At 40.9% G+C, this 72,089-nt stretch overlaps 1 protein-coding gene across 1 annotated transcript; it reads right to left on the reverse strand.

Moving 5' to 3' along the window:
* Window positions 1-26,512: 26,512 nt before the first annotated feature.
* Window positions 26,513-30,171, reverse strand: LOC122033734 (ankyrin repeat-containing protein At5g02620-like). Its single transcript, XM_042592898.1, has 4 exons — window positions 29,717-30,171; window positions 29,072-29,576; window positions 28,044-28,453; window positions 26,513-27,794 (listed from the first exon to the last, which is right to left on the reverse strand). The coding sequence occupies exons 2-4, from the start codon at window positions 29,478-29,480 to the stop codon at window positions 26,931-26,933; spliced, it is 1,683 nt and encodes a 560-aa protein (XP_042448832.1). The 5' UTR covers window positions 29,481-29,576; window positions 29,717-30,171; the 3' UTR covers window positions 26,513-26,930.
* Window positions 30,172-72,089: the final 41,918 nt, after the last annotated feature.

Genomic DNA, 72,089 nt, shown 5'->3' on the forward strand with positions numbered 1-72,089 from the left:
TCTAAATACATAGTTCATACATCCACAACACATCATAACTACTTCCTACATCCTAGATACAAAGATCTACTCCATTGAGAAGGATTTATAAACAAGGGATAAGAAATTAAGCATTCCACAATCCAAAACAAGAGATAGAGGATAAAGGAATGCTTATCTATGTACTGCCAGTCTTCTTGCTTGCAATCCTTGCTCCGGAGGTGGATGGATTAGCAAAGATGAAGCTTTTAGGGTTCTCTCAAGGGGGAGAACCTTTCCCCAAGGAATGGGAGAGAGCCCCCAAGCCAAAGATGAGTCAAGGAATAGGGTTCTTGACCCTTTTGTACCTCCTCTAAACTGCCCAAGAAAATCAGGATTATAGGGATCCGGTAAACTAAGTTTTTCATTCCTTAAATCTAGTTTTCTTATAATTCACCCTGAACCAAAGTTATATCTCTTGAAATTATATATAATCCGATATTTGGATCAAGTCCTAACTCTAATTGAGCTGAAAGTTATGGTGGTTCAAATTTTAGTCTGTAGTTTTGACAGAGGTTCCAATGAAGTCACAGTTGGGAGGCACGTTCATGACTTTTAGCATAGTCAGACTCTACTTTCTCTCTGTTGAACCTCAAGTAAAGTTGCAGATCTTAAAGTTAACTATATTTTGGTATAAAGAATAGCCCGTAACTCCAACTGAGCATAAAGTTATAGTCATTTTATGATTGGTCTGCAATTTGTCCATAATTTAGCATGACTCTATTTTTGCGTGACACGACCTCAGCTTCTCCGCCACACGACCATGGCATGCATGGCTCAGCCTAAGAGGCACGGTTGAATGAAACCACATGATCGTGACATGCATGGCCTTTGGAAAAATGGCACGGCCATGCCTTACTTTGCCTCTGGAAATTTGGCATGGTCGTGTCACGACCACGCCTTGCTTCACCTCTTGAAATTTTGCATGGTCGTGCCATTTGGCACGATCAGAGCCTTCTTTACTTCAGAATGACCATACGATCCTATGCTTTCACACGACCTGAGCTTAATTTTTTTCAGAGTTGCTCTCGTGTGCGTTTTTACTTTATTTTCGCTCCAAATAGCATCTTGTCAATCAAAATATGTAAAGAGCATATCTCCAAATAAATAAATAGAAATATAACATTATAAGGAAATACAGTGAAATAAACATAGATTATATACATGAAATACAAGTAGATGTGCATTAAAGAATGCATAAAAGTGTATATAATCTATGCACATCAGTAGCTAGGAGATCGGTTATGGTCGGAGATGCCCTGAGGATAGAAGGGAAGGGCAGAGACACGTGCTCAAGTCATGCAGTTTCCATCGAGGTTTTCCCTGAGCAGAAAGAGAAGGCATAAGTGCCTGCTCAACTCTAGTTTGTTCAACAGTAGCCGAGCGATCAGTTTAGCCAAAGTTGTTCTGAGACTTAAGGTATGGGAGGGGGCACCTGCTCAGTCAGCATCGGATAGGGGCGGCTACACTGGGCAATCGACACCTTTTGTTGTGAAAAATTAAGGGTTTAATGCAAATGAAGGCCTCAGAAGTTTCTGTAAGATCTGGAACTGCAGGAGTAGGAGGATGGAGGGCGGCAGGCCCTGTTGCTTAACCAATATGGCCTGCCTTCTTTGATTTATTTCAAAATTACTCATTCAAATGTTCTTGGCCACGAAAGTCGTAGATAGAGCATCCACTACAAAGAGAAGACGTCAGTAGGTAGAAAAAGGAAAAGCATATTAAGATTTCTTACCCAGAGAAAGTGGCATACTCATTGGGAGGAAACTCAGACCAAACATATATAGGAATCCCTCCTGAAGTAGCTCAGAAATATCAAACTTCAGACTCGCTAGTCGCTCCGAGGCTTCAGTGAAAGTTACCTCCATGCGAAAGTCACCTAGTTTAGGCACCGATGGGAGAATTGATTATCTCCTCGTCGACTAAAATATGGGAGTAGAAAAGCGAAGGAAAAAATACTTAGCTTTCCAATCCCTATCCTGAAGAGTCATTTTGTCGAAATCTCCTGGTCGGCTAAACTATGGGAGTAGAAAAGCAAAGGAAAAAATACTTAACTTTCTCGTCCCTACCCTAAAGAGTCATTTTGTCGAAATAGGCGCTCCTAGGGTGAGGTTGAAAATGAAAAATATCGTCGGTTTGGCGTTGGGGAACAAAGAAGTAGTGGAACACGCGAGGGGTCAGGGAAATTTCATACAAGCGGAATAGAATGGTGTTCCCACATAGAATGCAAATGGAGTTGGGGACGAACTAGCAGAGGGGAATGCAAAAATATCAACTTATATCAGAGAAAAAAATTAGGGATAAGGAAATGAATACCCGCTAGAATTTGATCGTTGAAAAAAGTCACATAGCCAACAGTGGCCTGTGAGAGCAGTCATTTTCGGTTGGTATGATTACATGGAGGGAATGGTGAACCTCATAAGTGAAGCAAAGGTCATTTAAGTCTACCCCAGTGAAGTCTGAGATTAGTTAGGTATACCACAAAATGGAAGTATCCATAGCGGATTGGAGAAAGAAGTTGATTCAAGAAGAAGGATCTCAGTAAGAGAGGAACAATAAGGGAAAAGCTAGGGATAGATGAGAAGGAAGAAGTTGTTAAGGTCGTCGAAGGAAGGAAACTAAGAAGCACAATGATGATGAAGTGCAGGGGTCTGCGAGAAGCCGTTAGGTCATTTTCAAAAAGGGATCTTGTGAAATGAACCATACGATCGTATCAAAATATGAACCACTCACCAGGACCGTCGGATTAGAGGGTAGGTAGATCATTGTCCATATAGAATGTCGTAAGTCAAATATCTTGTCATGGAAGAGTAAGTTTGATAGACACGTGGTAGTATTAGAAAGGGAAATTTTATGACATCAGGAAAAGATAAAATAATAGCAAGGCATGCCATCCTGGGGTATTTTCTGCCATCTATAACATCTGCAGTACATCTGATCTAGCTAACTTCAGTCTATCAACATCCTGGGCGTCTTCCCCTATCTAAGTCCACTCGACTATAGCCGAGTGGACCTTCATAAGAGCGGAATGCCTTATCCTAGCTGCCTAAGGAAGACCACTCAGTAATAAGACTAGCGAGTAATCATTAACTAACCGGCTCTAAGATGGTTGGTTGATGCCTAGCTCTTAGTGTAATCTGATTAGCATGTTGGGATTCCATGCGACTTACTTCCTGATCAGTAGCAATAGCTCAAGTTACGCTCGAGCTATCAATCACCGATCCCTTAGAGAAGATAGCTACCTTAACGACGCCTAACGTCACTCACGAAGATAAGCCAAGTCTCACTACCTGACCAGCATCCAGAAAGACGAGGCATTAGCCCTACCCCCGCGGGCATGCCAATGTTTGCAAACACGTGAGAATAAGTAGCACAAACATAGGTATCAAGGACAAGCCAATAGTGTTGATGTAATATTCCCTAGGTCAAGGTTGACCTGGTTGACTGAGCTTGAATTGGCTCAAGCTCGAGTCTTGATGTTTGGGTTTTGATGTTTGACAATACATGGAGACAAAACATGGAGATTGCAGGTGCAATTGTTCATGTGGAGATTGTGAAGAGGAGTCAAGTAGGTCAAGGGTGACTGGATACTTGACTGGAAAATCCTGGTGAGTGAAACCATGTGAAAGTCTAATTAGGGAAGTTAGGCAGCTGGAAAGTCCTAGTGAGTGAAGCTAGGCAGTTGGGAAGTCCCGGTGAGTGAAGCCGGGCAGCTGAAAAGACCTAGTGAGTGAAGTTAGGCAGTATGGAAAGTCCTGGTGAGTGAATCCAGGCAAATGAGAAAGACCTAGTGAGTGAATCTAGGCAGAAGGAAAGTCCTGGTGAGTGAAGCCAGGCACAGGAAATCTAGATGGATCAAGTTTGATCAGGCATATGGTGTTGGGAAGCCCAAGTAGGTCAAAGGGATTGACCGGAAACTTGGCACGGGAAATCCATGTGGATCAAGGTTGATCGAACACCTGGTGGAGATAAGTCCAAGTGGGTCAAGGATGACCGGACACTTGGCACGAGGAGAAAAGTCCAAGTGGGTCAAAGGGATTGACCGGACACTTGGTGAGGGAGTCCTAGCAGGTCAAGGGTGACCGGATGCTAGGCATGATGTACCAACAGGTCATGGTTGACTGGATGTTGGTTTAGGGGACTTTGGACTTGTTTTTGGGCAAAAACAAGAGCTGCATCGATCAACCGATCGATTGGCTCATGCCTAATCGATCGGCCGATCGATTGGGAGAGTTCCCACGACAAGCCTTCTCCCAATCGATCGGTGGAACGATTGGGGAGAAGTGTCGCGCGAACAAAAAGCCTCCCAATCGATCAGCCGATCGATTGGGAGCCTCCGATCGATCGGGCGATCGATTGGGAGGTGAGACTTCGCACGATAAGCCCTGGATCGATCAGCCGATCGATCTAGGCAATTCCCGAGAGCGCAGAGGTACTCTGGATCGATCGATCGATCGATCCAAATCCTCCCCGATCGATTGGGAGCAATCCAATCGATCGGGATTTGACCGTTGGCGTAGGATATAGCTGTTGGCGAGCGTTTCTCTCGGTAGAACTCACGGCTTCCATTTCTAATCTTCACCGCATCTCCACAGCATCTCTCTTAGGTTTAGATCGCCAGTTCTTGAAGGTTCTTGGAGACTTGTGCTGGTGCACATCCAAGTCAAGAGGCGAGGAAGAAGTTAGGGTTAGGGTTTCGTGTGCAAACTTGTAAGCTTTTGCTTGTATTTTGTTTACCCTTTCCTTCTTCTTGTACTGAGAGCTTGTAAGGCTTCTTCGCCTTCGGTAGTTATCGTAAAGGAGAGTTTTCATAGTGGAGGGTGTGTGAGTGTGTGGATCCTTGGATTAGTCACCTCTTCTTGAGGTGGATACCAAGTAAATCCTTTGTGTTAGCGTTGTATGTGTTGTTTCTTGTATTCCGCTGCACATCTTTGAAGAAACAAGCAACGATGAGCACGAGATTGCACCGAGCTATTCACCCCCCTCTAGCTACATATTTGGTCCCAACAAATAGAAGCAACAATTAAATACAAGCCATGAAAATTTTTATGCCCTATCAGGGCCTAGAATGTTGGACAGTAGAAAAACTACTTAAATGTCAAGAATATTTCATCAGAAAGCTCGCCCAGCAGCCTTTCGTGATCTAGAAAGTTCACGGGAGGTCCAGATGCCAGCAGACCATCCTCTTGTAGTTGTGCAATGACCCCTTCAATGGCATGAATGATCATCTGGTTAATATTGGTGATGACTTGCAAGACAAAGTCACGAGAAAAAAGGTAGGCGGTCTTCTTGGTCTCAAGCGGTTATCCTCCCCCGCCTGATAATTTACAAACTCGCTCTGGGACATGGCTAACTCAGATTTTGCCCCAGCCAGCTCCAACTTAGAGGTTTCCACTCCAGACTTTGCAGCCTCCAACTCGGAACGTAGGGTCTCCAGGGTGATCCTCTGAGCATCCATTTGCTATTGCTGGTCGGATACCAGTAGGGTGCTGATAGCCAACTCAACATCCTTCACCGATAGTGTTGCTGGGGTAGAAGCATGGGACGTTTCTAGCTCATTTAATTTATCAAAAAGGTCCTAGGCTTCTAGGGTTTTTGGGTCAAGATCGACCACAGCCTGAACCCTCCTTGTGATTTCTGATCGAAGCCTGTTATTGCTGGTCTTTAGGGCGACCTCTAGTTGCCCTGATTTTTCTGCCTCAATACCAGCCAACTCCCGAGCTTCTTGGGCTTTCATCTTCACTACTCGTAGCAGGTCAGCCTGTGCCCAAGTCTCCTGTGGCACGACCAGATCAAAAATCTAGTCTGTAGATGTGGAAGGCTCCTGCTCTATTGTTTGCCCTAACAGGTTTTCATTCTCCCAGTGCAGCCCTACAATAATTTGGGACACGTTCATCCCAATCACCCAGAGCTGTGGAGGAACAGGATTAGCAGCATTCTATATATAGGGGTAGAAAAACTAAAACTTATCATGGTCAGCTCTCGGAAGAATTGGTCCGCCAACTCCAATAGCGAGCCATCCGCCACTTTATTTTCCACGTCTTTCCAGGCCTCGCTAGCAAGCCCTTTAGTCACACCTATCCACAAGCAGGCAAGGGATCTGAAGATGAAGCTAGGGCCAATACCTGGAGGGATGGCACACTGAAAGCAAACATGAACTGGAAGCGGCCTTTGGGTGGGCATGATGACTAGGAGAGAGCCTCTAAAGGTTGGACGGTCTGTGGAGGAGGCACCTGAGGAATGGAGTGAATGGGAGGCCCGCTCGCCATAGAGGCCACTTCCATTTGTACTAGGCTGGAGGGATACGAGAGTGAAGCAACCTACCTGCGAGAAGTGTTAGTATTAGCCCTAGTATCAATTATGAGATGATTGTAAAGAGCTCATTTTGTATCATATATCATTATTAATAAAAGACAAAGTTGGTTATTATATTTATTTCAGTTCAATGTCAATTGAATAAGTATAATAATGTCCTTGGGTAGTAGGTTCTTATCTACAGTATATCAATTGGTTGAATTGATAGTAAGATATTGTAGAGAACACTACTCTTAACTATTCCTAGTCGATCATTAATATACAAGGACAATATTAATACGTTGAGACTAGCATGTAGGTCAACGGATGACTTGATCTCACAAGTCATGGATATGAGATATCAGGTTGACACATATGTATATATTAGAGAATATATACTAAATGACCCGCCATGAGAATGTTTATGAGTGTCATAAACATTCTCATATGACTATTGGTATGAATAGTCCTTAGACCTGAAGTCACTACGGTTCCCTACATAAGAAGTTGTGTACTTTGGTATCGGCAAACGTCACCTGTAACAAGGTGGATAATAAAGTCGATCACTGGGTATGCAATGAATTATGCGGAGGGATGTGAGTGATGTATATGGGATTTATCCCTTCCATATGACGGAAGTGATATTTGTGGGCCCCTTGATTAGGACACAAAGAAAGCATGGTCATGCTCAAATGAGTCAATATAAGATATTGAGCTTATTTGATTGAGTGTGTCTACTTAGAGATCAAAAAACACAAAGGTTGATAAGAGGATGACACAGTCTATGCCTCATTGATCAATTTAGATATTAAGGATAGAGGGACCAAATCATATAAGATAATAGCCACGGACATGTTAGGTCGGATCTTGACCATCTCGTCACTTGGGTAGTAATGATGCCTTACTAGATGTCACTCATTGCTTATGTATCTAAATGTTGATTTGGGTACATTGTCAACGTTACGAGAACCTATTGGGTCACACACAAAGAACAAGCAGATTTAGAGATGGATTCATATGATGAATCATTGGATTAAGTCTTATCCGAATTGGACTTATTGAGTTAGACTCAATTGGATCTAATTGTTGGATTAAGTCCAATTCAAACTAGACTCAAGGAGTCAATTCAAATTACTGAAATGTGATTCATTGAATTTGAATTGTATGAGATTAATTGAGTAAGACTCGATTGAATTAGACTTGAGTTAGACTCAAGTGAATTAGACTTGAGTAAGACTCAAGTGAGGAGACTTGAGTTAGACTCAAGTGAGGATTAATGAGATATTCATTGAATTTCGAAATTCAATGATACATTTGATTCAATTTTCAAAATTGAAATGAGGAGTTATTTAAAATGAGGAGTTACAAGTGTGCGGTCCTTAATGGAGTGTAAATGCTCATTAAGGCTATTAATGCTAATTAAGTGTTTTCATTGGATGAAAATACTTAAATGTTTCTCTCTTCATTTTGGCTTAATTTTCTTCATTCTCATTGCTCCTCTCCTCTTGGCCGAAATCCACTCTATAGGTTGCTAGCACAACCTTTCTCCATCTTGTGAGTTTGTGAGACAAACGAACGCTTGTTCGTGTGGATACCGTAGAGGCGCGAACACGAGATCGTGTTGTGATCCTAGCTGTCGGGAGTCTGTGAGCACGCTACAAAGGTATAATCTCTCATGTTATCCTATGTAAACTTAGTATATTTTTCTTCTCCCTTCGCATGGATCTTCTGGAGGAAATAGGTTTTTTCGCTGCGCGTTTGCGTGTTTAGCAACCTATTTCTTTACAAGAAGATGGAGTGCTTTCCTAGGCTGGAGTAGAGCCCCAAGCGAGTGGATAGACCAAAGTCAACCGCTCGGGGGATGATTGCACTGATGGAGTAACTCGGCGCCTCTTGCGTTGGAGTCGTAAGGGCGGCTCCAAGTCCACGATGGGAGTTTCCTCAGGGAGGGTGAGGGGGCTCTGCGACTATCACCTCCTCATTGGCGACTACAATGCTCTCACCTGCTTGGTCACAGGAGGCCTCTCCGGAGGAACCGGCTTGCTGAGTCTCTCGGTCAGCCAATATGTCCTGCCCTCTCTGTTTTATTGCATCTTTCTTTAGCCATGTGAACTCGAGGGCATAGTCCTTAAACATGATGTCCTCTACACAAAAAAGAAAACAAGGGGCTCAGGTAGTGAGAATGCAAGAGCTAAGTTACCTATTCTTACTAAAATGGGAGGGAAGCGTTGTTCGGATGGGACTCAGTCCAAACACGTAGAGAAGACTTCTCGCAATAGGGAAGGGATGTGGAACTACATGCCCGCCAATTTCTCTGAGGCAGCAATGCATGTAGGCACATGGTGAAAGTCTCCCAACTCAGAGATATAAGGGAAATCTGCTCACCATTTAGTCAGCCAAAGTATGGGCTCAGACGCTTGGATGAAAAAGAAGTGGGATTTCTATCCCTTATTTGAGGAGGGCATTTTTTGAAAGAAGACGACCTTAGATTGAGATTGAACCATAAAGACCCCAGGGTCTGACTTCTTAAGGTAATAAAAGTGATGAAACATACGGGTGATAAGGAGATATCATATAGACGAAATATGATCGTTATTCCACACATTACGTGGAAGGCATTGGGGGCAAATTGCAAAAGCAGAATGTGAAGATACTGGCTTATCTCCGGAAAGAACTGAGGGATAGGAAAGATTAGACCAACATGAAGTTAATCTTTGAAGAAAGTAACGAAGCAGGAGGAGGGTGATGAGAATGGTCTTGAGAACCAGGAATGCAGATGCATAAGGTTGTGGGAATCTCTAAGTTTAGCCTAGCCAACTCGAGGTCACAATTATCAAAATCAGAGTGGAAGATGGCATATCAGGAGGCGAAGGTTTCTTGTGCCATCGAAGAGGGGAAAAGGAAGAGAAGGATCAAGAAAAAACATTTACTCAAAGGGTTACAAAGAAAATTGCAAGTAGTAGAGATCGTCGCGCGGAGCCGAAAGTTGAAGAAGACAAAGCATGAATGAATCATTTCCTGTAGCACTTAGGGTTTTTAACGAGAGTCCTGAGGGTGCTTTGAAGTTTAAACCATCCGATCGAAACGACCCTACTAAGGGCAACTGTCGGATCAGAGAAGGCGAATTGTTATTAAAATTTATACAAAAAGGTATGCGTAAACCATCACATCAGAGTGAAGTTGGTAGGACATGTGGCAATCATCCATAGAATGATATTTATGATGGATGGGATAATCAAATCATTACACTGATACGCTATTACCAAAACCCTACCTCAAATTTAAAATAATAGACAGACGATGGGCAAGTGTTTTCTCTAAAAAGACAGTGTTACAAGTGGCCTTGAGAGGCCATCGAGGATGATGTCCGGTCAAACGGTGGGACGTCCTGAGGACTTGAGTCTAGTCAGTCAGACATGAATATTCTTTACTAGACTTGGAGGGGAAGCTTGTGATATGTCATATAATGGATGCCCCCAAGAATAGTGCAAGGCCAATAGTCAAGGTGACGTGGCAATCAAAAGTCAAGAGAAAATGACAGTCAAGGTCAGGGAGTATGTGTCCAAACTGACCATTTCCTCTAAGACTTAGCTTTAGGGGCACTGCCCCGGCCTACTCTTGGCTTACCCAAGTGTCGAACTCCACTCATTACGTTTCCTAGGCACTGCCCTTACTCCCAAGCAGCCCAAGTGTCAGTCAACCCCCAGGGCTCTGTCCATCATTTTTCTTGGGCACTGCCTCAATCTACACCATGTCGTCCCAAGTCTCGGTCGACCCCAAGGTTCTGCCCATCGCTTTTCCTAAGCACTACTCCCAGTCTACTCCCGGTCAGTCCCAGGGCCAGTCGATCCCCTAGGGCTCAGTCCCTCACTTTTCATGGGCACAGTTCCTAGTCTACTCCCGGTCAGCCCTATCATTGGTCGATCCTCCAAGTCTCAATCCCTCACTTATCATAGGCATAGCTCCCAGTCTACTCCCAGTCAGCCCTAGCGTTGGTCGGTCCCCTAGGGCTCAATCCCTCACTTTTCATGAGCATGGCTCCCCGACTTTTCCCAGTCTACCCAAGTGTCGGTCAGACTATCATGAGGGAACAACATTGTCAAGGAATCACTATCACCTATCAGAGAATAATGATCATTTTTCAAAGAATATTCTGATACTCTGCAACATGCATATTACAGAACTTTCCTTCATCCAATGGAAGTCAATCGTACATCTTCCATCATCCAAAATACTCTCACACTTGACATTCTCTGATGTCTCATTATTACGAAGGTTATGAGAGATAGTTTAAAAGAGAGACTCCCTTCGTTGGCTAGATACGCGCGCATACATGCATCTACTACAGCTCTACTTTTCCTTACACTGTTCGCTAAGCCTCTTTTTCTGACTCGAGTATCGGAAGACCTACACCTAAGACTTCTTCCCTAGTTCTCGCTCTAACGTCCCAGTGTGAGCTCTCTGTGGTGTGTGCAGACTCGTGGGTATCATTTTCAACGTCTTCTCCTTGCTCCCCTCAAAGATCGAAAAGCCTAGCACGTATCTTCAGGTCTAGAAGTCCAGTCCTCTCTTTGCCAACGTTTTCATCCTCGTCGTCCGCTCCTCGTCTGATTTAGCTTCTGGACAGGATCATATATAGATCATGCTGGTTAGTTTAAGTTGATATTTCTAAAAAAGCTAGTTTTTGCAAGCTATTTAGTTCGTATAAATCTTGAACAGTGCCTTGTCTTTATCATCCTTAATTTGCAAAGTCTATGGCTGTTTTAAAATACGTCTGAGTAATCCAAGATATAATTTTTAATAGGTGCATAACTGCAAGCTGAACAATAAGTTGAGTTCGTGGTTGATCTTAATACCGGGTCGTATTGAACAGAATATTTCAATAGAAGAGGTGAGTGCCCGAGTCAAGTGGATTTATTTATCTTTTTTTTTTTTGTAAAGTATACTTTGAGTTGCATTAAATATTGTCAATGTCGATGAGAACTTAGTGTTCCATAAGCATCAGTCCAAATTCTTTAGTCTTCCATGAGATCATCAGCGATAGTTCTAGTTAAGAACTCATATATATCTTCATACTTGCATTCTAAATAGTGTAGGTTCATTTAGGCCAAAAATTCATTTTAGTCTAATAGACAACTACAAGTCCAATGACAGGAGAGGGGTATTTTAAAATGCTCTTTAATCTAATCTTGTCCTATAATTATTATCTAGTTTTAACCTATCCAAATGTGTACTATCATTGAATAAGAATCATTGATCTTTACCACGTCTGATACTCTGTATTTAAAGAGATCAATTCACTTTGTTAGATACAAATTTGTTTTCTTTTCTTCTTCTTCTTCTTTACCTTCTGCGATATTATATATTACACTTTCTGAGCTAAGATTACAATATTGAAATACTGTCTGTACACTAAAAACTGGTGAAGGTTGAGTTAGTTTTGTGGCCAAAGGGCATGCTCCATCCATCTGTAGGTACTGGCCACAGAGACGGTCACATGCACATCTTGGGCTAAGGAAAAGGAACCCCTTCTCTCTCTCCTCTTGCTAAAAGAAACTTTCGGCCAGAAACCGTTAATATTTTACCTGTGATGTTATTGTAAGTGATCATGGGATCCACGAAATACATCACGGTCACCTAATCTCAAGCAAAGGATCATTGTGCTGAATAAAATCCTCCATTTATTTCCCTTCCAAATCATATAAAACAATCCTGAAAAGATCTCTAGGATGAGAATTATCATCTTTTGTGGCAATCGGAGAACCAGATCTTCCCTGTGGTAAAGTTGTCAATATGTCCCCAGACCTCTCTGCTAACGGCACAATGCCAGTCCATTTCAAAAGCCAGAGCTTGGGATTGCATTGCTTTGCAGTAAATTGGCAGTGAAGAAGGGACACATTTAGCTCTGCTATGATAAACACTGCTCAAAGATGCAGTACTATGCCAGCTTCACCGTCCGTTTCGAAACGTGTCGACCGTCCAGTGCGTCTTCCCCAACCCAGTACTGGAGCAAGCCCGAGGCCCTCTCCTCCTTCCTGAGACAAATTTGCAGAAGCCACGAACTCCCCTTTACCTCTCGTTGGCCTCTTGGAGACGCTGGGAGGTCCATGGGAAGGATCTGATGAAGCTCGGTGGAGAAAATGGAGGGATTCGCGTCTCTTGCCGACGAGTGCCTTTGAAGGTGAATTAATTTCGCTTGTAGCTGGATACGTTTACGCCATGTCGTGCCTTTGTTTTTGCCGGTAGTCTGTTCAAAATACAATCTTTTCAGCCTTTTTGCTCCCAAGATCCAACCTTTGTGGGGTTTCTCGCCTTCGGATGTCGCTCCCATTCCCGCAGCAGCAGCAGCAGCTGCAGTTCCCGCCTCCGCCGCCGCCGCTGTACTCGATTCCGTACGGATCCCATGGTGGCGGTTCTGTCGGGCCGGTGATCGCCGTCCTGGCAGTAATCGCCGTGCTAGGGGCGATCGCTGGAATCCTCGGCTGGCTCTGCTCCGGCAGGACCGTGATGGGCTACGGACACTACGACCCCGAGGGGTGGTTCGAGCGGAAGTGCGCCTCCTGCATTGACGGGAGGCTGGAGGCGCCTTCCTCCAGACCGAGCGCTAATGGAACCTAGGCAGCGCCTCCGCCACCGCCCGATGCACCCTAGCAACCGAAACAGCCCGAGCAGCGGCCGGATGATCCGATGGAGGCGGTGGAGTTGTGATCTGTGTGACATCTTAGTGCAGCTCTCCAAAAAGCACCAACCTTTTTTCTAATTTTTATTTGTTCACTTGTTGGCTTCTTTTCTGTACTACATGGTGGAATATGCAAATTGGAAAAGATTTGAGGCTGATATTTATTTCGAAAATAGATTTTGACAATATAAACCTCAAAATTCTCTAAATAAAATATTAATATTTTATTAGTCTAAAAGAGTTTATTTCCATAAGAAAATCACTCTTAAACTATTTTAAAAATCATATTTCACCCGTTCTGTCTCAACTTTTAAAGCAAATTGATTTACAAATCACAATTCAAAATCATTAACTTCTAACTACCATAACCAGAAAATGATATTTTTGTGTTTCAAAAAATAATTTTGATACAAAATATTATTATGTTTTATTTTTTTAGTTGGCACCGTGTATTCATCTACCTTAAGCTGACTAATTCTGTAATGACCGATCTAATCTTACGAAAGTTTTTACTTGGTTACTGGGATAAATTGGAAAGTGCTCGTAACGGGTGATCCTTTAGTCTAGCATTCTTAAGTCAACCGTCTATTAAGAAAAATGTATCCGTTAATTCGTCAAACCTGAGACTTATGTTTGAGAAATTGAGAAAGAATTTTGTCGCTACACCATTATATGGGGGCTAAATTTATTACATTAAAAAATTACAACCCTTGGGGGTCTTCCAGAACTATCTCATGCGATCTTAAAGGGATGTAAATTACTTAGCACAATTGTTAGGGTCGTTTTGGTGCTAGAGGGGGGATGAATAGTTCGTCACGCGTCTCGTTGCTTGCTTCTTGGTGATGATGTGCAGCGGAATGAACAAGAAACAAACTTACAATGCTAATACAAGGGATTTACTTGGTATCTACCTCAAGAAGAGGTGATTAATCTAAAGATCCACACGCAACACACACTCTACTAATCAAAACACTCCTTTTCGATCGCAGCCAGAGGCGGAGAAGTCTCGTACAAACTCACAGAACAATATACAACACCCACAAGAAGAAAGTACAAAAGATACAAATGAAAACTCTTTCTTCTTGCTTACTTGTTGCTTGTTGTTACCTCTTGAACCTTAGAAGTGTAACTACACTTGTTTTCAAGAGCCTTCAAGAACTAGTTATGAAAGTGTGGAGAAACTCGTTAAGATCGCCGTTGAGGTAGCACTGTAGTTGCTGGAGAGGAATGCCAAAGAAGATGCTCGCCAACGGCTATAATCTGCGCAATGGTCGGATCTCAATCGATTGAATGACTCTCAATCGATTAGAGTGTCTTTGAATTGATCGGTAAATCAATTCAGAGTGCCTCTGTGCTCTCTGGAAAATGCCTGAATCGATTGTCTGATCAATTCAGCCTCTATCACGCGATTTCCAACTTCCCAATCGATCGATTGATCGATTGGAGGTTTCAATCGATCAACTGATCAATTCAGAAGCTCACTGTTCGTTCAGAAACTCTCTTAATCGATTGACCAATCGATTGGAGAAGTTTTGATCATTACCCAATTAATCAAGACAGTTTCTGCACAAAATCACTTCAACCAATCGATTGGCTGATCGATTGAACCCCCCAATCGATTGGTCAATCGATTGGCAAGCAAAAAAATGTGTAGACCTTGAAATGAGCTTCGTTTCGCATCTGAGATCACCTCATTCCGTTATCCGAGTCAAAAGTTAAGACCTTCGGAAGTTTACTACGTCCGAACTTCCTAGTTCCATGCCAACTCCCTATTGGACTTACGATCGCTAAGTATTCGGTCAACTTTTGACCGATTTGGACTTTCTCTTTGCAAACTTCTTGTTGGACTTCTGATCACCAAGTGTGGTCGTCCTTAACCCACTTAGATTTACCATCTCGTGCCAAGTGTCCGGTCCTCCATGACCCACTTGGACTTCCTTCCACCAAATGTCCGGTCACCCTTGACCCATCTGGATTTCCCTGTGTCAAGTATCCGGTCAATTCGTTGACTTACTTGGACTTCTCAATACCAGGTGTCCGGTCAACCTTGACCCACCAAGATTTCCACGTGTTTGGATTCACTCACCAGGTCTTTCCATCTGCCTAGCTTCACTCACAAGGACTTCTCATCTGCCTAGCTTCACTCACCAGGACTTTCACCTAGCTTCACTCACTAGGGTTTTCACCTGGCTTCACTCACCAGGATTTTTCCACTATCCGACTTCATTCACCAAGACTTTCACCTGCTTGGTTTCACTCACCAAGACTTTCACCTAGCTTCACCCACTAGGATTTTCTAACTACCTAGCTTCACTTACTAGGTCTTTCACCTGCCTTCACTCACCATGATTTCCCGACTATCTGGCTTTACTCACCAGGATTTTCCAACTGTCTAACCTCCAGTTAGGACTTTCCTAGTCAAGTATGCAGTCAACCCTTTAACCTACTTAACTCTTCTTCACATCTAACTGGTCAACCTTGATCGGAGGGGAATTATATCAACAATCTTCCCAAACGGACGATTGCATCTGCAATCTCCATATATTGTCAAACATCGAAACTCAAACATCAAGACTCAAGTCTAGGGATATTGCACCAACAATCTTTCCCTTTTTAATGTTTGACAATACCTTTAAGTTAGGATAATCTCATAGCCTCAACTTCCTTTCATGCCAAGGCATGAAAGAGGGTTTCCTTCATTCTCCCCATTTCCTAGAGGGCAAACTCCCTCTTTAGGTAATGAAGGTCTAACTTAAACCTTACATTCTCCCCCTATTGGCATACATCAAAAACTCTCCCCCTGAAGAGTTACTCATCGTTGTTCGCAACTGCACTTGTTATGTTCAACACAATAATGAAGGTTTCATACCCTTCATTATATCTAATGCTCATCCTTGAGCATACGCAACTAAAAAATGAAGGTCTCATACCCTTCATTATCTTCAATGCCCACCCTTGAGCATTAAATCTCTTCACAAATACAATGAAGGTCTTATACCCTTCATTGTATCCAATGCTTATCCTTAAGCATTTTTCAAGCGAAGGATATACCACCTTCCATGGTTTTGGAAAATAATTTTCATGTCCTTAGCGAGTGACTCCCCCCTAAAGGCATGCTCCAAACTTCTATCATTGCACCAACATTGACTTGAGATCCCTAAACCTTTAGGAAATCACAAAATTAGAAGTTTTGAGGTTTAAGTATCAATATTTGAATGCAAACCTCAACCTAAACTTTAACTTAGTCTTCTCTAACTAATTCATTCTTGCTTTCAGCATGAAAACTCCCCCTAAATGTGTACAAAAGTGTGTCAAGGGGTTTGGAATGGTTACCTAGACTAAAAATGGTTTAAAATGCTAAAATCAGACATTTACAATCGAAATCAGCCTTCTCAATCGATTAGGATTGAGTCTCAATCGATTGACACCATTTCAATCGATCCACTGATCGATTCTGCAAGCTTTTGTTCACAGAATTTTACCTTGAATCGATCGACTGATCGATCTAGCCAAGGTCAATCGATCGGTTGATCGATTCAGCAAACTTCTGCTTGCGACAAATGCATTCTCAATCGATCGGCTGATCGATTGAGACCCTCCAATCGATCGGATGATCAATTGGATTTCTAATTTCCTGAAATCCAATTTCAGCGAAATTCAAAAATGCCCTAAAAATTCTGTAAAATTCTAAAAATTATAAAAATTCATGTAGACATTACTTAGGGGTATATACTATCATGGAAAAATAGTTTTCTATGAAAATATTTTCAATTTTTAAAAATTTACACAAACTTGAAAACTTATAAAAACTTCAATGTTTTCTTCTAGTTTATGTCTAACTTTTCAATGATGATTACTATCAAAAAAATAGTATTCACCAAGGTTTTTCAAAGTATATTTAAAATCATTTCTAAAACCAATATCCAACCATGTTCTTTGGGCTCAATGCACATGACTTGTACATTAGCTTTCCCAATGATTGGAAAACACATAACTATGTGTTTTGATGAACCTAAAACTCAAAAAGAATGCACTAAATCAATATCTTAAGTTTTGTTCATCATCCTAACATCTCACTTGTATCTAACGTGTACTAAAACACATACAAGTCACCTTATAGTTCTTTGTGAGATGTAAAGTTTGGTTTTGCCCTAAACTAAGAATCATGCATATCCACCTAGGCATTTTAGATTATGATCCACCTAGGATGTTACTCGTTAGTACATTTCATTATCCTTAATTGCAAGGAATTAAAAATAATGCATGATGAGTTATGGCATACACCAAAATGAATAATTTTCAAAAGAAAATTTGCTATAACTACATGATGTATGTATGACATGACATGATATTTTTGTGTTTTTCATAATAAAGCATGAATGTAAAATATGATGTCATGGCATATGATGAGCAAACAAAGCATGGTAATTTATCTTAAATAAAATACCTAGATTATCTATCTAAGTATCCTTAATCCTTAGTTAACTTAAAATTAAATCCTAGATTGCTCACCTTTTTCTTCAAGAAAATGTCAACCCCCAACTTGGCATTTCTTTATCTCTTGATTAATTATGCCAATTTAAAATTAAGCATATTTCTCAAATTTTTGGTATATTTTACTCTTCCAAAGAGTACTCATTTTAAATTAAGGCCTACATTGGCCCTTAACTTCCTAAGAAAATACTCAAGTCCCAACTTGGTATTTCTTATACTTTTCCCAATTGTGCTAATTTAAATTGAATTCCAATTACTCAAGTTTTGGCACATTTTACTCTTCCAAAAAGTAAATGATAATCCACTTCATTTTCAAAGGTTAACAATAACCTTGAAAATGCTCTCCGAGTGTCAATTTCATCAAGGTTGGGTTAACTACTCTTCCAATTAGAGTTGACACTCTCTAGCCCATCTAAGGGGTAGAGAGAATGCTCCTAGGAACCCAACACCTATTGGTGCTCCTTGGATGCTCTAGGTACTAACTAGGGATAACTTCCCTAGATACCTTCCTAACGACCTTTTTAGGCTTCTTAAAAGCCTTGGTCACTTTCACTAGGTCAACTTTAGGGATTGTCTCCCTTGCGACCTTCTTAGTGACTTTCTTAAACTTTTTAGAGGTCTTAGTCACATTTGTTGTTGCAAAGATACTCCTAGGGATAACTTCCCTTGTATCCTTGACTTAACTCCTAGACCTAGGGTTGATCTCATAACTATATGGAACCCTATGATAAAAAAGGGGCATCCTTCTTGTCTTTGGGTTTGTATCCCAAACCTCTATGGCCATAGGATGACTTTTGTATTCCTATCCCTAGGTTATGCTCATTTTGCCCCTTAAGAGTATTTTCCATTCTTTTTAGGGTCTTTTCAATGTTATCAAGCCTTGACCTCAATGCTTGATTTTCCAACTTTAAGTCCTTATATTTGGATTTTTCTTTAAATCCTTGAGCATTTCTATTCTTAGGCTTGTATCTACTATCCTTAGTGTTCTTGCCCAAGTAGTTATCTACCTTCCTAACCTTAAGTGAGGTAGTTTTAGCATGATAGGCAACATAATTTTCCTTAATTCTATCATGCCTCCTATTTTCATGATAAATAGTATTGAAATGATATAAATTTGAACTATCATATTTTTTTACCATGATTTAAAGGGATAGACTCAATAAATGATACCTTGGGTTTTACCTTGGAAGCTCCCCATTTACTTGTGCTTCCTCCTTTGACTTTGACCGACTTCTTCCCCTTTGAACATTGGCTTCGATAATGTCCTTTTTGATGACACAAGAAACACACAATGTGTTCCTTGCTCTTCTTTGTTGTGGAGGCGGTCTCCTTGGGCATCTCCTTGCCCTTTAGTGCCAGTTGACTCTTTTTCTTGATCAACTTAGAGCATTTGCTCTTGTAATGCCCATGTTCCCTACACTCAAAGCATATAATATGATTTTTATTATTAACAATTGAAATTGTTATACCTTTACTTGTAGGGGTGATATCTTCTCCTTTTGATCCGGATGTAGAGGCTTCCTCTTGATCCGACAATGATGATCCATGCTCCCCCTCAATCCTAGAGGTGGAAACTTTTTCCTCTTCATCCTCGGATGTTGAGAATCTCTCAACTTCCGAATCCTCATGCACATGAAATAAGGAGTACACTCCTTTGCCTTTATCTTCGTGCCCTCTTGAGGATGGACTTTCCTCTCCTTCTTTCGATGTTGAGCACCTCTCAACCTCGGAGACCTCTTTCTCTTGGGCTTGCTCCAATGAGTTGCCCTCTTTGGATTTGTCTTGATTTGGTACAGTGGAGGGTTCTTCATGAAGCTTGGCCAGTTTACTCCATAGCTCTTTGACATCTTTAAATTCTCCAATTTGAGCCAAAATATTGCTTGGCAAGAAATTGACCAATTGCTTGGTCACTTTGTCATTTGCCTCGCTCCTTTGAATTTGCTCTTGGCTCCATTTGCTCTTCTTGAAAATTTTGCCTTTTGAATTTGTTGGAGCTTCAAAGCCTTCCATTAGAGCAAACCATTGCTCTATCTCCATCATAAAGAAATTTTCGATTCTTAATTTCCAAGAATCGAAGCTCGTCATTGTAAATGGTGGAACCATCCTTGTGTAAAATCCGAGTCCATCTCGAAATTTCATCTTAAAGTTAAGCTCTTGATGAATTATTTAACTTGATGAATTTTACTCCAACTTCTTCACCCTCTAGCTTTTTTGCCCCTTCCGGCGATGATTTCGGTAAAGAGCGACCTCACTCTGATACAACTTGTTAGGGTCGTTTTGGTGCTAGAGGGGGGTGAATAGCTCGTCGCGCATCTCGTTGCTTGCTTCTTAGTGATGATGTTCAGCGGAACAAACAAGAAACAAACTTACAATGCTAACACAAGAGATTTACTTGATATCCACCTCAAGAAGAGGTGACTAATCCAAGGATCCACATACGACACACACTCCACTAATTAAAACACTCCTTCTCGATCTCAGCAGGAGGTGGAGAAGCCTCGTACAAACTCATAGAACAATATACAACACCCACAAGAAGAAAATACAAAAGATAAAATGAAAACTCTTTCTTCTTGCTTACTTGTTTCTTGTTATTGCCTCTTGAACCTTGGAAGTGTAATTACACTTGTTTCCAAGAGCCTTCAAGAACTGGCTATGAAAGTGTAGAGAAGCTCGCTGAGATCGCCGCTGAGGTAGCACTGTAGTCGCTGGAGAGGAATGCTGAAGAAGACGCTCGCCAACGGTTATAACCTACGCAACAGTCAGATCCCAGTCGATTGAATGGATCTCAATCAATTGGGGAGGCTTTGAATTGATTGGTTGATCGATTCAGAGCGCCTCTGTGCTCTCTAGAAAATGCCTGAATCAATTGCCCGATCAATCAGCCTCTATCATGCAATTTCCAGCTTCCCAATCGATCGGTTGATCGATTGGAGGTTTCAATCGATCAACTGATCGATTCAGAAGCTCACTGTTCGTTCAGAAACTCTCTCAATCGATTGGGAAAGTTTTGATCGATTACCCAATCGATCAAGACAGTTTTTGCACAAAATCACGTCAACCAATCGATTGGATGACCGATTGAACCCCCCCCCCCAATTGATGGGTCAATCGATTGGCAAGTAGATAAATGTTTAGAGCTTGAAATGAGCTTCGTTTCACATCCGAGATCACCTCATTCCGATATCCGAGTCAAAAGTTATGGCATTCGGAAATTTACTACGTCCGAACTTCCTAGTTCCATGCCAACTCCCTATTGGACTTACGATCGCTAAGTGTTCGATCAACTTTTGACCGATCTAGACTTTCTCTTTGACAACTTCTCGTTGGACTTCTGATCACCAAGTGTGGTCCTCCTTGACCCACTTAGATTTACCATCTCGTGCCAAGTGTTCGGTCCTCTATGACTCACTTGGACTTCCTTCCACCAGATGTTCGGTTACCCTTGACCCATCTAAATTTCCCTGTACTATGTATCCGGTCAATTCTTTGGCTTACTTGGACTTCTCAATACCAGGTGTCCAGTTAACCTTGACCCACCAGGATTTTCATGTGTTTGGCTTCACTCACTAGGTCTTTCCATCTGCCTAGCATCACTCACTAGGACTTCCCATCTGCCCGACTTCATTCACCAGGACTTTCACCTAGCTTCACTCACTAGGGTTTTCACCTGGCTTCACTCACCAAGATTTTTCCATTGCCCAACTTCACACACCGGGACTTTCACCTGCCTGGCTTCACCCACCAGGACTTTCACCTAACTTCACCGACTAGGATTTTCCAACTTTCTAACTTCACTCATTAGGTCTGTCACCTTGCTTCACTCACCAGGATTTCCCAACTATCTGGCTTCACTCACCAGGATTTTCCAACTGCCTAACCTCTAGTTAGTGTTGGTCCCTTTGGAGGTCGGCAAGAGGGGGGGGGGGGGGGGGGAATTGCCTTGCAAAATAAAACAATCTATTTCTCGGATTTTCAACTAAATACAGAACACTTGTAATTAAAAAGATAGAGACTAATAAAGAAAATGAACACAGCGAAGTTACTTAATTTGCAATCAAAAAATTGCTAATCCAAGGAGAATAAGGCACACTATTTGAAGATCTCCTTTAGGCGGAGTAGCCTCTTACAACGTTAACATCACAGAAGAAAAGTAAAGCACAGAGAAATAGATTACAAGTGAGTTCATGAAAAGCTTCTGGACCAAGGCTTTATTTATAGCCTTGGTCGGGGCGCCCTAAAGGGTTCCAAACGCCCTGGGGGGATAAAGTTTTATCTCCTACGCACGGATCGTGATTTGACCGTGATCTGGATAAATACCAACTCCGGGCGCCCGGACCACTAAGTCAACCAAGTTGACTTTCTGGTTCGGGCCTTCTGCTCCGGTGCTGCTTGCCTCGGTCTCCGCTAGCTTGGGTAATCTCGTCCATCCGGAATAGGGCTCACCCGAACCCAACTTCCGGTCTTCTCTTCGAGCAGCCTTTCTTCTCGGTTTCTCGTCCCTCGAACGTCGCGTATGTTCTTCTTGTCCATCGGTGTACTCTTCCACGATCACCTCGTCCCTCGGACGCACCGAGCCCGTCGGCTCTCTCCCCGTGTCATCCTTCTCGCTAGTCGCGTCTTCCGCTCGACTTCCTGTGTTCCTAAGCTCCTGCACACTTAGACACAAGGGTTAAACAAAACAGGACCTAACTTAACTTGTTTGATCACATCGAAACACCTTGGGGTTCCAACAATCTCCCCATTTTTGATGTGAGCAACCCAAGTTATGCTAGGGTAAAACAAACATAATGTAAAAACATAATGTTGAAAAATAAGTGTAAGTAAGATTTTTCAATGAAAGAAATTTTAAATACACCTCCCCCTAGACTTAACATTCTTCTCCCCCTTTGATCACATAAAAAATGGGGTGCATTTAACAAGTCTAAGGTAATTAAAAAAAAAAATTCTAAGTGAAAAAAACATAAAAAAAACTTTTTAAGTAAAAAATTTCTAAGGTAAGAATTTAGTGCAACGAAATAAGTAACTTTAAAATATTTTTCAAGGTTTGAGACATATTTCAAAATTTTCAATAGAAAAGAAATTTTTCATAATTTGTTGAAGAAAAAAAAATTTCAAAAAAAAATTCTAAATTTTCATAAACATGAATATTTTTGAAAATATTTTCTAAAACAAATTGAGTAAGTATTTAAAACATTAAGTAATTTTAATTTTAATATTTTTTCAGTTAGTCAATTAAATTATTTATTTCAATACTTGGCTTTCAGGCAGTGGTGAGGCATTAGGTCTTCTTGGTTATTGGAGCAACAACCACTTTCTTAGACAAAACCTTATAAAGAAATTCACTGTTTAATTTTTTCGCTGAAAACGCTAAACTTAATTAATAGTTCAAGTTAAACACGACTTCGGAACCCAATATAGATTCCATCCTACAGGGTTAATCAGGTATTTTCTAAGTATATAAGCTTTTGATATTTTTCTAATATGACTTTTATGAAACCTATAGTACCAGTTTAATCCCTTATAATTTCTAAAAGCAGAAAAATTTGAACAGGTAAAGTTTTTCAATTTTTCTATTTCTTCTTTTAATTTTTCTTTTTCAAGTTTAATTTTATCAAAATCCTCTATCAGACATGATTTTGTTAAAGTTCTTTTTATTTCTAAGTTTTCTTTTTTTTTTAATTTAGTATTTTCACTTTTTAATGTATACATAGACTTTGTCATAACCTTAATACCGGAATAAAGTTGATCAGGAGGGAAGAGACATACCTCACTTACCATATCAGACTTGAAGCCTGACTCTCCCCTTGTTTCGCTGCATTCATCTGAAGTCGCTCCCCCTTCATTGATGCTGGGTTCTGATGTACTTTGCCCTTCATAGCTTTCCATTAGTGCTAGCCCGACATATTCTTATATCTCGGACTCAGATGATAAACTATCATCCCAAGTAGCTTTTAGATTCTTGTGCTTCTTGGGTATCTTGGCTTTGTCCTTCTTGAGTTCTAGGCAATCCTCTTTTAAGTGTCCTTCTTTTTGACACTGGTAGCAACACACCCTTCTTCTATTTTTTGAATTCATCTTATTCTGCATTTCTTTAAATTTATTAGATCAAAAGAATTTTTTAAAATTCCTTACTATATACGCTTCTTGATCTTCTTCTGAGTCTGACTTGGGTTCATCCTTCTTGGTTGCGTTTAGCGCCATTATCTGACTTGATTACTTTGTTGTCCCTACACATTTGGTTTCATGTAATTCAAAGTAGAAAATAACTCCTCTAGGGTACTTACCTCCAGGTTCTTTGAAATGTAGTAAGCGTCGATGATTGACATCCATTCTGGAGTTCTGGGAAAAGCGTTGAATGCGCATCGTATAGTGTCCCGGTTGATTACCATTTCACTGAGATTCTCGAGTCTGGTAATTAACTCTTTTACCTTTGCATGTAAATCTGCTACTTTCTCACCTCTTTCCAGACGAATGTTCGTCAGTTTGTTCCAAAGTATATCTCTCCTTACGAGTTTGGCTTTGAATGTCCCTTCGTGGAGTTCCAGGAATTTTTTCCAGAGTTCTTTGGCCGACGAGTAGCTTCCGATGCTGTTGACTTCTTAAGGCGGCAGCACACTCAACAAGTGATATTCCGCCCTGTTGTTTGCAACGGAATCATTTTGTTCCTTCTTTGTCCAAAGGCTCTCTTCTTTTTCTTCTCCATTCTGATTCGTAGGAGCTACAAAATCATATTTTATAATTAGACGAATTTCGAAATTGGTTTTCAGAAATACCTCCATACGACGCTTCAAGTGTGCGAAGTCCCCCTCGAATTTTGGTGGAACGATGCTTGGTCCGGTCATTGGTTGCTTGCTTCAGTTGGCGGTTAGTCCTTCTGAAGCGTCCTTGCTCTGATACCACTTGTTGGTCCCTTTGGAGGTCAGCAAGAGGGGAGGGGTGAATTGTCCCGCAAAATAAAACAATCCCTTTCTCGGATTTTCAACTAAATACAGAACACTTGTAATTAAAAAGATATAGACTAATAAAGAAAATGAAGACAGAGAAGTTACTCGGTTTGCAATGAGAAGATTGCTAATCCAAGGAGAATAAGGCGCACTATATGAAGATCTCCTTTGAGTGGAGTAGCCTCTTACAACGTTAACAGCACAGAAGAAAAGTAAAGCACAGAGAAATAAAGTACAAGTGACTTCATGAAAAGTTTCTGGACCAAGGCTTTATTTATAGTCTTGGTCGGGGCACCCCGAAAGGTTCCAAGCGCCCTAGGGGGGATAAAGTTTTATCCCCTGCGCACGGATCGCGGTTTGATCGTGATCTGGATAAATACCAACTCCGGCCGCCCGGAATGGTTCCGAGCGCCCGGACCACTAAGTCAACCAAGTTGACTTTCTTGTCCGGGCCTTCTGCTCCGGTGCTGCTTGCCTCGGTATCTGCTAGCTTGGGTGATCCCAGCCATCTGGAATAGGGCTCACTCGAACTCAACTTCCGGGTTTCTCCTCGAGCAACCTTCCTTCCCGGTTTCTCATCCCTCGAACGTCGCGTATGTTCTTCTCGTCCACTGGTGTACTCTTTCGCGATCACCTCGTCCCTTGGACGCACCGAGCCCATCGGCTCTCTCCTCGTGTCGTCCTTCTCGCTAGCCGCGTCTTCCGCTCGACTTCTTGTGTTCCGAAGCTCCTGCACACTTAGACATAAGGGTTAAACAAAACATGACCTAACTTAACTTGTTTGATCACGTCAAAACACCTTTGGATTCCAACAGTTAGGACTTTCCAAATCAAGTACCCAATCAACCATTTGACCTACTTGACTCTTCTTCACATCTAACTGGTCAACCTTGACTAGAGGAGAATTGTATCAACAATCTTCCCAAACGGACGATTGCATATGCAATCTCCACATATTATCAAATATCAAAACTCAAACATCAAGATTCAAGCCTAGGGATATTGCACCAACAATGACCCTTTACATGATATTAGGTAAAAATAAAATTACGTATTGGAGCAAAGGTAAAGTCGTCACCTTAGCGGCCCTTCTAATGCGACCCCATACTCTCTGAAAGGGGGATAAATCATAGGGAACATTTGTCTAGCACAACGGTCGTTTATATGAGATAAAAAATTTACTTATTTCTACAAAAGGTCATACATTGAAGTCGGACGTTTCACATTGTTGATATATAAATATATATAGAAAAGTAAATCAAGAAATTAAACAAATCATTATGAGAGAATATTTCTATCGACTTAATTAGGAAGTGATCCTTGTCCATTTATATCAATTTATCCTGTGACGAGGGCTATGCCCTTGGGGCAACAAACGGTGTAAAGTACTTGGTGTGGATTCAATACCTGCATTTGGACTGCAATTAAGAGCTGTTGATCATTTGTCGATGGCATTTGTCAGTTGAACTCAATTTAGGAACAAGACCAAACTCTTACGGTCTGTTTGAGAGGTGAGGGAAGAGGAAGAAAGGGAAAATAAGGAGAAAGAAAATTTTGAACTTTGTTTGGGAAGGAGTGAGGGAAGGGAAGGAAAGAAGAGATGCAAAAGATTAGTGAAGTGTGGTTCCTCACTTCACTAATGATTATTAACCCTCTGTTCGTATTAAGGAGAACAGAAGAGATGCAAAAGATTCTGAAACTGAGATAGAAGGTCTCACTTAAGAGTTGTCGACCATTTGTCAGTTGAATTCAATTTAAGAACAAGACATGACTGGCTGACTCTTAATGTGGCAATTACACTCATCCAAACACTCCATCACTACGGTCTCACATCGTGATAGGATGGTGAAACACGCGCTAGCCAGGATTTGACCCAGGCTTTATGTGGCAACGCCTCTACTAAGTACCAACCCGGATAAGACCTGACTCTTAATGATCATTAGTGAAGTGTTCGTATTAAGGAGAACAGAAAAAGATTCTGAAACTAGGGAGATAGAAAGTCTCTACTATCCACCGTTTTATAAAATTTCTCTTTTAAGAAAATTTAGAGAAATTCTAGTATCTTAAAAACAGGCAAACATCTCAAATTTCCACTCTCCTTTACAAATGGAGAATATCTACAAGGGGGATACTTGTTACCTGCAAATTTATTGATCTTAAAAAGTTTTGACGCATTGTGTAAGTCGAGTTTTTCCATCGATGAACCGACGTTACAAAGAATAGATACTTGCACATGCATCAGAGTAGGTGACCGGCATCGGCCAGGATTGACTGCATCTTGAACTAAAAATAATTCTAGCAGAAAACTCTTTGAATACCAGGTACATGGACCTTCGACAGAGGTTAACACATACTAAGCCCTCGACTGCACCATGTCAATGGTGAGAAGTAGCTGGCAAGTTCTCTAGCAGGAGCTTGCCGACTACATAAAAACTGCGTCAGGATTCTCGGTAGCTCTTCAAGTGTAGGCATCCAAGTATAGATCATATATATCCATTCTAAAGAGCATACATCCTCTTGTACTCGCTATTCAGTAACTCTGAGTCTGAGCCAACTGACATAGGCAAGGAGTGAGACCTGCTCCTCGAGTTCCTTCTTATGTTTCTCATGTTCTTCTCTTCGATCCTGTGAATAATTACGAAGTAAATCATTGAACCCAAAGTGGTCAGCATAATCGTAGCACCAATCGCCATAGTTGACCAAGCCAACCACAAATCATGCTTTCCCACAACTACATATGTAAGAGAGATGAAGGACACTGATATGAAGAGGCAGGCCAGCCACATCAATTTGTTCATCACAAAAACCATCCTCATCTTCGCCTTCTGCTCAATGACAATCAAGGAAGTCTGAACAACTACCACAGCCAGTGAGATGAACAAAGCCAAAGAATCGGAGATTAAAAATATGATGAATGCTGCGCTTTCCGCAATGTAGGCTTGTCCAGGGGTAAAGCCCTCTTCAGGATCTGAAACAAAGGAGCCCGGCAGTTGGAATATGGCTGCAAACGCCACAGTGGCAATGAGAACTGCAACCACAGTGTTGGAATTGATGGCGTTATTGAGACCTCCAAGGTGCAGCTTCTTAAGCCTCTTTTTGATCTTCTGCACCTTCATTTCGGTTTGACGGGTTTGTTTGAGTTGAAATTGAACATCGTGTTTTATGTCGCTGACTGTTTGTTTCAGTTGCTTCGCAGCCGTTGCTGTATTTGCTGGTTCTTTAGCAACAACTGCACCAAATTCTCTCAGAATACCAGCAATATCTTCATTTGACAACTTTTCAGCAATGCTGAGGGCAGTTTCACCTGCTTTATTCACTGCATTTACCTCAACTCCTTCAACTTGTAACAAGGCTTGCACAATCTGCAATTACAAATGCATAAAAAAAGTATTCATGATCCATCGACTAGGAATGGTAAAGCCTACTGAAAAGATGAGAAATCAACTATTCAAAAAAAAATTGATGAGATAAAGTAGTTCCACTATAAGGTTGCTGCAACTGAAGAACATGTTCGAAGATGGCATATTCAAAAACATAGAGCAACAGGCATGTAAGACAGTGGAACAGGTACAACAGAAAGCAGAAATTGAGTAGAGCATACTATAACTTGCCTTTGGGTTGCCCTTCCTTGTAGCCATGTGCAAAGGTCTATTTCCCTTACTATCTTCCAAATTGACTATTGATTTATCAGGCTCCAGCAATGCCATTAAGATTTCAACATTTTGGCCCTTCACAGCCATGTGAAATGCTGTCTGCCCCTTCTTATCAGTCCTCAAACCGATGGTAGGATCTTTTTCTAGGATGGCCTTTACCACATCAACATGTCCAAATCTTGCTGCAGAATGTAAGGCTGTTTTCCCATTATTCCTCGCAATCTTAGCAAGGCTTGCATCAGTTTCTAGCAGCAGATTAACAATATCAACATGTCCTTGAGTTGCGGCAGTGTCGAAGGCTGTGGAAGTTAGTGAATTTGTGGTCATGGCTAGTGCGGGGAAACATTGCAAGAGATCCCTCAAAACTTCTGCATTTGCCATCAAAGAAAAGGAAAACAAATAAGTCCACAAATAATCAATAAAAGGCAACTAACAAAAAGGTTCGACAAGCAGTAAACTAAAAAAACTGAGATAAAGGAAAACGACCAATCCGTCAAGAAAATTTAAGAGGAATGAAGGAAGATCTCTAGGCTACCCTGTAACGCAACATTTCAACTTATACAGTGATTCTAGAAAAAACCATATTCTTCCTTTTGCGTGCAAACTAGAATCTCAGTGAGTAACATAAACAAATCAGAACTTGAGTTCAGGTTTTTGAGAGGCATAAACAAGAATACGAATGATAAGCATCAGGTTATCCAACTCATAGTTGTGATAATGGTGCTATCTCCATTACTTAGAAGCAATCATCTCTTGAAAAAAAGATACTTATGGTCAGCAATGAAAAAAAAAAGAAAACAAGAGCATATCCTTACTTCTCTTCATTACTTCAAAATCCAAATGCCAATGAAACAAGATCAATCTATGACACAACTTAAGGTAGCACAAAATCACATGCAATGAATAATAATTTGCCAGCCAAGATAATTTGTTGGAAAGAAAAAAGGGTGGAAAAAAAAGAGTTCATCAGTGATAACAGTGCTTACCAAGATGTCCCTGCTTAGCAGCAATATGAAATGAATCATAGCTGCTGTTGGCCTTGATGCCAGCTGATTGAATGTCTGAGACCTTCAATATTTCCCTAACAACCTCCACATGACCCTTTTCTGCAGCAACATACAACGCAGTCTCACCGTCCTGGTTCTGCTTGTAGATCAACTCCTTCGTCTGCTCCTCACTGCACTCCGAGAGTATCATCTGCACATGCAATGCGTTGCCAGCCCTAGCAGCGAGGTGGAGATCCAGATCCCCTCGTTTTCCGGGGCTATCCTTGTTCTTCCTTTCTTTGAAGCTTCGCTGTCTGTCTCCCAAACGAAAGCTTTTTTGCTTGTCCATGCGAAAGCTCCGGAGGCTCTGCAACTTCTCCAGTGCTCCGATTCTTGGTTGTTTCTCCATTGCCAAAGCTGAACTATTTAGAAATAGAGTATGTCGTCCTACTATCTCTTAAGCACAGAATCCAGTCTCAACCATGAAAGGGAAAAACCTAGGTCACTACAGAGGAAGCCCCAAATCAAACCAAAATTCCTCCTTTGTTCCAGATAACCAATCAAGCAATCACAATACCAAAAACCTCCCAAAATTTTCCGAGAAACTAGCAGATTTTTTTTCTAGTTTTCAGATAAAGGAGATACCTTTACATGTAAAATCACAACAACCAGCGCTTTCCATGGATCTCTAGCAGAAAGAATCGGAGACTCTCCTATAGGCGTTCAGAAACTCGACGCATCAGATGCTCGCTGCTGCGGAGAATCAAAAACCCTTTCTTTCCCAGGAAACTCCGACGACTAAAGAAGTGTTCGCGTATCGATCCACTTGCCCTTGTGTGAATGCGCTAAACGACTGCTCTGCGCGCAAGGATTGTGCGCGTATGCATCCTCATGGCTGCGGTTGGTGTCAGTGTCAACACTTTGCTAAAAGCATCAAAAAGAAAAACTGGGGGATGATCTGGTTCTCAGTGGGTGGAAGGTAGATAGATCAAACGATGGCGGCTATCGTAAGCACCATGAAAGAGGGAACAAGACTATGAACAACGCCAGCGAACGATTAAAATTGGGTCTCCAGTGAGAGCAGCAGAGAAAGAGGAGACCGTTCCATTATGAAGGCTGCGCGTTGACTATTTAATGGCGCGTACCGATTGGGACAATTTTTAGGAAAATAAAATATTATTTTATGACCATTCTCGATCGGAAATTTGGTAAACAAAACAAAAGTTTAACCTTTTGGGTACCTCGAATTAGAGGGAATTTCATTTTACACCCTCTTCCCACAATTAAAGTGTTTTTTCTCAAGTACCTTCCTATTGTTTCCAAATTCTTAAAATGATCCCTTAAACTATTGTGACATGATAATATAAGACACAGGTTGTATGATATAAATTAACAAGTTTATTCACTAGATTATTCATTAAACATTCAATATAGAAAAATTTAGTGTGATCTAATTTAATTTTGTTTGAATGCATCAGACAGACACCCCTAGCTTAAGAATATTTTTCTATGAAAAATTTGAAGGGCATTTTAAAAAAAATACAACTCTAAGTGGCAAACTAAAAGCTTCCCCTATGAATTATATTATTTAGACTTTTGCTTTCGTTATTTTAACCAAATGGAATTCTTCTTTAATTTTGGATTGTATCGTTTGAATCATTCAATTCAATTTTGATACCATTCTATCTCTTTAGAGTTATTATATTATTAGTCAAGCACATCACTATATATCTATCTATATATATCAACAATGATTAGGTTTAAAACGTGTGGAAATTATATTAATTATTCATCAAATAGATTATATTTTAGTACTATTCATTGATCTAATATTATAAAAGTTTGTATAAGTTATGCTCGATCTTTCAAGAACAAAATATAAAGTTCTCATTCACCTTTATGTTCCTATGATTGATGGAACCAAATAATTTTTATGTGGGTCACTATGCCTTAGATTCATGCATGTAGCAAGCACAAATGTTTTATATTCAAAAAAAAATTGATAATTTAGTATAAAACACACATGAACCTATGATTAGATTCATTGTATGCTGTAAATCTGGCACATGGTTACCGGTTCGACTATGTAATTGGGACCTAAATTCATTGTATGCTTTCTTTGTAAATATTGGATGAATTCCCAATTGAGATTTATTTAAATGAACATAATTTTTTCAATAGTCTAACTCACCACCAAGATGATTTTGACAAGAGAACTAACAAAGTGACAAAACTATTTTCAAAAATGTCACAACTTCTAAAAAATTTCCATGACTTTTCTTCTTGTGCTTAACATTTACTTAACATTTCATCATTAATTACGATTAAGTTTTCCACAATATTTCAATCTCCCATTAGTTGTGTTTGCTATATTTTATTGACCTAATTTTTGTAGCTTGTGAGTAATTAGCAAAAGCAAAGCTATCATATTAGGTAGGAAACAAGTAGTGGATATTTAATCGTTTATGCACACAATCATTTTTTACTGTTAAATAGAATTGAAAACGATCATTTTCATGACAAAATTGATAATATTTTAACATTTATAACTAACAATATAGCTCTCAAAAATATAACATTAGAAAATGATTGATTATTGATACTGAGTCATTGATAGTGAATGAAAAATATTTAAGAGTAAAAGGTTGAGAAATAAAGTTATGTGCATTTTCTTTTAATGATGAGTCTGGTTAGATCATACATATAATCAATTAATAAAGTAGGAGGTCCCTTGAAATATGGTGCAATGACCGGGTGTATCTATGTAATCTCTTAACTATTTATCGTTCAATTTTTAACTATAGTATATTGAAGGATATTTTTCTCAGATGATAAATTTGAAATGTTGAATTATTATATTGTCGAAAAAATTTTAGATTTATTCTGATAATCATAAAAAATTTTATGATATTTATCTCCATAATTAAACCTTGAAGGACTGAATAACTTAAAAGAAATTAATAAAGTAAAATAAAAGTAATATTAACCGTTTCACTTTAGAGAATTTTGACACTATTTTATCAAAAAGTTTATACATGAATTCTCTAATAGCATCGAGAGACAAGATGAACATGATCAACATGAGAAAGAGACGAAAGATTCTTATACGATCGAGAAGGTGATGATTGTGCGAGAGATGGAAAATTTGAGGAAATCTTTTCTTCGATTGATATGAGACTTAAAAAAGAAATATTTGTTATTTCAACAATCTTGAAATAGAATCGATTATGTTCAGATAACCACAGAATGAAAATTGAGGTACAATACACTCAACACGTGCAGACCCCCTTCGCCTCGATTGGAATTATGTCAATCAACCATGGGGAAAAGCCAGAGAAGTTCAGTGGACTGAACTTCAAGAGGTGGCAGCAGAAGATGCTCTTGTTGGACATTGAGAGGAGACGAAGGGGCGTTGCTTCCCCTTCATCTCCCCTTTCTGCAAACGTCAAGGAGACGAAGAGACGTCCTTTCCCCTTCGTCTTCCTCTTTCTTCTTATAAAAGGCGTCCAAGATAAGATTAGTAAGGAGGATGAGAAGAAGGATTGGAGGTGATCAACGGAGGAAAGCAAAGGTGTGAGGTGATCAGTGTGCGAGCGAAAGAGAACGTCTTGGGCTCCGGGATTTGGTTCGTGAAAAAGTTCGAGGAGGTTCCAAACGGTGATCTTCTCGGCAACAGAAGCAACAACGTCTTCGACGACATCTTCTGCTATTTCTTCAGGAGATCAATGTAAGTCATTTACAGTTTAGTTTTTGGTTTTATTTCATGCTATCTGGATCAACAATGGTATCATAGCCAAAATTATGGTTCTGAAAGCATGAAATTAACTGTAAAATGGTGAGATTGCGATTTCGCAATAATCGCCAATGCTGTCGAAGTCGCGATTTCCTCCCGAGCATATGGCGGTAGAGGAGCGCCGGCGATCGTGTTAAAATATCGGTGGAAGTCGGCTCTGAGACGCCTCGTGTTTATCGCGATAAAGCTCGAGTTTTTTTCTATCGCGAAGAAGATAAACAATAAGCACTGTTCATCCGTCAAATGGTTTGATCGATTTGATCCGGTTGTAAGAACAGGGGGCCCCCGTCCGGTGGAGTCAACTCCACGTGGAAGTCAAAGTGGCAGGTGGCCGGGCGGAGAGGGTGGGTTCGACCGGCCGGGCGGCCGGTCGGTGTCTAGTTGATGGTTAAAGGCGTCTCGTCGAAAGTCAAGGTTCCGGCGCTCAGCGGACAAGATCGCAGGGCCGATCGGACTACACGCTAGGCCAAAGCCATCAGGTAGCATACTGCTAATAGTCTCCACAAAGCACGTGATTGAGAATCTCCCTAAGTAAACCATCGTATAAGTCCGGCCGGATGTCGCGGAAGCTGGCCGGCCGGACGCTCTCCAAGGAGTAAGGGCAAAAGGACAAGTGACACATCTTTTTCTGACAGCGGATATGTTCCACATGTAGGCCATACTCCAAATCTTATGACAGGGGGTTCCGCTGTCCCATTGAGGACAGGCTTGGACTGTAGCAGTATGGGTCAGGTAAGCTCACTGACAAGCCCTTACTGGGGTATGAGCCGCGGACATGTGTACACCTCGGTATGTGTACGCTCGCTTCTCCGCTGCCCTATATAAAGGCCCTCATCCTTCGCCGGAGGTACGCGTTCTAATATTCGGAGAGCCACTTTTTCACTGCTTGCTTGCTTGACTTGAGCGTCGGAGGGTCGTCGCCGGGAACCCCTTCCCGGCCCGACTTTTGTGCAGGCTCGCCGGAGATTCGTGTGACCAGACGGAGGCCTACGCCATCGACTAGGAGAGCGCCACGTACCCAGCATCCGTTGGTTCAGCGATTCGGACAGGATCAATTTGGCGCCGTCTGTGGGAACCGCTCCTGCATCCGAACGGAAACAATGGACGAGGCTGGACGACAGCACACGGTGACGCTTTCCACGGAGGAACTCGACGCGCTGATCGAGTTGAGGGCCACTAAGCTCGTCGAAGAGAAGCAGAAGGCACCAGCCGAGCGGGCAGAGCAGCAAGTAACATCAGCATTAGGAGGCCGAGCGGAAGCACCTCAGGCCACCGTTGCATTCCATCGGGCCCTATTCCGCACTCCTGAAGCCGCAACAACTAATCGAGATCGGGGATCTTCTTCGGATGAAAGGCCAAGACGAGACGACAGAAAAGGAAAAGCCCCCCGAGCGGATACATCACCCGAGCGGATTAATCGCCAATTCTCAGAAGCCATCTTGAAGGATCCTCTGCCAAAGAACTACGTGCCCCCGACGATCGGCGAATACAATGGGACCACCGATCCGGATGATCATCTGGGTAAATTCGACAATACTGCCACCCTTCACCAATATACGGATGGGGTGAAGTGTCGAGTTTTTCTAACCACCCTCTCTGGATCGGCTCAACGATGGTTTCGGAGGTTGCCGGATGGGTCCATCACAAACTTCAAGGACTTCCGAACGGCCTTCCTCCATCATTTTGCAAGAAGTCGGCGTTATCAGAGGACGAGTGTCAGCCTGTTTGCCATCAAGAAAGAGCCAAGGGAGCCGCTCAGAGCTTATATCCAGCGGTTCAACCGAGTGGCCATGGATATTCCAATGGCCACCTCGGAAACCATGATGAATGCCTTCACACAAGGCCTAGCGGATGGGGATTTCTTCCGATCGCTCATTCGAAAGCCGCCTCGAGACTACGATCACATGCTACACCGGGCCAACGAATACATCAACGTGGAGGAAGCCCAAGTAGCCCGAAAAAAAGAAACTTCAACCGAGCGGGCACCTCTTGTCGAGCGGAAGTCGCACGCTGCTCACCCACCCAGAGGACCGAGGGCCGAAACAATCCGCTCCCCCCATGCTAGGTCCCACGTGCAAGAGGTAGCTGCCGCCCGGCCCAAGCCAAAGAAGAAATGGACCCCGATGTTCTTCTCCTTCCACCGGACGGATACGCACAACACAAGGGATTGTCGAAGTCTTCCCTTGATTGCTCATCCCGTTCCCCGAATGGTGGTCGACGGTCTCCCTCATCCGATAGGCGACAGAGAACTCATGAAGCCGATCGGACGCAAGTTGACAGGCGAAAACAACAAACTCCCGACCGGCATCGCTCTCCGAGGCGGGAGAATCATCGAATGTCTAGAGAACGGTCCCGACCTTCCGCTCGGGAAGAAGAAAATAGAGGTAATACTTCCCGAGGCGAGATCAACATTATTGCTGGCGGGCTGACCGGAGGTGACTCTAACCGAGCAAGGAAGGCGAGCTTCCGACAGCTCCAGATCCATGCGGTCGGCTGTAGCCAGGAACGGGCAAGCGGACCCGAAATTAGTTTCGGACCCAGGGACTTGGAAGGAGTTGAAGTCCCCCATGACGACGCCCTTCTCATCAAAGCGGTAATAGCCAACTACACTATTCACCGCGTTTTTATTGACACAGGGAGCTCGGTCAATATCATATTCAAGAAAGCATTCGATCAACTGCAAATTGATCGAGCCGAGCTGCTGCCCATGACAACCCCCCTTTACGGGTTTACGGGAAATGAAGTTCAGCCGGTCGGACAGATCCGTCTGGCCATATCGCTGGGAGAGGAGCTGCTCAGAAGAACGCGTACTGCAAACTTCGTCGTGGTGGACTCTCCGTCGGCATACAACGTCATCTTGGGGCGACCAGCTCTCAGCGAATTTCGAGCGGCCGTTTCCACCTTCCACCTGAAGATCAAGTTCCCCGTCGAGGACAAAGTGGGAGAAGTACGAGGGGATCAACTGGCAGCTCGGCAATGCTACATCGAGATGATCCGAGCAGAAGCCAATTCCGCTCGGAAGGCACCCCGGATCGAGGTGAACGCTATAACAGAAAAGCCTCCCTCTTTAGTTTATGAAGAAAAATAGGAAGTGCAGATTCACCCGACCCGATCGGAGGCCACAACGTTCGTTGCGGCCGACCTGGAGGAAAGCCGTAAACAGGAAGTGATCAAATGCCTCTAGAGAAACTGTGATGTCTTCGTCTGGTCGACGCACGAGCTGCCTGGAATTTCGCCGAGCATAGTGCAGCACGAACTGCATGTCCGACCGGACTCTCGGCCGGTGAAGCAGAGAAAAAGGGATTTCAGCGCCGAGCAGAATGGCATCATCCGGGCGGAGGTGGAGAAGCTGCTGGAGGACGACCATATACGCGAGGTACAGTTCCCGAGCTGGCTGGCGAACGTAGTATTAGTATCCAAGCCGGGCAACAAGTGGAGAGTGTGCATAGATTTTCGGGATCTCAACAAAGCTTGCCCGAAAGACTTTTATCCTCTGCCTCGAATCAATCAATTGGTGGACTCCACAGCGGGCTGGAGCTGATATGTATGCTCGACCCTTACCAAGGTTATCATCAAGTGCCGCTCGCCCGAGAAGACCAAGAAAAGGTTAGCTTCGTCACTGCCGACGGCACATAATGCTATAATGTGATGTCGTTCGGACTGAAGAACGCGGGAGCCACATATCAGCGTCTGATGAACAAAGTGTTCAAGGAGCAAATCGGGCGAAATCTGGAAGTATACGTGGACGACATTCTCATCAAATCCGTCCGAGCGGTCGATCTATTCGAAGACATGGAGGAGACTTTCCGAACGCTGAGGAAGTACGGCGTTAAACTAAATCCACAGAAGTGTCTGTTCGGAGCAAAAGGAGGGCGTTTTCTGAGTTACATAGTGACCGAGCGGGGAATCGAAGCAAATCCCAGCAAGGTGAAAGCCTTACAAGATATGCCGCCTCCAAGAAATCTGAGGGAAGTGCAGCACTTGACCGGTCGGATAACAGCATTGTCCAGATTTATCTCGAAGACCGCCGATCGGAGTCTCCCATTTTTCAAAATCTTGCGCAAAGCCACCAAGTTTCACTGGGACGAACAATGCGATCGGGCGTTCGAAGATTTGAAGACATATTTGAACTCTCTCCCGGTACTAGCCAAGCCAGCCGTAGGTGAGCCTCTGTGTATCTATTTATCTTCAAATGAGCAAGCAATCGACTCGGCATTAGTGAGGGCGAGCGGAGAAGAGCCTGTATATTTTCTGAGCCATATTTTAAAAGACGCTGAATCTCGCTACACGGGGCTCGAGAAGTTGGCCTTCGCTCTGGTCCTCGCCGCTCGGCGCCTTCGCCCATATTTCCTGGCGCATACCATCATTGTCAAAACTAATAGTCCGCTCGGACGAGTATTACTGAATCCAGAAGCGTCCGTACGGCTCATCAAATGGACAACGGAGTTGAGCAAGTTCGACATTCAATACCAGCCCCGGTCGGCGATAAAAGCGCAGTCCTTGGCGGATTTTGTCACCGAAGTACAAAGGTCAGAGCCCGAAACCATGTGGAAGATATTTGTAGACGGATCGTCCACTCGGCTCGGGAGCGGTATTGGTGTATTATTGCTGTCTCCCCAAGAAGAGAAGATGCACTTATCCGTCCGGCTGGATTATAGAGCTAGAAACAATGAAGCTGAGTATGAAGCCCTCATAGCTGGCTTGCAGGCAGCTCGGCATGTGGGAGCCGGACGGGTGACAATACATTCAGATTCTCAGTTGGCCGCTCAGCAACTCTCTGGTACTTTTGAGATTAACAACGCTCGGCTCAAACTCTATGCTGAAGCCTTTGAAAAACTCAAAGCCAATTTCAGAGAGGTCATCATCCAAAAGATACCCCGAGCGGAAAATCAAGCGGCCGATGAATTAGCCAAGCTTGCAAGTGTAATAACGTCGCTCGGCACCTAGTCTCCAATCGAACAAGTATCTTTGGTGGCGCACGTCGACCGGAAGGAAGCTCTCACATTCCCAAGTGATTGGAGGACACCCATCATGGAGTTTCTCCACTCGGGAGCTACGCCATCCGAACACCATGAAGCCCAACTTATCAGGAGAAGGGCCGATCGGTTCACGCTCATTGGAGATCAACTATACAAGAAGGCTTTCTCCCGCCCGTTTCTAAAATGCGTGAGCTCGGAAGACGCGGCGTACATCCTCCAGGAAGTGCACCAAGGATCATGCGGAGGACATCCGGGTGGGCGATTGCTGGCTAAAAAGATACTGCTGGCCGGATACTTCTGGCCAACTTTACAAGCAGATGCCGCTCGGACCGTCGCGACGTGCCTTTCTTGTCAGAAGTATCATAATTTCTCACACCGACCGGCAGAAGAAATGAAAGCAGCCACTGTGTCCTGTCCCTTCGACCAATGGGGAATGGATATTGTGGGTCCATTCCCTATGGCGAGCGGGCAGCCGAAATTTTTATTGGTGGCGGTTGACTATTTCTCCAAGTGGGTGGAGGCCGAGCCACTAGCCAAGATCACCGAGCAGATGGTCAAGAAGTTTATTTGGCAGAACATCATCTATCGGTTCGGCATCCCTCGTCGACTTATTTCCAACAACGGGCGGCAGTTCACAGGAAAATTGCTCGAAGATTGGTGCAAAAGCTTCGGCATTGAACAGCACTTCACCTCCGTGGCGTACCCCCAGAGCAACAGTCAAGCCAAAGTAGCCAATCGGGAAATTCTTCGGATTCTGCGCGCTCGGCTCGACCATTTAGGAGGAAGTTGGGTGGATGAAGTGTCGGGCGTCCTATGGGCCATCCGAACGACTCCAAAGGAAGGAACGAGCGTCACACCTTTTCATCTGGTATATGGCGGTGAAGCGGTGATTCCCGTCGAAGTCGGTGTCGAATCCGTCCGAATCCAGAATTACGATGAGGGCAACGCCGAGCGGAGGAACATGGAGCTGGATTTGGCTGATGAAGAGCGAGCCAAGGCGTCCGTCCGGCTGATGGCGTACCGTCAACGGATGAAGCAAAATTACAACAGGCACGTAATCCCCAGATCATTCCAGGTCGGCGACCTTGTCTGGAAGAAAGTCAAGCCGGTCGGCGACGTCGGCAAGCTAGAAGCTCCTTGGGCAGGCCCCTTCAAAATCATCGAAAAGCTCCGCTCGGGCGCTTATTATTTGGAGGATGAAGACGGGCGGCAACTGAATAGGCCATGGAGCGAGAATCATCTCCAGCCTTATCGAGCTGGGTGAAAGGTGCACGGATGTAACTCATTTTTATATATGTTTTGGTCGCCTATGTCCTTGTAATGTAGGAAGCAGAAATAATTAAAGGATGGCAAATAGCTTCGCCGAACGGCAGTGTCAAAATTAGCCTTAAAGACCGTCGAGCTCCGACGTTAAATATCGAGAGACGAGTCGGTGTCTATAAACCCGCCGAGCGGAAGACCGTCGAGCTCCGACGTTAAATATCGAGAGACAAGCCGGCGTCTATAAACCCGCCGAGCGGAAGACCGTCGAGCTTCGACGTTAAATATCGAGAGACGAGCCGGCGTCTATAAACCTGCCGAGCGGAAGACCGTCGAGCTCCGACGTTAAATATCGAGAGACGAGCCGGCGTCTATAAACCCGCCGAGCGGAAGACCGTCGAGCTCCGACGTTAAATATCGAGAGACGAGCCGGCGTCTATAAACCCGCCGAGCAGAAGACCGTCGAGCTCCAACGTTAAATATCGAGAGACGAGCCGGCGTCTATAAACCCGCCGAGCGGAAGACCGTCGAGCTCCGACGTTAAATCCGACGTTAAATATCGAGAGACGAGCCGGCGTCTATAAACCCACCGAGCGGAAGACCGTCGAGCTCCGACGTTAAATATCGAGAGACGAGCCGGCGTCTATAAACCCGCCGAGCGGAAGACCGTCGAGCTCCGACGTTAAATATCGAGAGACGAGCCGGCGTCTATAAACCCTCCGAGCGGAAGAAGGAAATAAAAAAGGACCGCACATGTCCGAGAAACTCGCCATCAATATCGTTCGACCGACTCTACGTCCTGCTTGGCTCAAAGCCCAAAGGTACTGGTCGACTTTTAGTGAGCGATCTCTGCTATCAAAGCGGAATGTTACGCATTCGAAATAATTACCCGAGCGGAAGGGCAACACCAAGTACTTCGCAAAACTCCCTTTCGAATGCCAGAAGGGTGAGAATAGGCGAGTGGACAACACACATATTAACTAGCAAAAGGACAAAGTGCGCGAAAGGAAGACACTGCATTAAAATTAAAAATTTAGGCCGGACGACCTAAGTACAAAAAGGATCATATCTAGCCGAGTGGCCGAATTACAAAAGTTACTCGATATAATCATAAAGGTCCTTGGGGATGTTGTCCAGGAGCGCCACTTGATCGCCGGCCGGAATGGTAGTGGACTCCAGAAGAAGACCCTTAGACTTCAGATAAGTGGTGGTAGCGGTCATAGCCAAGTCGAAGGCTGTGTACATCCGCTCGCAGATTTTCTCCGAGAATTCAGGCGAGCGGATGTAGCTCTGTCTTAAGGCAGCGATTCGACTCGGCTCGACATCTTGATATTCTTTGAAAGCCGCCTGGGAGCCAGTAAGGGCCTCATTCAGATTCTAAAGCTTGTCCGCGTCGGCCGAGCGGCCCGCCTTCTCCCTGTCGAGCTGCTCCATCAGCTTCTTTATCTTCAGCTCCAGGCCCCGAGCCTCCACGTTCTTTTTCTCCAGATCGGAGATAGCAGTATTTTTTCGAGTGGTGGCCAGGGTTAATTTTGTGTCAAGAGACTTGACTTGTCGCTCGGACTCGGCCAGGGCGTGAGCCTGGTCGGCCGCCTTCTTCTGCTCGGCCACCAACAGATCTTGAGCCTTCTTCAGCTCCTTTTGCAGCTCAGAATATGCAGGGCCTTGAGAGTCGGATGGACCGACTGCCACCTTTAGTTGTCTCAGTTCTTCATCCACCATCGCCAGGCGGTTGGAGACTGCTATCTCCTCCACCCATCTCTGATGCAAAAGGAGAAGTTGTTAAGAGCCGATCGAAAAAATGCATGCAAAACTTCAGAAAAAATGAACTTACCCCCGTGGCCTCCTGCATGTGGCTATTGGCCAAGTTGCGGAGGGGGATCATCGCGATGCGCGCCCGAGCGTCGGCCCACATCTCGGCTAGGGGCCCTTTCAAGGTAATGGTGTGCTCGGGCGCGGTGGGTCGGTCGGCTTCTGGCAACAACTCTTCAGTCGGGAGATGAAGAGTAACTCGTACGGTGCGGCCATGACCGGGGGTCGTCTGATCGGCGGTCGGAAGGGGATCAGAAGCCGGCGCAGAAAACTAGGAACGAATGGTTAAGCGCTCGACTGAGTGACGAGCGGGCGGAAGGGTGCTGACCGGAGTAGCCTCAATTGGAGCAGCCGGCTCATCCCATTCAGAAGGTGTCCGGTCGGACGAAATGGCTTCGACCTCTGGAGCCTTGCCGCGAGCAGTCGCAGTGACTCGCTCGGATGGTTGGACCGCGAAGGTAGCCGACCGCAGGGGAGTCTCCACTCGACGTCTCTTTTGTAGAGGTTGCTCCTCCTCCCGAGCGGAACCTTCCTCGGGGACAGTTGGTTCCCCAGTGGGGGTGGCTCCGCTGACTATGTTTTGTTGAGAAGCTGGAGCGGCCGACTCAGCCTGAGTCCCGCTTTCTCCTTCATGGGATCCGACCGGCTGGATACCCAACATTTCCATTTCTTTGGCCGTCGCGGCTTCGAGCGCCGCCGCCTTTCTCTTCAAAACGCCGGCCATTACCGAATCCATGACGATGTCCGCTGCAAAGGAAAGAAGAGAAATCAGTTAGCAATCAAAACAAAGGTCCCAAGTAAAATGCTTACCGAAGCCGCTCGGAAGGGAAGTCCGCATTGGACTCAGGCCGAAGATGTACATCACCCCTTCGTGAAGAAGCTTATTGATGTCAAGCCGCAGACCGGCTAGCATATTTGCCGCATGGAGGTAGTCCGGTCGGGTCTTGAATTTCTTCAGCTCGGGAGTGGGGGGTAGGTTGACCTGCCACTTGGTCGGGAAGTTGGCCTGATCGGGCATACGGATGTAGAAAAAATAATCCTTCCAATGTTTATTGGAAGAAGGTAGTTTGTTGAAGAAGACTAAGCTGGGCCTAGCTTGGAACATGAAGGTACCCAGCTCGGCTTGCATGGGGTAATAGAAATAAAAAAAGACCTCCGGTCGGAGGGGGATGTTGTGAATCTTGAACAAAACAACAACACCACAGAGGAGACGAAAGGTGTTGGGTACCAGACTGCCGAGCGGCACATCGAAAAAATTACAAACATCTATGATGAACGGATGTACAGGGAAACGCAAACCGGTGGTAAACTGGTCGCGGAAGACACAGAAAGCTCCTCGCGGCGGCCTGTGCGGCCGGGAGGAAGGACCGGCTAAAAGAAGTTCAAAATCTTCGGGGATTTCAAAATTATCGGTTAGAGTGTCAAAGTCACGCTGATCAAATCGTAACTGCATAGTAGTGTACCAAGGGCCAAGGGACTGGTCTTCGGGATGGGAAGAGCTAGCCATGGGCCGATCGGAAGAAATCAAAAAAGCAAAAAGGCAGGAGAAAAACAACAGCAAGCGAAAAGAGGTTTCAAGGATTGAAACTGGGGAGACAAATACGGAGTAAACACCGGAAACAAGAAAGAAAAGGTATAGAGCCTTACTGCGAGGAAAAAGGATCAAGGAAGAGGCGCCGGAGAGCGTCGGAAAGCAGGAAGGGAATCGCCGGAGCACCGAAACACCAGAGAAAGGTAGAAATCGCGAAAGCAAGTGAGGGGAATACGAGAAAGCGAAGCTTTTATATAGCGGGGGTCGGGCGGCCTCCGCCGTTGGATCCAGGTCACGGGAATCAAAGTGCACATCGCGCTGTCCATTTCGAACCGCCTCGATCCCATCAAAGCACCACACCGCCGCCGTCGTACGATGACGACAGTTCGCCACGTGGCGTTCAGTCATTCGATGCATTTAATGAGCGCATGCTCAGCCTTAATGTTGAAGATTGACACGGGTTACGAGGAGATCCGAGGAAGGTTGCTGTTGACTAACCTTAAAGGCCATCCCTGTGAAAAGCCGAGCGGATTAGGTGTGCCTGAAGACGCCGCCCGGCTGGGCTAGCAGTCCAGTTAGTCGGACTAATCGCCTCCTTCGACTAGACTTGAAGGGGAGGCAAGTGATCCGGTTGTAAGAACAGGGGCCCCCCGTCCGGTGGAGTCAACGCCACGTGGAAGTCAAAGTGGCAGGTGGCCGGGCGGAGAGGGTGGGTTCGACCGGCCGGGCGGCCGGCCGGTGTCTAGTTGATGGTTAAAGGCGTCTCGTCGAAAGTCAAGGTTCCGGCGCTCAGCGGACAAGATCGCAGGGCCGATCGGACTACACGCTAGGCCAAAGCCATCAGGTAGCATACTGCTAATAGTCTCCACAAAGCACGTGATTGAGAATCTCCCTAAGTAAACCACCGTATACGTCCGGCCGGATGTCGCGGAAGCTGGCCGGCCGGACGCTCTCCAAGGAGTAAGGGCAAAAGGACAAGTGACACATCTTTTTCTGACAGCGGGTATGTTCCACATGTAGGCCATACTCCAAATCTTATGACAGGGGGTTCCGCTGTCCCATCGAGGACAGGCTTGGACTGTAGCAGTATGGGTCAGGTAAGCTCACTGACAAGCCCTTACTGGGTATGGGCCGCGGACACGTGTACACCTCGGTATGTGTACGCTCGCTTCTCCGCTGCCCTATATAAAGGCCCTCATCCTTCGCCGGAGGTACGCGTTCTAATATTCGGAGAGCCACTTTTTCACTGCTTGCTTGCTTGACTTGAGCGTCGGAGGGTCGTCGCCGGGAACCCCTTCCCGGCCCGACTTTTGTGCAGGCTCGCCGGAGATTCGTGCGACCAGACGGAGGCCTACGCCATCGACTAGGAGAGCGCCACATGCCCAGCGTCCGTTGGTTCAGCGATTCGGACAGGATCACGATTAATCAATTGATTCAATTGAATTGAATCGATTGAAATTCAGTTCAATCGATTCAAAAATGCGCACAGTTCTTTGATCGATTCATGAATCGATTGAAGATTGAAAGAAGAAAAAAAAACGACATGACTAGTAGGTTTTGACGGAGATCACTTGCATGTTTGTTTTTTTTATTTTTTTCTTCTTCATGTAGATAAACAATGCATGTTTAAATTTTAATTAAATATATTTATTAATTAATTAAAATGCATATAGAAATGTATTATTAATTAATAAATAGATATTTAATTAATTTATGGTTCAATTAACTGAAAATTGAACCAGATCAACTTGTCCAATCAAACTCAGGTCTAGTTTAAATTATTAGTTGATTTAAGCAGACAAGTTTGATTCAATGATACCTAGATCTGGTTCAAATTATTTGTTGATTTAACCGGTTTGGTTTATTATTGAATTAATTGGAGTGATCTTGATTACAGAAGTTGGGATGATCAAATATGACTATATTAGTTCTGTTGTGTCAGATTTGATCAAAAAGATTAGATTTGTTCTAATAGGTCAGACTTAATCCAATAAGCAATTGGATAAATCAAACGAACATAAGTTTGATCAATAAGTCTGAGATTGACTCAAATGGGCTTAAACAATAACAGAACATATGTTAGAAATCCATGTCCAATTAGATTAGTTCTAATGAGGATGATAGACTAAGCTTAAGATTCGGATTCCTGATCAACCGGTCATATTGGTCAGTCGACTTAAACTCCTGAAAATCAAGAAGATTTGTTTTTGTTGATTTATAATGATGGTTTTATATCTATATAAATTGAATTAAACTGATTTTGTACTGGTCAGACAGTTTTGTACCGACTTATTTAAATTCAATTTTTTAGATGGCTCAGACGATTACCACATTAACTCATCGCAAAGTGCGGCGAAACCAGCTCCAGGAGGAGATTCAGGAGATAGAGTATAAGTCTGCTTATGGAGTCGACGGACATGTTAAAAGGCTTGATTGACTATTCTGGAAACTTGAGCAAGAAGAGTTTCCAGTCCTGGACAGTTATAGGATCTGGCCATTGATGCATGCATTGCCAGAGTATCCTACGGTAATAGCAGACTATGTATGGGGACGTCATGAAGGACACGGCACATATTTAGAACTGTGTGAGGAACTACTTCACTATATGGGTGAAGAAGAGCCTGAAGAGTCTGAAGAGGACCAAGAAATGTTCGAGGAAAATCTAGAAATGGATCTGATGAAGAATCCTGAAGTTGTTCCATCTGAGATTATCCCAAATGAGTTCAGATTAATAGGGATAATGTTGGTCGCTACACTAGTATTTGTCCTAGTGTGAGTGGTGTTGGCCTATCTAATTTATTAGTGTTTTGTTTACTGTCGTTATGTACGAACAGTGTTAGCCCATTTAGTGTTTGAGTCATGTAATAATTTTTGTCGTTATGTACGAACAGAGTTATGATAAATAAATAGTTATGTTATGTGTTAACTAACTTGCTCATGATTAGTTCATGTGAATATGATTAGTTCATATATCCATATGATTAGTTCATATGAAAAATGATTAGTTCATTTTAATAATGATTCGTTCATTAGATGGGATGTGTGTAATATGATTGATCAATGTTGATTAAATTAAAACACACAAATGATGAGTGAAAATAATATTATCACTTGATTTTGTAAACTAACTCTAATTTACACCGAGTCAATAAATAATTGCACATATATGAATTACACTGAAATAATAAATAATGTGTTTATTTATGTAGATCATGGCAACTAAAAACATCATAGTCGAACTCAATAAGGGAGAGAAATTATATGGGGGTAACTACAAAATCTAGCACCTCAAGATACAATACGTTCTTAAGGAACAAGAAGTTCTAGAGGCTGTAAATCAATTCATGGAGGAACCGGTTGATGGTTCTACAACACAGCACAGACGTGACCTTGATGCCTATAAGGCATGGAAAAGAAAGGACTCCATTGCTAAGGGAATATTGATTAGTTCAATGGTGGATGACCTGGTATTTGAGTATGAGTCATACCATCAACTCATGCTGTCTGGGCAGCCCTTAGAGAGAAGTACAGTGGAGTAAGTCTGAGTAAGCTCCGTCAGCTAACTATCAAGTTTGATAGCTGTAAAAAATGCTCGAATGTTACCATGGCCCAACATCTCAAGGAGATGGGTAACATGATTCGAGAGCTTAAGACTGCTGGTTATGCGTTGATCAATGAACAACAGGTTCAAGCAGTTATTCGTTCCCTTCCTGATTCTTAGGAAACGATGAAACAAAATCTGACCCATAGTGAGAGTATCAAGACTTTCACTGATGTCTCACCCCATGTAGAATTTGAGGCGGAGAGAGTTGAATCCGCAAGGATTTCTGGTCAAGTTTTTATAGCTGAAGGTTATGGTTCCAAGAATAAGAATAAATGGTTTAAGAAAGGAAAGGGAAAAGGAAAGGAGGCTAATGTTGTTGCTGTGAAAAACCAAATCAAGAAGAAACGAAATAAATAAGGACAAAGACCTAAGAGCAAGTTGACTTGCTATAACTATGGCAAGAAGGGTCATTTTGCTGGGGATTCTACTGAGCCTAAAAAGGTAGATCCATTGTTATCTTCTTTCCATGAGCAATATGTTGCAAGTACAGTCTTGTTAGATAATTTGTATCCTTTGTGGATTGTAGATTCAGGAGCAACGAATCACGTAGCACGTGATCAAGCTACATATGTGGAGTACCATCGAGTACCAGTTGGCAACAAATGGATATATGTAGGAAACAATGCAAGAATTGAAGTCAAAGGAATTGGCACTTGCAAGCTCAACCTACGTGGTGGGCGTACCTTGTTTCTACATGATGTCCTATATGCTCTTAAGATTCGACAGAATCTAGTTTTCGTCATTTGTCTTCTTAATTTAGGTTATAATATAAATTTTTATAGTCGTTGTGTGGAACTTCGAATTAACTCTGTGTTAATTGGGTATGGTTATGTAACAAATGATTTTATGGTTCTTGATGTAGAACTAAATAATAATGATGGTTGTTTTTCAAACATTGCTCTTACTAGTAATGCTGATGTTAATGATGAAATTTGGCATGCTAGGCTAGGGCATATAGGACAAGAACGAATGAATAGATTAGCTAAGGAGGGCCTTTTGGGCACTCATGCTAAGATTAACTTGTCTATATGTAAGCATTGGCTTGCTGGAAAGACGATTAGAAAACCATTTGGTAAGGCTATTAGGGTTGAATCACCATTGCAATTAATTCATTCGGATATTTGTGGTCCAATTAATATGAAGGTTAGAAATGGGAGTTCTTATTTCATTACATTTATTGATGGCTTCACACGTTTTGATCGCGTGTATTTGATTTCTCACAAATCTGAAGCATTAGATTACTTTATTCGTTACTTGAACGAAGTTAAGAATCAATTGGAACGTAAGGTTAAAACCTTGCGCACTGACCGTGGAGGTAAATATTTGTCTGATCAGTTCAAGACAATGTGTAATGAGAAAGGGATTATTAGACAGCTAACTATCCTTGGAACTCCACATCAAAATGGGGTTGCTGAAAGAAGAAATAGGATTCTTCTTGAAATGGTTAGGTCTATGATGGCACAGGCTAATTTGCCAATCTCCTATTGGAGAGATGCATTATTAGTTGCGACCTATATACTTAAAAAGTGCCTTCAAAGTCAGTTTCATCTACCCCACATGAACGTTGGACAGGCAGAAAGCCGGATTTAAATAATCCGAGACCTTGGGGGTCAACTACCTACGTTCATGATAAAACTCACGAACATGGAAAATTATGACCCAGAGGTAAGAAGTGTATCTTTATAAGATATTATGAGACTTCTAAGGGTTATGTTTTTATTGGTGAGCGACAAGATGGAATCATCTCTGAAATAGAGTCAAGAGATGCTACTTTTCTTGAAACTGAATTTCCAACACGAGGTAAAGTTGATAAGACAATTCCTCTATATGAGATAAAGGAGGAGGATAATGTTCCTTTATCAACATATCAGGAGATACCTGAATCTAGTCAACCTAGTGGGAGTAATCTGTCACTGAATGAGTCAGTTTCTCAACAGTCTAACCTACGAATAAGTAGTTGTCAGATTATTCCTCAGAGAAGGTTTAATATTGAGAATGAGGCATTGATGATTCTCCCGGTTGATGATGAGGAACCTCGAACAGTTGAGGAAGCTTTGAGATGCTCAGTTAGAAAAGAATGGAAAGTTGCAATGGATGAAGAAATGGAGTCAATGAGAAAGAATCAAGTTTGGGATTCAGTCGATCTTCCTCCGGGCCGAAGGGCTATTGGGAATAAGTGGATTCTCAAAGTAAAGAGAAAAGCAGATGGATCGATTAATCGATACAAAGCTCGATTAGTTGCAAAAGGATATACCCAAATGGAGGGTATTGACTTTGAAGAGACATTCTCCCCAATTGTGAAGTTTGTGTCAATACGTGTCATCCTAGCTATAGTAGCACAATATGGCATGGAATTACATCAAATGAATGTAAAAACAGCTTTCCTTAATGGTAATCTTGACGAAGAAATCTATATGGTACAACCAGAAGATTATGTTGTTAAAGGCCAAGAGAAAAGAGTATGTAGACTTAGGAAGTCTATATATGGGCTAAAGCAAGCAACAAGACAATGGAACATAAGATTTAATGAAGTCATTTTGTCTTATGGTTTCGAAATGATCAATGAGGATCATTGTGTTACCTAAGAAAGGGAAAAAGAAAAGTTTTTCATTTTATCATTATATGTTGATGATATGCTAATAGCTGGAAGCAACATAAAGTGTGTGATAGAAGTCAAATCCTTGTTTTCATCACAATTTGACATAATAGATATGGGAGAAGCAGAGTACATCTTAGGAGTAGAGATCATTAGAGATCGATCAAAAAGGCTTTTGGGTTTGTCTCAAGAACCTTATATCACTAAGATGCTATGACACTTCAATATGTCAGATTGCAATATCGAACAGACGCCTATAGCGAGAGGTACTGTTTTAAGCAAAAGTATGTATCCCAAGACTCCTGAGGAAATAGCTGAAATGAAGAAAAAATCATATGTCAGTGTTATTGGTAGTTTAATGTACACTATATTATGTACTCGTCTTGATATAAGCTATGTTATTGGCTTAGTTAGTCGTTTCCAGTCAAACCCAAGATCGAGACACTGGAAAGCGGTGAAGAGGATATTCAGATATCTCAAAGGAACAGCGGATTATTGCCTCTGTTTCCAAGGATCAGAAATGAACCTAAGTGGCTACACAGATGCAGATTGGGCAGGGGACCTTAATGACAGAAAATTCACATATGGCTATGCCTTCTTGCTGAATGGTGGCGTCATCTCATGGAACAACAAGAAGCAGGCTTGTGTAGCCTTGTCGACAATGGAAGCTGAGTATGTAGCTTGTGCAGTGGTTGTGCAAGAGGTTATCTGGCTAAGAAGGTTCCTGAAGCATCTGAAAATTACTGAGGGCAGTGGGAGTCCTGTTACAGTGTACTGTGACAATCAAGCTGCAATAACTTTTTACACGGATCCCAAATATCACAGCAAAGGCAAGCATCTAGAAATCAAGTATAATTTTATAAGGAATATTATTGACAAGAAAAAGGTTATTCTTAAGTACATCCCTACACGAAATATGCTTGTTGATCCTTTTACTAAGCCATTGACTAAAGAGTCATTTTATAGACATGTGAAGTTTTTGGGACTTCAAAGAATGTAACTTATTGTAAAGATATTTTGATAAATGAAAAATGTCATGATCTATTCAGTGTATATGTCTTTGTTACATTCGAATAAAAGTCTCGATAAGCATGTTGGCAGATTGAGATTGGTCCACTCACATGGACAATCATCTCTATTTGTTAAGTATGAATAGAGGTAAGATCATTGCTCATGGGACAGCTTATGTAGCTGTGAATAGAGACATACTCTGTAACGCCCGCCCTCCCTGCTAACCCTAAGGGACGGGGCTACGATACTCCATGTACAGATTTTTCTTTTTAAAACAGCGGAAGACTTAAAATAATTTTCTTAGTTTAATAAAAACTTTTCTTTTGTTTTTCTTTTCATCAAATCCGAACTACACTATCACGGCATCAATAACATGATATCAAAATTAGTAGAAACATAACATCAAGTCACACATACGGTACTACAATTCATGATACCAAAGCATAGTTCTTTAAAAGTTTTTAAAGCAGGTTCTTATTTGGTTGCCTAACCACTGCCACACACATCTCCTGGCCTCTCCTGCTGCTCCTTTAGCTCATCCAGCTTTTTCCCTTATCTGTGGTACAAGGAAAGTAAGCTATGAGCACTCATGGCTCAGTAAGTTCCTTTCCTACTCACTAAAACCGAAAATCATCACATGATCAAAGAATGTCTCAACATAACATGATCTCAACTAGTCATGGTATAACATATCATACTCTTTAAGCATATCATGCAACATAACAAAATCATAACTAGTCATGGCATATCATCTCTTAAAGCATAGCATGAAACATAACATAATCATATCTAATCATGGCATATCATAGTATTATCATAAGGTGGCATGGCATATCAAGCTCTTAAAGCATAGCATGAAACATAACGTAATCATATCTAATCATGGCATATCATAGTATCATCATAAGGTGGCATGGCATATCAAGCTCTTAAAGCATAGCATGAAACATAACATAATCATATCTAATCATGGCATATCATAAATCATAGCATCATCACAACATGATCATAAGATATATGCAATATGATTTTGAAAACATGTATCCGAAAAAATATGTGTATGGCTCATGATCTTTAAAACCATTTCTTCTTACATATATACTTGAACATAAGATCAACATAATCAGGGCCCCGACTTGTACCACACATAGATAAATCACGTAGATATGCGCGCTTCCTAAGTATATCCAAGGTAGCAAGTCTTGAATCATACTAGGAACTAGGTCCGGATCACACAGCCATAGACTAGGGGCGTACTAAGGAGCACATCCCTTTGTTTTTACTAGCCTGGATCACACAGCCAAAGGCCTAGGGGCTGATTAGGACCCCACCCTTGGTACAGGCTTTACAAAGTAAAGTAGCATGTATAAAAATGCATCATTTAGTCACATAGCATATCATAGAAGTATGCATCACTTAGGCATACATTATGTCATAAAAGTATGCATCACTTAGGCATACATCATATCATAAATAGTATGCATCACTTAGGCATACATCATGTCATAAAAAGTATGCATCACTTAGGCATACATCATGTCATAAAAAGTATGCATCACTTAGGCATACATCATGTCATAAAAGCATGCATATTTTCACCACATAGCATATCATGAGAGCATGCATATTTTAGGCACATAGCATATCATCAAAGCATGCATATTTCTATCCACATAGCATATCATAAAAGCATGCATATTTTAAGCACATAGCATATCATCAAAGCATGCATATTTCTATCCACATAGCATATCATGAAAGCATGCATATTTTAAGCACATAGCATATCATCAAAGCATGCATATTTCTATCCACATAGCATATCATGAAAGCATGCATTTTTTAAGCACATAGCATATCATCAAAGCATGCATATTTCTAAGCACATATCATATCATGGAAAGTATAAATCACAAGCATACATGTTTAAGCATAAGGGTGTATCATGTGATTATACTATCATAAGAAACATGGTAGCATAGTTAGCTTGGGTTCTAAGCTTCCTAATCCCTTGGGTTCTTATCATGGCCGAACCCCCTTTAGATCTCAATTTAGGTAAAAACAACCTCCAAGCACGTGGAACCTAAATTATCATCACATCAATTTCATAGGAAGCATTATAAGCATGATTAACTTGGTTTCTAAGTTCTCCAAGTCCCTAAACTTCATGTGGCCGAACCCTATCAGGTGTGAAACAAGGTCCCAAATGTCATGAAAGCATGGAAACCTTAAACCATATTTATAGCATTTTTTTCCAAGTAACATAGTAAGCATATTTGAGCTAGTTCCTAAGTTCTTCAAGCCCATAACATATGTCATGGCCGAAATTTAACAAGTATTCATTAGGGCTAAAAGCAAGCATACAAGCATGTGAACTTGAACTAACATCATGTATAAATTCATAATAAGGCATCATACAATGGGTATGGCAGAAACTTACCCTAGCCTCATTTTAGGTCATTAAACAACATATAGCATGAGAACTTTGGCTTTCTACTTATCATATTTCATGTAGAGTGACATGAGCATATTTAATTTTGTTCTAGGGTTTCTAGGGCATCTATCCCTTCATGGCCGAAACATACAATGGTCCATTTAGGTCATGGAAAAATTATACAAGCATGTGACACAATCAACATATTATCATATTTCCATAAGAAGCATTTTTAACACATTTGGTTTCAATTCTAAGGCCTCTAGGTCATTTAAACCCTACTTGGCCGAGACTCATCAGTGTTTAAATTTACTTCAAATAGCCTAAAAGCATAGGAAGTCATACAAGTTTCATAGAATGTATAAAGACAAGCATAATAAACATACATGTGAATTGTGTCTTAGGCTTCCTAGGTTTCTTTCCTTTTTCTTTTATTTTTCCTCATGGCCGAAACCTACCAATCTCTAAACTAGGTTTTAAGTGGCCTAAAGCATGGAAAACCTAAGTAAGTTTCATGGCAAAAATTACTAAGAACATCATATACAAATTTGGTTCATAAACAAGCTAGGACCCTTGTGATCTTACATGTCATATATCATGTAACTAAATTCTCTATACCCTAATTAAGCATGAGAGCATTAAACAACTTTCATATCTTAATATCACAGAGGTCTTGAGCATGTTAAAATTTTGTTTAAGCTTTTCTAAGCTATCCATCTTATCATGGCCGAAAATCTTAATGAAGAGTTCATGAATTTCTATCAATATTCGACATGCAATTCTTTAAGAGAACTCTATATTCTATCATATAAACATGGTTACCTAAATTTAAAGGTCTTCCTAACCCTAAGCTCTTTTCTTGGCCGAAACATATGAGTGGATTTCTTTTGGTTCCAAGTAACTTTCAAGCAAGAAAAACCAATAAAAGACCCTTAGTAAATCATGGAGGGAATCTTGTACTAGTTTGGTTAAACAATGATTTCCCTAACCTCTTTAAAATATTTTTGGCCGAAATTCTAGGGTTAGATACTCCTCTGACCAAGCATCATATAGGTATAAAAACATGAAGGAAAACCTTCCTACATAGCATAGAAAAATATCATGAAATGAGGACTTGTTTAAACCTTCCTAGATTTGAAAACTCTTCTTTGGCCGAATTTTTCTTAAATTCTATTCTAGGTTTCTCATAAAATCTGAAAAGTACATAAAACGCCTTGTACCACAGGTGAGGGGAAGCTTACATCCTTTTCGCTTGTGGATCTAAGGTGTGGTGATGGAAGAAGTAGCCTCTTCTTCTAGTTCCCTTCCCTTGATTCCCTTGCTAAGTCCTCCTTGTATCTTAGGCTTTCTTAGGAGAAAACCTTGGCTTGGGGCCGAAGATGGAGGAGAGGGGACTGAGGGTTCGGTGAGGGAGAGGGAGGATGAGGGAAAATGAGAGAAAAATAGAATTTTCCCTTTACATCATCTCTTTTTTTATATATATTAAGGGGGAAGAGGTAGCAAAATTGGTTTTTGCTTTCCTTCTCCTTTAACCCATTTTCTATTTTCTTTTATTTATTTTATTTTCTAATTCATTCTCATCATTTATGATGAGAACAAGGGGGAATGAATCCCCTTCATTCTCCATTTAATGTCACGGCAAGAGAGGGAAAAGAGAGAGAAAGGGAGGAAGGCAAGTTGCCTTTCTCTTGCTCTTTTCTTGCTTTCTCTTTTTAGATCTTTACTCCTATCTTTATCATGCATTCCCTTTCCTTGCTATCAATATCTTCTCTCTATCCCAATTGGTTTCTACTAATTAATTCTATAAATTATAATATAAGAGGTTCAAGGTTCAATCCTTGACTACTCCCTATTTTTATTTCTTTTTATTTCTTTTTGGTTCAACATTCTACTAATATTTTTCTAAGGCAAATTCATCATTCTCTTATTTATCTTAAAAGCTTAGTGGGTGTTACATACTCATAAGTTAAGGTCGCCTTGATAATTGTGTCAAGATGAGATCATTTATGTAATGATTGGAGTAAATGCACCCACCATTTACTAAATCTGCTTAAAGCCAGATTGGAATTCATATGTTGAATGCAGGATTGGACATTAGATATGTCTAGATTGAAATCTGTACGATGTTAAACTTTGGGAAAAATATGCACACTTTTTAGTAAAGAGAATAACATCGTAGCATGTGATTCATACTACATGTGCTATGGCGACAAGAATGGTAGTAGGAGAATGAATCCCTGCTTCTCTACTATGTGAGACCCTTGCGATTATAAGTTAATCTCAATCTTACCCTAAGTGACTATTTATCTGTCTACTTGAAGTTTTGATCAGTGTCTGCTACTTTAGTATGTTTCTTATTAGCTATGGATGATTCGGTCTATGGAGCATAACTAGGAAAGCGACTGATTAGAATGAATAAATTCTAGCTAAAAAGGAAGATTAAGATTGATTTACATCTATGACATTTATTCACTGGTACCAGTTACATTTTTAGCTCAGTACATAAAATGTAATTGTGAATAATTTTTTGATTGAAGATGTTGAATATGCTCTTGACATATAGTCAATATGAGGAATTAGAGATGTTCATATTGATGTAAATAGTTTAATCTGGGGTAAAGGCAAGTCATTGATGTCACTGATTCGTTCAATGGAGCAGCTAAGTAAGGTGTGACAATCTTCTTAGCAATTGAATGCTCACTGTGCTTGCTGTCGCACGAACCATTTTCCCTAATGTATGGAATAGATGTTCTTATATGGTCTTTGTGACTAATTTATGCTCTGGTCTTCATGACTTGATCCTCATAAAGTCTACGTGACTTATTTGGTCTTTGTGACTAATTAATTTTGCTTTGGTCTTCGTGACTTGATCGTTAAATAGTCTATGTGACTTATTTGGTCTATGTGACCAATGAATGTTTGATTTTGGTGTTATAACATGATCACCTTGTAGTCTACGTGACTGGCATGGTCTATGTGACCATATAACCTTATGGATTAACTTGGACAAGTGGGAGATGTTGGATGTTGAGAGGAGATGAAGGAGCGTTGCTTCCCCTTCATCGCCCCTTTCTGCAAACATCAAGGAGACGGAGGGGCGTCCTTTCCCCTTCGTCTTCCTCTTTTTTCTTATAAAAGGCGCCCAAGATAAGATCAGTAAGGAGGATGAGAAAAAGGATTGGAGGTGATCAAGGGAGGGAAGCAAAGGTGTGGGGTGATCAGTGTGCGAGCAAAAGAGAACATCCTGGACTCCAAGATTTGGTTCATGAAAAAGTTTGAGGAGGTTCCAAGCGGTGATCTTCTCGGTGACAGAAGCAATAGCATCTTCGACGACATCTTCTGCGATTTCTTCAAGAGATCAATGTAAGTCATTTACAGTTTAGTTTCTGGTTTTATTTCATGCTATCTGGATCAACAGCTCTTCTACCTGACCACGCTCAATCTGGCTCGGTTCTTGACCGAGGACCCTCCCAAGCGTGCTGAGGATGCTGATACGCAGACCATCAGTACAGTGTAGGCATGGACTCATTCTGAGTTCCTTTGTCGAAACTATATCCTCAACTGCCTTGCCGACTCGTTGTACGCTGTGTATAGCATGAAGAGAACGGCTAAGGAGCTGTGGGAGTCTCTAGACAAGAAGTACAAGATAGAGGATGCAGGGGTCAAGAATTTCATTGTGGGATGATTCCTATACTACAAGATGGTTTACTCCAAGACGGTGATCAGCCAAATCTAAGAGCTTCAGGTGATCTTGCATGAGATCCACTCAGAAGGGATGGTTCTGAGTGAAACCTTCCAGGTGGCTGCTATCATTGAGAAGCTACCTCCCGGCTGGAAGGACTTCAAGAACTACCTGAAGCATAAGCGAAAGGAGATGAATATGGAGGAACTCATTGTTTGACTTCGCATTGAAGAAGACAACAAGAGTTCAGAGAGAAAATTGTTCTCTCAGGCTACTGTGAAAGCCAACGTGGTCGAGCACGGTCAAAGCTCAAAATAGAAGAACCCTAAGACTTCCAAGATGGGACCCAGAGGAGGCATCAACAAAAAGAAGTTCTTTGGGAAGTGCTTCAACTATGACTGAGTGGGTCACAAATCTTCGGAGTGCAGGAAGCCGAAGAAGAATCAGGAGGCCAACCTGAATGAGGGACCAGAAATGGGCGACCTCCGCGCAGTGGTCTCAAAACTAAACCTAGTCTGTTCAAACCCGCGACAATGGTGGATCGATACTGGAGCCACCAGACATGTGTGCTGCAACAAGGAGCTGCTCCACAACTTTGAAGAAGTCACTGGAGACAAACTGTTCATGGGGAACTCAACAACCTCGGACATCATGGGCCAAGGAAAGGTGGTGTTGAAGATGACCTCGGGCAAGGACCTTACTCTGAACAATGTACTGTATGTTCCGGAGATTAGGAAGAATCTAGTGTCCGAATCACTGCTAAGCAAGCATAACTTTCGCATTATTTTTGAGGCGAAGAGTTGCATTGTCCAAGAATGGAGAGTTTGTAGGAAGGGGCTATGTATCTGATGGGTTGTTTAAGCTCAATGTAATGGTGATTAGGCCCAAGATAAATGAAAATGAAAGCTCTTCCACTTATATGCTTGAGTCTTCGTGTTTATGGCATGGTAAACTAGGACATGTTAACTACTATGTGTTGCGTAGATTAATAAACAAGCAAAACATACTTGCATTCCACCTTGACCCAAAACACAAGTGTGAGATTTGTGTTGAAGCAAAAATGACAAGGTCATCCTTTCAACATATTGAAAGAAGTAACAAACCACTTGACCTAATCCACACTGATGTGTGAAACCTAAAAGGTACGCCAACACGTGGTGGTAATAAATACTTCATCACTTTTGTAGATGATAACACAAAATACTATTATGTGTATCTTCTCAAAAATAACGATGAAGCAATAGAGAAGTTTGCTCTCTATAAACTGAGGTTAAAAATCAGCTTAATAGAAAGATTAAGATGGTTCGAAGTGATCGAGGCAGTGAATATGTATCACCGTTTGCTGAGTTGTGTGTTGAACATGGGATCAGACATAAAACAACAGCTCCTTATACTCCTCAGCAAAATGGAGTTGCTGAGCGAAAGAATCAAACTCTAAAGGAGATGATGAATGCTCTTCTATTGAGATCTGGATTGTCAGAGTCCATGTGGGGGGAAGCTGTGTTAATAGCTAATTACCTTTTAAATAAGGTGCCCCGGAAGAAAATAGATAAGAGCTCTTATGAGTTGTGGATTAGAAGGCAATCGTCCTACAAATATTTACGGATGTGGGGGTGTCTTGCCAAAGTGTTGGTGCCTGATCCAAAAAGGATTAAGGTAGGATCAAAGACTGTTGATTGTAAATTTATTAGATATGCACAAAACTGTAGTGTGTATCAATTTTGTGTGTATAAGTCACAAATACCAGAGATACACAAGCACTCGATAATCGAATCGAAAAATGTCTCTTTCTTTGAGTATGTGTTTCCGTATAAGACCCGTGAGGATGCTAGCTCCTCAAAACGGCCATATGAAACACAAGATGAAGATGATGATGAGGAACCTATGGAGGTTGAGCCTAGATGGAGCAAAAGAGCTCGGGTAGAAAAATCCTATGGGTTGGATTTTATCACTTTCATGTTGGAGAGTGAACCCCGAAATTACTCAGAAGCTATAGGCTCTTCTGATGGATTTCACTGGAGAGAAACAATTGCATCTGAGATAGAATCTATCTTGCAAAATCACACTTGGGAACTTGTGGATCTTCCTCCAGGAAGTAAACCACTAGATTGCAAGTGAATTTTCAAGAAGAAAATGAAGTCAGATGACAAGATTGATAAGTATAAGGCAAGATTGGTAGTCAAAAGATACCGACAACGAGAAGTCCTCGATCACTTTGATACGTATTCTCCAGTGTCGAGGATAACTTCCATTAGAGTATTGTTGGCTATTGCCGCTCTATGGAATCTTGAAATATATCAGATAGATGTAAAGACTACCTTTCTAAATGAGGATTTAGAAGAGGAAATCTACATGGTGCAACCTGAGGGGTTTTCTATGCCAGGATGGAAAAGCAAGGTTTGTAGATTGGTGAAGTCATTATATGGCTTGAAACAAGCACCAAAGCAGTGGCATGAGAAATTTGATAATTCCATGAAGGAATGTGGATTCAAGATTAAGGAATGTTATAAATGTGTTTACATGAAAGTCACAGAGAATGACTACGTCATCTTGTGTCTATATGTAGATGACATACTTATCATTGGGAGTAATGATAAGATAATCAAATCCACTAAAGATATGTTAAATTCAAGATTTGACATGAAAGGCATGGCCTAGCTGATGTGGTTCTAAGAATCAAAATTCTTAGAACGATAGAAGGATTTGTTCTTAGTCAGTCTCATTACGTGGACGAGATTATTGAGAAATCCACTAAGGGTGATATTACGCTGGCACGACGCCGATAGATACGAGTCAACATCTATCAAAAAATCGAGGTGAAAATATCTCTTGGATAGAGTACTCTTGAGTGATTGGAAGTTTGATGTACTTGATGAGTTGTACACAACCAGACTTGGCCTACACAGTAAGTAAACTGAGTAGATACATGAGTAATCACGGTGTTGAGCACTGAAAAGGATAACAAGAGTACTGAGGTACTTGAGGTATACTCGTAAATATAGACTACACTATACAAGATATCCTGCTGTGATCGAAGGATACAGCGATGCAAGTTGGATATCTGATATAAAAGACTAAGTTTACGAGTGGATATGTCTTCACTCTAACAGGTGTAGCCATTTCCTGAAAATCTTCTAAGTAAATCGTAATAACCAGATCCACGATGAAATCTGAGTTTGTAGCTCTTGACAATTGTGGTGAAGAGGCTAAATGACTATGACAATTCTTAGAAGATATTCCATGATGGTCGAAACCTGTGCCAACAATTTGCATACATTACGACAGTCGATCAGCAATTGGTCAGGCACAGAGCCATCTGTATAATGGTAAGTCTAAACATATACGCCGTAGACATAATATCATTAGGCAACTACTCTTAACAGGAGTTATCACTGTTGACTATATGAGGTCAAAGGATTGTTGGTGCGGTTAGCACTAACGGTCTAACTCAAGTTTTAATGAATGACAAAATAGGTTAAGTTAGTTTCATTGTTATCTAACACTCTGACCGAGTGTGCAGGAGAAGCCCAGACAGGTCGACGGGCTGACCTGATGTCTAGCACGAAGCCCAGCCAGGTCGACGGGCCGACCAGATAGCTGGCACGAAGTCCAGCTAGGTCGACGGGCTGACCGGATAGCTGGCACGAAGCCCAGACGGGTCGAAGGGCTGACCGGACGTCTAGTAGGTAAGTAGAGGTAATTCACTGGAGGGGAGTGACTGTGAGGACATGTTCCCGGGAAGGGAACATTAGGCGTCGATCCGACTTAGATCCATTTCGGATATCTAAGTCGAGATCATGACTAGATTCCGGTCTCGAGGAGACGGAATCTACCTAATACACTGCTTGTTAACTTTAAACTGTACTGACATTTTATTTTGCAGGATAAAATTATTTGCATTTTGCCTCAGACTAACTCTTTCTTGCAGGAGAAGGATTTTCTGGAGAAGAGTGGTCCGGGCGCCCGGAAGGGATCCGAGCGCTCGGAGGTCCGGCCACCCAGGAGGGATCTGAGCGCCCGAAGGTGAACTTTTATCTGCAATGTCATTTCGCCACGTGAAGCGCCCTAGTTGGCTCGACTACGTCATATTCAGGGTGCCCTAGATGTTCCAGGCGCCCCAAACCTCCTATATAATGAGGGTAAAGGTTGGAGTCATTACAACAATGAAAGATCTACTCCTCTGTGCTCCTGCAACGCTGCGAAAGTTCTCCGACAAAAGTGTTATTTCTATTTCTGTCTTTTTTATTTATTGTCAGCTTTTCTTTTTCGCTAATTAATTCCTGCACTTAGTTTGTAATAATCTTTCGAATTATTAGTGATTGCCCATCGAAAGCACCCTTGTGTGCGGGCCTTGGAGTAGGAGTCGCCAACGGCTCCAAACCAAGTAAATCGTTGTGTTTGCTTTGGCTTAATTAGTTTCCGTTGCCTACTGTCGAATTTTAATCGATATTCACCCCCTCCCTCTATCGAATTCACGATCCAACAAGTGGTATCAGAGCGGGTACCACTCTGATTTGGTGCAACCACCAAACAGACAGGGGGTGAAACTAGTTTCTTTTCTTTTTTTCTTCGATTTTCAGATTTTCATAATTTTCCAAACTGGTACTATTACCTTTTTGGAAAAAATTTCATCGCAATCAATCTGAATTGGTGCAACACTAATTCAGTTCTTAAATTATTTCTATCTTATCCCGCACTACTAATCCAAGAACTAGTCTTGGAATTTTTTTTCTATTTCTTTACTTATATGCAGGATGTCTCAAATTGAAGGTTTCAGCACAGTACGTCCTCCCTTGTTCAACAGGGATGATTTTTAGTACTGGAAGAAGCGGATGGAGGTTTACCTAAAGATGGATTTCGACCAATGGTTCAGCGTCACCAGAGGCTACAAGACGTCAATTGACAACTCCGGAATCCTACTGGAACCAGAACAGTGGACTCCGGACATGAAGAAGAAAGCATCAACAGACTTCAAGGCCCTAAATACACTACAATGTGGATTGACTAAAGAAGAACTGAACCGGGTAGGACCACATCAAAACGCTAAGGAGTTATGGGACAACCTGATCGAACTACACGAAGGGACAAGCAACGCCAAGGTAACGAAACGCGACCTACTTTTAAATAGATTATTTAACATTAAAATGCAGGAAGGAGAGACGGTAAGTCAGCTTCATGCGAGGATCAAGGACATCCACAACGGACTCCGCGCAATAGGCCATCAAATGGAGAACCAGGGTTTAATAAGGTATGCTTTAAAAAAAAATTCCGCGCAATAATTTGTGGGCATCTATCGTGGATGCCTACAAAATTTCTAAAATTTTATCTAAATTAAAATTAGACAAACTATTTTGCGAGTTAGAATTGCACGAGCAAACTAACATCGGGGCTGAGAAAGGTGTAGCCTTGTTTGCAGGTTCATCCAAAGAAAGAACAAAGACCAAGGCTGAGGTTAAGGATGAGTCTAACCAGGACTCTGAAGACGAAGAATACCTGGTGAATCTGGTAAGGAAAATGTTCACCAGGAGAAAGAAAAGCTTCAGCAAGAAGGACCTGCAAAAGATCAACTTCCCAAACGAATCGAGAAACGTGACCTGCTTCGGATGCAACAACAAGGGCCACTACAAGAACGAGTGCCCGAAACTGAAGAGCGACAAGACAAAGACATCCAAGAAGAAGGCTCTCAAAGCGACTTGGGACAACCCTTCCTCGGACGAATCGGAGACTAAAGATCAGAAGCACCAGAGCCACCTCGCACCGATGGCCCTCGAAGAAGAATCGGAAGACGGCTCCGAACCCGAATCGAGTCGCGAGTCCGTACTCGTTTCCGAAGGTCCCGACGAGGTAAACTTTAATTTGAATAGAAAATTCTTTAAAATTATTGCATGTCTGAATAGTAAATTAATTACATTAGAAAAAGAAAACAAATTGCTCCTTGAGGAAAATCAAAACCTCAAGGAACAAATAAAAAATTCAAATCCAACTCAAGACTCAACACTTGAGGAAGAAAATTTTAAAATAGAAGTTAATAAATTAAAAGATCTCTTAGAAAAATTTACAACAAGATCTAAGAATTTAGATCTAATTTTAAATAATCAAAAGCTAATCTACAACAAAATCGGACTTGGCTACAAGTCAAGTTCGAATAAAACATTTAAATCGTTAATAACCCAACACAAAAAATCAAGTAAAGCTTGGGTTCCGAAAGCGTGCTTAACCACGCAAGTAGGACTTAACCAATATTACATACCCAAAGAAAAAATATATTATGTAAAATCAAATAAATCAACTCAACAACCAAAATACAAACCCAGACCAACAAATTCAAAATCTAAATATTTTAAACCCCACCAAGACCTAGAATATCACCAAGTCAATTATAACTATAAAAATAACAGACATAAACCATGAACTAAAAAATAAAAATAAAGACCAATAATTCAGGAGGAGGCTCCATAATAGCTGACACCTCCAAAACTAACCTACCCGACAGGGTAACCCAAACTAACCTACCCGACAGGATAATTAAGACCAATTAGAAAGGGACCAAGTTTAACTTGACCTATGGTACTAGTAAAGTTTTGGATGATAGTATGTTAGGGAAGCTTAGTCTATGCATGTCTTGGAAGTTATGGCTTCGACCTGATGCATTTGGCTAAGTGGAACTAACCGAAGCTACCCTTTATGGATCTTAACTAGTTAGACCAAGGTTTTGTATTAAATTCAGTGGATAGGACTATTTGAAAAATCTCGAAGGCATGGTTACTCTAATGATGTCCAAGTGACTCACCATAGCCCAGAAGTTTATCCAAAGAATACCTATTTGTTGAGCACAAAACAAAACATGAATCTAACACAAAGTTAAACCAAATCCTAAAACTGAACATAATTCATCTCACAAAATTATAGGATTCCCTGAATGAAAACGTAGAGCGGGTGAGATGACTAAGGACTCAATTAAATAAAATTTAATTATTAAATTAAATTAAATTAAATTAAATTAAAATAATGAGACTAACTTAAAATTTTTTAAACAATTTAAAAATAATTTCAAAATTTTTTAAAAAACCTTAAAAATTATTTTAATTTTTTATTAAATTTTAAAATTTCTTTTAAAAAATTTAAAAATTATTTTAAAAACTTTAAAAAAAATTTAAAACTTTAAAAATTATATTAAAAACTTTAAAAATTATTTTAAAAAATTTGTTTTAAAAACTCTTTCAAAAAACTTTAAATATTTATTTTAAAAATTCTTTTAAAAACTTTAAAATTTCTTTTAAAAACTTTAAAAATTCTTTTAAAAATTTTAAAAATTCTTTTAAAAATCTTTTAAAAACTTTAAAAATTATTTTAAAAATTCTTTTAAAAACCTTAAAAATTATTTCAAAATTTTTTTTAACTTTAAAAATTATTTTTAAAACTTTAAAAATTATTTTTAAAAATATTTTTAAAAAATTATTTTAAAAACTCAATTAAAAAATTATTTTAAAAACTCATTTAAAAACTTATTTTAAAAATTCTTTTAAAAACTTAAAAAATTATTTTAAAAATTATTTTGAAAACTTTAAAATCAATTTTAAAAATTCTTTTAAAAACTTTAAAAATTATTTTAAAAATATAAAAAATTATTTAAAAACATTAAAAATTATTTTAAATATTTTTTTAAACTTTAAAAATTCTTTTAAAAACTATAAAAATTATTTTAAAAGTTATTTAAAAAAAAATATTTTAAAAACTTTAAAAAATTATTTTAAAAATTCTATTAAAACTTTAAAAATTATTTTAGAAAACTCTTTTAAAAACTTTAAAAAATTCTTTTTAAAACTTTAAAAATTATTTTTAAAAAAATTCTTAAAAAAAAAATTAAAATTTATTTTAAAAACATTAAAAAAAATTTAAAAAAATCTTTTAAAAACTTTAAAATATTATCTTAAAAACTCTTTTGAAAAATTTTAAAAATTATTTTAAACATTCTTTTAAAAACTTTAAAAATTATTTTAAAAAACAAAATTCTTTTAAAAACTTTAAAAATTATTTTAAAAACTTTAAAAAATCCTTTTAAAAATTTAAAAGTTATTTTAAAAAAATATTCTTTTAAAAACTTTAAAAAAATTTTAGAAAACTTGAAAAAATTATTTTAAAAACTCTTCTAAAAACTTTAAAAAATTATTTTAAAAATTCTTTTAAAAACTTTAAAAATTATTTCAAAAATTCTTTTAAAAACTTTAGAAAATTATTTTAAAAACTTTAAAAATTATTTCAAAAATTCTTTTAAAAACATTAAAAAAAAGATTTTAAAAACTTTAAAAATTATTTTAAAATTTCTTTTTAAAACTCATTTAAAAACTTTAAAAAAATTATTTAAAATTTTTTAAAACCTTAAAAAATTCTTTTAAAAAATTATTTTAAAAACTCTTTTAATAGTTTAAAAATATTTTCAAAAATTCTTTTAAAAACTTTATAAAATTATTTGAAAAACTCTTTTAAAAACTTTAAAAATTATTTTAAAAATTTATTTTAAATACTTTAAAAAAAAATTTCTTTTAAAAACTTTAAAAAATATTTCAAAAATTCTTTTAAAAACTTTAAAAATTCTTTTAAAAACTTTTAAAAATATATATTTTAAAAATTCTTTTAAAAACTTTAAAAATTATTTTAAAAATCCTTTTAAAAAAGTTTTTTAAAAAAATTAAAAGCTTTGAAAAATTATTTTAAAAATCCTTTTTAATATTATTTAAAAAAATCTTTTAAACCTTAATAAAAATGAAATCAAAATCTAGGGGCGGGCGCCCCTGGCATTCCCTTCCGGAGCACCCGGAAGGGACTCCGGGCGCCCCGCCCAGCTGATCCCGGGCGCCCGAAATTGGTCCGGGCGCCCGGAGTCCCCTATATATAGGGGGGCAGGGGCGCCCAAACTCGCTGTCTCAAAACGATTTGGGTCGAGACATTGCCTTTTCGGAAAAATCTTCCCGGCAGGTTAGTTTTTAGCGATTTCGGGTGCAATCGCGGAGCAAATCCCCTTGCGGGGTTAGGGGCAGTACCCCTACCCACGATCTAACAATCGTGAGTTGCTCCTTTGCGATCTAATGGCACCCAAGCCCGCTGTCCCAAACGGATTTGGGGCAAAACGAAGCCGTTTCGGAAAAATCTTTCCGGTAGCCGAAGCCTACAAGTGCCGAGACACTTGTGCTTCGCTTCTACGGAAAAATTACCCATAAAAAACTATAAAAATCATAATTTTACAGAAAATTACAGAAACTTTAGTTTTCATAAAACCAAAAATTAAACTCGTACAAGCCTTGCACGTGGCTCTGATACCACTGTTGGGTTTTTCGCGTCGCGGAAACCCCGAATCACCCAAAGCCTTAGATCCGTGCAAGGAAAACCGAACGAAAATTACGAGTACGAGTTTCAAAATATCTAGATCTACTCCTAGATCTATGTGTTAAGAATATACCTTGAAGCGTGCCCTTTCGCGTTCCCGCTCGTCCAAGGAGTTGCCGGATCTCTAGACTGTCAAGCGTCAGTCCTCTAGATGTATCCACACGGACACGTAGGTGGAGAAAATCTCACACAAAGGTGTGCTAGCACCTTGGTGAGATTCGGCCAAGCAAGGAGGAGAGGGAGAGGAAGAGCTTCAAGAGGAAGAGGAAGAAGAAGAAGATACACCACTTGAATGAAAAATTGAATTCACATTCAAAAACCCAAAGTGGCCGGCCACTCTCAATGGTGAAAACTCCCAAATTAATTGTATTAATTGCAATTAATATGAAGCCATTAAAGAGAATGGCTTTGTAACTTCCATGAGGTGGCACCCATGATGATGTGGAGTATCATCATTGGTCCACCTAATGCCAACTCACCAATGAGGTGGCAAAAGGTCAAGTCAAAATTAACCTTTGGTCTTCCTTCTTAAGTCAAGTCAAACTTGACCCAATCTCTTCCATGGTTGATCTAATCTAACCATTTGATTCAAGCCAACTTAATATAATGAATCTAATTCATTTAATTAAATTGATTCAATGAGTCAAAATCTAAATTAGACTCATCGAACACATGAATCAACTTGAGTTGAACTCAAGTTAGCCCAATTAGGATTACTCTTAATCCAATTTGATTCATCAAATGAATCTAATCCTCTTGGTTCATCATATGAACCTAATCTCCATCTAATTGTCCTAAGTGTGTGACCCTATAGGTTCTTGTAACGTTGGCAATGCCCTAAACCCATTTAGGAGCATAAGTAATGAGCGGTATCTAGCAACACATCATTACTACCCAAGTTACAAGAATGTCGAGATCCGACATCACCTTGTGACTACTAATTGTGACTCCTCACAATATGTAACATTGTCCTTCTATCCTAGACATCTAGATTGATCAATGTGAGGCATAGACCGTGTTATCCTCTAATCAATCTAAATCTTGAACTCCAAGTAGACTCACTCAATCAAATGAGCTCAACATCTCATGTTGACTCACTTGGGCATGGCCATGCACTTCGTGGTCTAACTCTATCAAGAATATTGATGTCGCTCCCGTCATATGGGAGGGATAGATCCCATCTACATCACTCACATCCCTCTGCATAATTTGTTACATACCCAGTAATCGCCTTTATAGTCCACCCTATTACGGGTGACGTTTGACGAAACCAAAGTACATAACTCCTTATGTAGGGATCCATGGTGACTTCAGGTCAAAGGACTAATAGTCATACTAATAGCCACATGAGAAAGTATATGACACTCATATAACGATCCATGATACTTTCTCATGGCGGGTCATTCAGTATACATTCTCTAATGCATACCCATGTGTCAGCTTGATATCTCTATATCCATGACTTGTGAGATCAAGTCATCGAGCTGACCTACATGCTAGTCTTATTGCATTAACATTGTCCCTGAATGTTAATACTCGACTAGGAATGATTTAGAGTAGTGTTCCCTATATCATCTCACTATCGATTCAACTGATCGATTGATATAGGTATGAACCTTCTACTCAATGACACTATTATACTTAGTCTATTTGACACTAATACAAATAAGTATAATAGCCAAACAAATGCCTTTATTAATATACAAGAATATGATACAATGAGTCCATACAATCATCAAATGATTGGCTCTAGGGCTCTAACTAACATTTGAGTCAACCATCTATATGCCTATTAGGACTAGGTGCTTAGATAGAGAGTTTTTCTTGCGTTCCTGTGTTCCAGCTGTAAAGGTCATTAACCATTATAACTTACAAAACCTTGTTTACTGTACCAGTTCAGTAAACATAAGTTTTATAATAACTTAGTTAGAGTAGATGATCTTACTTATACTACTAGGGTAGCTGGTACGGATATCACATTATCTCCTACCACTATTCAGGACTTCTTAGAGTTATGACCATCTATGTGCCCTTTTCAGTGTTACCCTCCTAGGGATCTACCATTTGGTGATCCTTATTCACACGTCACTCTGGATACGATATACTCATATTTTTTTGAAGGGGAGCGAGTACCCACTGTGACTATGTTTAGGTCAGTTGGCCTTCGAGTTCATGATTATGTACTCTATAGGGTTTTAGTCTTCTGCATCTTACCATTGTCCACTCGCGACATAGCGATGATGCATCCATTTCATTCCTTTCTCTTGTATGCCCTTTGCCATAGATTAGACATAGATATTAGTTTACATATCTTTCAGACCATTGTTATGATTCCGCAAGTGCACGGATTTATCGTCAGTAATAAAAATATCGATCCCACAGGGACTGGTTATAAGCACTAGCAATTGTTCACTAAGGGTTAGCTAGACTACCAATGGTTGTGAATAATCTAGGGAAGAAAGGTCGGGGAGAAAAGTTGAGAGCTAGTGAGACGAGGTGTTCTCTTGGTTATGAGGAGCTCTAGGAGGTCGGTTTCGTTGTGGTGGTATTGATGTGTCACGCCTTATCCTACACTCGTTGTCCTTTAGCATGCAATTGTCGAAAGCTAAAGCGGCTGTTCTTAAATACCAGAGTAAAGAACCTAAGAAGTCCTGTCACGGTTTACCCCTGTCACTGGGGCACCTCGGTAAATCTTGAGGACACGACTCTAACTGGTAAGTTAAGAATAGTGGTTAAGACTTAGGTTTGGTCTCTCGTTTTCTTGAGGAGAATTTGCCTCTCCTTTCAAGGAAGTGTCCTAAATGTCCGTGAACGGGTTACCCCTATCACTAGGGCCCCTCGTGTGTACGATCTAGGAATAATCCCTCTATGAGGTTAACAAGCTCTACACAATCAAGCAACATGCAATTGAGACAAAGCATAAAAGATCATCCAACGAGTGTAAGTATAATACGAGTTTTACATCAAACCAAACCACAACTACTCCCTAATCCTAGAACAAAGGATCTACTCCATAATTGTCGGATAAATACCCAAAGACATAAAGTAGATAGACATACAATCTTCAGACACGGAGAAAGAAGGAAAGAATATGCTTATCCTATGTCGACGAGTGGCCTTCGGGTCAAATCCTCTGCCTCTGGAGTCGATGTGGTGGTGGAAGATCGCTGGACGGAGGTCCAAGATGGCGTGGGATGGCTCCAAGATGATTCTCCAACTGACGGCTCGCTTCCCCGCGCTCCCCCCTCAAGAAAAAGGGTTAAAACCCTTATATAGACTAGGGTTTAGCTACGGCAACACGGTCGTGCCCAGATGGCATGGTCGTGTGGTGTCTGGCCTCGGTCCCTGCCACACGACTATGCAAGGATGCACGGTCGGGCACTTCCTGGTCTCGGTCTCGGGGTGGCACGGTCATGCAAGGTTGCACGACCGTGTGTTGAACTGCCTCGGTCTCGATCGCACGGTCGTGCAAGGATTGCACGGCCGTGCACTGCTCCCTTTCTGTCTGGTCACACGGCCGTACCAAGAGTGCATGGTCGTGTTCTTCGGCTTGTTCCGGTGCGTTGATAATCGTCGTTTTCGCTCCGAAAGTTGTCCCTGTCAACACAAAACCAAACAAAAAGCAGATATCCGAACAAAATGGTATATATACTGAATACAAGATGAAAGAGGCAATCATGCAACGAATATATATGCATAAAGTACGTGAATGTGCGCTAAAATATGCGTAAATGATCATAATATTTGTGCACATCAACCATTATCCACTCAGCTGGAGTCACCACCATCTCTCAAGTTCATATGTCGTATTGTCATATTTTGACGGCATATTTCGCCTCCCTACGTATTAACATCACTGATACGTCCAAATTAAGTGTCACGAATAGGCTTATCAAATTAACAATTTATATTCAATGAACCCCTTAATTATATAATGATGTTGTAATTAAGAGCCCAGGGTTGAATCTCTCGAGGAAACTAATAGTAGGATGCTTGTCGATGATTAAGGACAATTTTTTTGGGGTTTTCATCATAACAATGGGGGGTTGTGTCGTGCAAGTAAAGGGAAGCTAAATTTCAACTACATAAATTTTGAACTAAAGAAAATAACGAGTCCTCATGGCAACTAAAATTCAACATGAATCATCTCACTTAAGATGCTCATTACAAAGAAACTGAGCTAAACAGAACGAAATTAACCGCTACACTAACTAAACAGAATTAAAAGACACTAAAGAACACTTAAGATCAGGAATCAACTAACCAAATGAAACAAGAACTATTTGGAAATCAACAAGGAGTGCAGAATTGAAACACAGTAAATGCAGCAAATGGAATGCAATAAACAGAATTGAATTTTCAGAAACAAATCTTCAACATCTAAATTACAGAATTGAGAATTGAAGAAACAAGAAATTTAAGAACAAGAACTGCAGAAATTATGTTGCAGAAATATAAAATTGAAGAATTGAAATCTAAATTATCCACACTCAAACACAACCAACTTCGCAAACCACACTTCTTGCCATCACACAAGAAGCCGGAGATGAAACCCTCAGCTCCGAAAATCAGAGAAGAAGAAGAAGAATAGTTGTTGCACTTGAGATTAATCTGAATCTTGCAATTTACAACGAAGAAACCCTCTCCGCTGCTGAAAACAGAATCTAAATTGAAATTGTAATGCTGGAATCTGGAAATTGCAGATATGAACCAAACTACACAATGGAGGGCTTATGATAGTTGGATGGACATCGGAGATCACTGGAGAACCCCTCCGATAATCGTTGAAGAAGGACTGGAGAGAAATTAGTGCGGAGGTGGATGTAGCAGAGGAGTGCAGAAATGCAGTGAACTAGCCGTCGAAACCCTCTCTGGTGAGATTCCAATTCCCCGGAGGATGTCTATCAGTTGCTTAAAGCTTCATTGTCGATTTTGTATCTTGAGAAGATGATCGGAGGAAGAATGGGGGCTGCGGATCAAGAAACGCGCGGATGAACAGTAGTGCAAGCGACTGTTCATCCGCGAAATTTGGGTTTTTATATCAGATTTTGAACCGGAATTGGAAGTGGGTTCAGGTATGGTTCGATTAGGATTTTAGGGATTTGTTGAGGAGGATTTGACTTGGGTTAAGCTTGAGAGGTAACTCTTTGTGATGGGTTGAATCAATTTGGTTTGAGCTTCTTCCCTTGTTGGATGAATCATTTGTTGGCCTTGATCATGTACCAATTGAATTGACTCAAGTGACCTACAAAACTAAATTCAAATTGTAAAAAAAATATCATGAATAAGAGAAAAAATGTACACTTGAGCTAAAATAATCTCCATGTATAAACATGATAAAAAGTGTGTATAAACATGCGCAATTAAATGTAATACACCCAATATCAACCCAAAAGAATGTATCAAATAATAACCTATCAAATCCCCCACACTTATTTTTGCACGTCTCGTGCAAGTGAACAGAACTAAAGAAACAATTAAGGTTGTACCCCCTAACAATTCTCATTCATGTTTAGAAAATGATTAAAGCAAGCTACCTAGGATATTAAGTTTCAACAACTCAAGCTATCATGAATTCCATTCTTACCTTGGTTTAACACATAATAATCTCATCCATCATGACTAAAATGATAATGATAACACATCTAATTCTCACATGGTCATTTTTAGTGGCTCTCATTCCTACCTCAATTCTTTGCAATGGTGGAGATCACTCAAGCTACTCATGGCAAAAACACTACCATATGCTTGCTTCTCATCTAATTTTCACCACCATCACAGAGATCAAGATACACAATTATAAAGGTCCATAACCATTTAAAAGGAAAGCAAAATCAGATATAAATGAAAGGGTTAGTGTTGAAAGAAATAGTAGGAAAATAAGGGTTCAAGTGAAAGTGGAAGACATGGACTGAAATACTATGTGATAAGGATTTTTGACCAATGAAATTCAAATTCCACAGCTTAAAGACCCCAGTTGCTTTCACTGCAATCTTAAATTTTGGATTTAAATGTTTGACTACAACACTGCTCTATGTTTCCTTTTCCTGAACGCACTGATTAGAATGATCAGTGCTCAACCACTTAATTAGACCTCTTTCCTATAATTTGTTTTCAGAATCTAACCGATCTCAGTTTTGCCTATATCCAGAAATTCCAGAATTACAGCTGATTCTGCATTCTGTTCTTCAGTCTCAACGTTTTAGAATTCTAAATTGGGAGACATTTGGGCTTGGTTCAGAAGGAGTTGGAACTAGGTAAGGAAATCATTTAACACTCAATTGTTTTGAACTGGAATCCAAATTCTGTAATTCACAAATAGCACAAAGATTTGGCATAAATCAGCATTACATTTCTAATTCCTTTTCCAAATATGATTTCTTTGAATTCGTTGACCAATCCTTGAAGTTTAAATCTCCCTACAACAATTTACTAAGCATTCAATAAACAACATCTCAATTCTATTCATTTCAGCTCAACAAATCAATTTACAGATTAGCACAACCCTTCAACTCGACCCTTTTACAATTTCAGATTCATGTATTCGGATTCAGCATTTACACTCCATTTCCAGCAAAACATGTGTTGGAGTGTATACTAAAAGCCTAGCTTTTGTAAACATCTATTTTTAAAATAAAAGAATCACATTGGTCAATATATGTATTTATTTGTTAAATGTAATTGTTCAATTAATTTATATAGTAGATAACATGGAGTGTAGTGTCACACTCAGAAGATCATGTTGTCGGTTCTTTATAATTTATAAACAGTTGCTCATGACTGAGATGGAAAGGAACAAACCATCAGAATAGTCATAGTGTAATTAAGTATTAGTTTATCTTGATTAATAAATTACACTAGTACACTTTAAGTGTATTGAGTAGGACCATTTAGGTAAGTTCATTTTGTACTGACTTAATAAAAAAACTAGA

The sequence above is a fragment of the Zingiber officinale genome, chromosome 11B (genome assembly GCF_018446385.1).
Source record: "Zingiber officinale cultivar Zhangliang chromosome 11B, Zo_v1.1, whole genome shotgun sequence".
Lineage (NCBI taxonomy): Eukaryota > Viridiplantae > Streptophyta > Magnoliopsida > Zingiberales > Zingiberaceae > Zingiber > Zingiber officinale.

Bases quoted from the DNA above. Each gene is read 5' to 3' on its own strand.
- LOC122033734 (XM_042592898.1), bottom strand. From the start codon at position 29,480: ATGGAGAAACAACCAAGAATCGGAGCACTGGAGAAGTTGCAGAGCCTC. The intron at 28,454-29,071 runs GTAAGCACTGTT...TGGCAAATGCAG, and splicing joins TGCTAAGCAGGGACATCTTG to AAGTTTTGAGGGATCTCTTG. The intron at 27,795-28,043 runs GCAAGTTATAGT...TTGTAATTGCAG, and splicing joins CAAGGAAGGGCAACCCAAAG to ATTGTGCAAGCCTTGTTACA.